Source organism: Heterocephalus glaber, unplaced genomic scaffold (genome assembly GCF_053883595.1).
Source record: "Heterocephalus glaber isolate CG9 unplaced genomic scaffold, H.glaber_assembly_v1.0 deba00001472, whole genome shotgun sequence".
Taxonomy (NCBI): Eukaryota; Metazoa; Chordata; class Mammalia; order Rodentia; family Bathyergidae; genus Heterocephalus; species Heterocephalus glaber.
Genome location: NW_028258315.1, coordinates 28,149,665 through 28,221,753, shown reverse-complemented (window position 1 = coordinate 28,221,753; position 72,089 = coordinate 28,149,665). Strand labels below are relative to the sequence as shown.

Sequence of the window (72,089 nt, the reverse complement as noted above, 5' to 3'; positions counted from 1 at the left end):
CTTGCCAGGCAGGCACAGTGCCACTGAGCTATATCCCGGGCCCCAATCTCAATGCTATTTACTATTGGCTTCACCAAAATCCAGGTTGAGGGGAGCCAGTATGGTCTTGAATCTGCTTAATCTGTAACAGGTCTCAACATAGAGTCTCAGCTTATGTCTGATTTTCTCTCCTGGTCTAACGTACAGGCTCCTGTACATGTGCACACACATACACTGTGGATACACAAACACAGAATATACATACATATACACTTACACATATGATTCCCTTTGTCCAGTGCTCAATATATACAGCTAAATGGAAGCAATCTCAGAGTTCTCAAGTAGCTACTTATCTGATGAACTACACAGTACCTACACTTTAAACTATCCAAGGAGTGACTGTTAAAGTGATGTACATCTACAGAGCATTGCGCTATCAGCTACGATGGGTTAGGAAAATGAGCCATTGCCCTTGGGTCCACAGAGCTGACTGTGGTAGCACCCAAGTTTCAACCAGAGGCAGACCTAATGAGAGAAAGATAGTCAGACACCCAGACACAGAAAGACAGGTACAGATGGATTGATATATGAATGAATGGCATGCAGACAGAGGCATAGATGGAGAGAAGGGTATGTCTCTCATAAGGAACTGTCTATGCTGCTGTGGGGCTGATGAATCAAGACCACAGTCTGTAAAGCAGAAGTTTGGAAGGGAGGATGGTGAACAGCTGGAGTCCATGGACACGGGCTGAGGCCACTGTTCATAGGGGGAGCTGCCTGCTCTCTCTCTAGGGAAGAAAGTCTATGTGCTCTTTCAAGGACTTCCAGTTTGCTAGGCTGGTTCACCAGTGCCGCAGACCAGCTGCAGTCGATGTAGGGTAGGAAGGGGAGATGTCCTGGGCCGGCGATGAGAAAGAACCTCCACAAGCAATGTCCAGGTTCCCTCTGAGAAGTCTCAGGGTCTGACTTATTTTTATATCTTTAAGCAATAGCTGGGAGGCATTGGGCGGAACATGTTTACATTTTAAGCTGCCTTAGCAATTTCTATTGAAGTAAAGGTTATTTTTTTGTTAAACGAAGTACAATTCCTCTAAGCTGTTTCATTTTATTGAACATCATGAATACATATTTAAAAATTACAATTGTCCCCTTATTTACCAACACCTAAACAGAACAGAAAGTAACTTAATCAAAATCTTTATATTAGCAGGGGTACAAGCAAGATTTAATCAACTAAGTGTCAAACTTGTGGTTGCCAGTTGGCCCTTGAGAAACTGCACAATGGTTAATATAGTTTGCTATTAGCTCTCTATTCTACTTTACCTCTATTCATCTTAACTAAATGTCATTTGGGTTTATAGTCCATGAGCAGGAGCTATTTACAGCACTTTGAGAAATATTGAGTAACTTGTCTCCTAAATGCATTTACCTGTCTTAACGTTCTTTCTATTTTTCATTTCTCACTATTTCTTTCATGTAAAGTCTGTCTTTCCAATCTTTTTGTAAGACCCCTTTAGTAAGTAGAATGTCAACAATAAGAGGGGGAGTCATAGTAGTGGGGAAACAGAGGGGGTTTTAGGAGAGGTTTCCTTAGGAGTGGATGTGGCAATAGAACTAAGAGAAACTGGAATTTGGGACTTGTGAGCCAGATCAGATTTCAATATATCATTACCAATTTGCCTATGGAGAGTTTCTTGTTAGTCACAAACACAATGACTCCTGTGATCAGAGTAACAATTATAAACATTATGGCAAGAAAAAATAAAACATGAGGGTACGATGTGTTCCACCCTTTCTTTCCCCCAGCTGGAACTTTGTCAAGCAGCGCTGGAGGTCGGTTGGGCTTCGCCACACCAGGATCATCTCCCCAATTTAAAGTCAATTGATTAGAGACTTTACTTGATTCTGCAAAGTCCCTTCACAGCACTAGGAGTAGATCCACATGCTGTACGATGCCTGCTGCTTCCCTTTCACATCCATGACAGAGCATCTCATATGCCCTTCTTCCCCCTATAATAAAGAAAGTGCTGAGGAAAGTAGGTTAGATTCACCACTTTGATGGCCACAAAGCCAGCATCACAACACAGTTTATACACACACAGTGAATCAAGAAATAGCACAGGCAGCAGGATGAGCAGATGAATGTTTGTCTGCAGTGGATGACTGTGTGTACACATGTGCATTTATGATCCCATATCCTCTGCCCTCACTAGAGTGGGTGGAGGATGGGGGGTCTGGTGCCAGCTGAGTAAGGGATGAAGGCACCAGCCACCTTGATGAGGCAAAAGATGCTCACTGAAATCCAGGTCTTTCATCAGGGATCCTTGCCTGCCAGGAGCAAAAGATTGTCACTTTGTCAACCACCATCAATAAAATATATTGTCAAAATACTGAAAATGTCCAGTAGCCCACTTGGCATGCTCTGACGAGCTATGCGTGTTTTACTCAGAAACCTGCACCTCTTCTGATGAAAGCATATCTATCTTGGCCTTTCTGCCAGGCCAGGGGTGGTCTGCTGTTCTGCCAACAGGCCTCCCTGTGGGTTCCAAGCTGTTGGAACTTGGCTCCTGCTTAGACTCTTCTCAAAGGCCGCAGTGAAAGCCAGGTGTTCCAGGTACAGGGAAAGGAATGGTTTTCCTCTGTTCCCTGGGTGGCCAGACACTCCATCAGGTCATGGAACTCAAAACAGTCAGAGGGCAGGACAAAGGAAAACAGCCATGACATTTTGGGGTGATTGTTTCTGAGTATATACTGTGTTTTCCAGTGAAGAACAATGGACACTGTGACTCTGTTTGCTGACCTGATTTGAGCACTGCCCCAAGCCTCATTACATGTCTGCCCCGGGCCTGGCACATGCACCAGGTGAGGCAGACTTGCCCCCTTGCAAGAAGACACAGGAAGGGCAGGTACATGCTGCTTGCTGCTTCTTTGAGCCTTCCAGAATCAACAATGAGGGACTGAGTTGTTCTGGTTTGTTTTTAGTATGGGTCTTGGAAAGTGCTAGCTGCTCCATGTGGGAAGCTCACATCACCCCTTCTGGCCCTGAAGCTTTAGAAGGTTGGAGCTGGTTTGCTCCCAGAGTCAGATAGAATGGTAGAGACGATATATTTATGTGTTCCTATTGGGAAAAGAGGACAAAGTGGCCCTTTAGGCATTCAGTCTACAGGCCCCAGCTGTACAGCCTCATTTAAATTCAGTTTTGGGTGCATACACAGATACTCTGATTCAGGTTTGGGGGGACCCAGTAATATATATTTTTACTAGTATCTTACCATGGGATTCCAATAAAGTGGCTTAAGAAACACTAGTTTAAAGAATAGAGAGTTTAGAATGCTAGTGCTGAATGGGATTGTGAAAAGCTGTTTTTAACCCTAAATATAGTTTCCAACTTTAGCAAGAAAGGGCAGGACCCATAGAAGCAAGCTATAGCATTTTTCTGAAAAAATACCAAACCGGAGCCAAAATGAACTGGGAATTTTATTTTGTGTTTGATGAGGGAACTTATACAAAAACCCTCTCTTAATTAATTTGTATTTTTAAGATAATCCCTATCAGAATTCCAGTCTATTTGTTTTTTTCTAGAACTTGTTGAGGGAGGAAATCTTACCTTACCAGATAAAACTACAATAACCCTAATCAAAATAGCAAAGTATTGGCAAAGAAATGGGCAATCCGATCAGTGAACCAAACAGGAAGGAACAAAGAGTACCAAGATTATAGGAAGAAGGTGACATTGATTTCCAGTGAGGACAGGGGAGGAGCAAAGACACACAGCTGTGAAAGGGAGCGGTAGAAGAGAAACTGTGGACTTGGCAACTTTGCCCTTTGTTCACTTTAGATCACAGGCACCGGCATTCAGAGACTTTTGTTGGATTTAATGTGATTGAAGGATGGAGCCTGGCCCCTGGCACTCCCCATCAGATGTGTGAGGATGCACATATCACAACCACACAACTTTAGACAGGTTTAAAGGAACTAAAAGTTTTATACCTGAAGAAGAGATGGCATTGGAGGGAGACCAAGAACCATTTTCAAACACTGAAGAGTGCCTGCTGTTGACGTTGAGTGCTGATGCCTGGGAGTCCAGACCAGCCTGTTTGGAGGCTTCCTTCTAAGTCAAGCTTCTTTTCAGAACCAGTCAACACCGGTTGGCTGGTTGGAAATTGAACCAAAGAGTCAGATCAATGATTACTTGGCAAGGTTTTAAGACTTGTTACAAATGGTTCTTTTTGCCGATAGTCACCTCGGTAGCTCATACTGTACTATGGTATTTGCTGAATGTTTTGTGTATCTGTTTTTGGTCCAAAGTCCAGGAGGCTTTTGTTAGCTGGGTGGGTTTGCACCCTAAGGCTGATGGGGAGATTCTTTATAAAGAGCATGGGCAGGGGTTGGGGAAATGTTTCCTGTGAGAGGGAAGCATGAGGAAAAGTTATTAAGGCTGCCTGGCCTGTGTCTGTGCACATGCGTCTGCACATCTTCTAGAAATTGGAAAACAGCATCGGTCAGGGTAGAGTGGAAAGAGATGCAGTACTTAGGGACAGTTCAGGCAGTGCCTCTGCTGTAGGATAGCAAAGCACAATTAGCCTCGGTTTCTTGCCAGCAAGACAGGAATGGTGCTAGTTTGTGAAGAAAATGAGACAGCAAACACACCAAACCCCACGGAGACCGTAAAGGAGCACTTTCTAAACATTGGTTTCTTTCCAGCACTCTGCTTCTTACAGCCCATTTTGGCCCACTGCTATTTTCTCAGGAAATCAGATAGAAGATGGCAATTGCTCTGTCTGACCCCAGCCCTTTCCCTCCTTCAGGCTAGCTGTTGTCCCCATGGGAACTGAGCCTGACCTGAAAACAGCAATGCTGGCCAAGCAAGCACCTCTGTGCATTATTTTTGACTGAAAAATTTTAAATTGCCAAAAAGCAAATAGGAGGAATAAAATCCACCTTTAATTATAGCACCTAGAGAGGACCACTTTTACTGTTCAGATAGGCTTCCTTCAAGATTTATATGGGTAAACAGAAATGTAGTCAGACATATATAAGTAGGTGTCTAGAGAAATAGTAATTTTTGCAGTAAATAAAAATTGATAAGTAAGTCCGTAATAGTTGCATAATAATATCTGATAGGTATATATAAATAGGTATACAATGGTAAATATATTTTATTGAAAATATAAATAGGCATCTAATAGGTATAGAATGCCTGAGGAGGTGTATAATATCTGCAGTGGGAATATACATATATGATTCGATATGCATGCAGATTTTAAAATACGGCAAAAAACAAGTGTAAACAGCCTTCCTTTGGGAAAGTGTTATCTTAATGATTCATTCACCTGTTCTCTCTCCATTAGGTGCCAAATCTGGTTTATGACTTTCAACAGGGAAACACAGGGGAAACATACTAAAAGGCCTTTCAGTAGCCCAAGAATTCTTCGTTCCCAACATAGAATGTGGCTTCCTATACTAGGCCAGCCTGTAGCAAGGGTAGAGCTTCTGACTCCAAAATTCCTGGAAAGTGGGATTCCAGGTATATTAAATTAGTCTGTCTACTATTATTAAAATGAAATACTCGAGGCAGCATAACTTTTAAAGGAAAAAGGTCTATTTAAGTCACAGCCCTGGAGGGTCAAGAGCTATAGCTGCTAATGACCTTCTCTTGCTGGTAGTCCTGAGGCATCGTCTCAGGGAATCACATGGTGAGAGACCAACAGTATGCATGCCTGTGTGCACTGCACGTGCATACCCTTCCTCTGGTCTCTCTCCCTTTCTCATCAAGCTACCAGCATTCACTGATGGTGGCCTAACCCTGACAACCCACAGCCCCCACCTCTAAGCATCATAGTCAGACTGTTTCTTTTCTCTTCATTCCTCACAGTGAGGATTACATCTTAGCAAATGCATTCTTAGGGGACACATTCAGAAAATACCCAAGCCATATCACCAAGCAAGAGTGTATAGACCTGTTATTGTGCCTATGTATGGACAGCTTCCTTCCTGGCTATCTGGGAAGAAAGAACAAAATCTCCATGCCTGTAGGAATGTTTAAAAGCACATAATAGACTAAAAGAAGATGTCAAGGAGTACACAGTACCTAGGGCCAGCTGCTTCCAAGTACATGGGGAGAGTTGACAATGAGGAATAAGCATTTACAAGATGGGTAGACAGGTAAAATATGACCAAATGAGGAAAACACTGTGAACTAGGCAAAAATGCCATCACTGATAAACAAGACAGCTTGATTCATGGGGTCCTTCATATTCTAACAACAAGGACGGACCTCAGAGAGCAGAATAGTTAAATGTCTATTTTTTGTGACTAATAGTGAGATGGCATATGAGCATGTATCCTGTGAAGTGAATATTTTATGTACTTAACCTTATAAACCAGCTTGGGTGAGAAGATTCCTTCAGGCACTTTTGAGGCATTACGAAGTACTCAGGGAAGCAAATGCCTTCTGGCTATCATGTGAGCAGATGGGAAATGCTGAGCAAATCTGGAGATCCAGCAATTTGGCAAGTATAGCACCCTATTAAATTGGTTTTTACAATGATAGATACCCACAATAAACTAATAAGGTAGTCTCTGATGTTGCCAGAATTTTCTTTTTTTGATACTTCAATTATAAAAGAAGTAGGAATAATCTGTAGATCTGTCTTGGGTGTATACTAGAAAGATGAAGGATAAAGAATTCAGGACTTTCTCTCAACTTGAAAGTCACCTTTTACTACATGTAACCTTTTATCATCATTAAGTGACCTAGCCCTTCTGCTAGCTCATGCATAGGGACCTTGCACCAAGGCGGCCAGCATTTATCTTCAGAAATCAGGCAATCACCTTTCCTTTTTGAATTCCCAGGAGGTGGCCTGTTGCTAAAAGTCTTGCTGCAGTTGGCTGCTACCCTGCTCACTGCCTGCTTCAGGAGGAACATGGATTGACTCTGCCTGGTAGCACCTCTTTCTTCACTGTGGGAAAATCTGAATCTTCAAAACTTACCTTGTTCTGAATTGCTTGAAGTTCTTTAGTGAGATAAGATTCTCAGAATCTTTGTTTGCTATGGTTTGAAGTTTCTTAGAGATCCTCTCTGCTCAGGGAATTCCAACAACATCCAGCCCTGGAATGTCTCTCCGAGCTTCGGGGTGTTGAAAAAGTGATGCACTTGCTGTCTTTGGACCAAGTGTGGGCACCCCTTGGCCACTCAGTCTGAAACCTACCTGCCCTTCTTTCTTGTACTTGTCTTTTCCAGCCCTATTTCCTACCAGCCTCACTTCTGTTCCTTTTTCATTGTTGGTCCAACAGGCAATTCCATGCAGTGCTCTGCTTCTCCTGGTGCAATGGTTTTCACCTCTTTCTGAAATTGCAGTTATCTGGAGAGGATTGGGGAAATATCTGTGCCTGATCCCCACCCATAAAGAGGCCACGTAATCGGTGTACAGTGGGCACCAGGTACTGGTTCCCACAGATGCTCCCGAGGTGATTCTAGTGCAGTGAAGTTTTGGAAACTGCCTCAGGGCTGAGGTCAGGCAGGTGCAGCCTCAGCTCAAGTGTGGGGTCAGCTTCCTAGCCTGGAACAATACAGCTGCTGCATTAGGGTTGGAATGTTACTTTCCTCACTGTCTCAGTTACTTTTCTCTCATTGCTGAGACAAAATACCCAACACCCACAAGTTAAGGGAAGAAAGGGTTGTTTGGCTTATAGTTCACAGAGGTTTCAGTCCATAGCTGGCTGGCTCCAAGGCAGGGTGGCATGGCAGAGAACAGCTCATGTCAGGCAGAGGGTAGCAAGGCAACAGGGGACCTTAACAGCATCTCTCTTCCCCTTTTATCTTATCCAGGCTACTAAATGTGTGCAGCACTCACACCCTTAATCCTAGTGCCCTTGACCTAGCATTGCACCATGAGTCAATCCCAGTGTCACACACTCTAGATCCAGCCACCTTTGAAAAAACCCCACCTAAAAGCATGAGGCTTTGGGGGGACATCTGGACACAAGCCAGCCATAACACTTGCAAATTACCAGAGATTTCCTACAGTGTTGGCAAATGTCTTCAAATCCTTCCCAATAGAACAAAAGAAGAAAGTTATTTTTAAAAATCAGCAGTTTTTTTTTAAATCAACAGTTTTTTGTTGTAATTGAGGTACAATTGTTCAGTTTCTTTATATGAACTAAGCAGTGCATTTCTATATCCCATTTAGAAGAGTTTGCATACTCAGTACACAGCATGGAATGAAATACCTAATCCTACAGGAACCATTACATTTTAAACTACATCCAATTATAAGATAAGACAAAAGTTTCTGGGGGGGGGACTTAGCTCAGTGGTTTCACCCCCTGCTGCGCAAGCGCAAGCGCAAAGACCGGAATTAGATCTCCGGTACCAAAAACAAACAAACAAAAAGTTTCATAGCTCAGTTCACAGTCCTCTACTGTACTATATTATTCTCTATTTCACACTCTCTCCCTCTTTCTTTTTATGCCACTTGTAGAAATTCCCCATCAGAATTGAGAGAATGTTCTTGGAATTAACTAGCTCTTGCCTGACTGTTCTCGGGAATCTTCCTGCTGGGTGTGATTGCGGATTGTTCATTCTCTCCCTTTCTCCTTTTCCGTTAGAAAGGGCCCAGATGCATTCACTGTATAGGGTGCAGCCCTTCTCTCTGAGGCTGAAGGAGTCCTGGACATGTGGCTGGGGAAATGTGTGTGAAAGAAAGGAAGGAAGAAAAAGATGGTGAGGGAAAGAAGAGAAGAGGAATAAGGAAGTAAAAAAGAAAAGAAAGGAGAAAAAAAGGAAAGAGTCTCAGCAAAACTTTGAAATAAATAATATACAGAAAAAATAAATTCCAGTTGTTTGTTTTTTAAGAACTGGAGAATGAGGGCCGGGGATTTAGCTCAGTGGTTCTGCCGCCTGCACAAGGTCCTGAGTTCAATCCCCGGTACCAAAAAAAAAAAAGAACTGGAGATTAAACTTAGGGCCTTTGCACTGAGCTACATCCACAATATTATTTTTTAATTTATATTTATTTTTAGATTTAAACCTGTATATATTTTATATCATTGTAATCACAAGTAAATACTTTCTGCTTCATAGACTATTTATTACAGAACTTTAAAGATTCAGCTTGTTTCTGGCTTGCATAGTTCATGATGACAAATCTGTTGTCACTTTATCTTAGTTTTTTATTTGGAGACAGGTTCTCACTAAGTCACTAAGTGGCTTAGGCGGGGCTTGAACTTTCAGTCCTCCTGCCATAGCCTCCTTCCAATTCTTAATAACTTCTAATATTCCAGTGGTCTTAGAATGTCTTCAAAATGGATTTTCCTTGAGATTCACAGAATTATACATGTCCCATGGATAAAACATTGGAAAATTTCATCCATTTCACTAAGGAAAATAATGGGTTTTCAGACAAATTAACCAAAGTTAAGAATTCCTACAGACCCCACACACTTGCCACATAAGCATAAATTCAACCAGAAACACTACCACTATGCATCCACCTTGGCAGGCCAGAACATGGTGCATAATGGATTCTCTGTGTTTCTGAATGAGAGAGCTGATTCTACCTTACTACTATTCCTTCCAGTGTACCCTCTTGATGTTCAAAGACATCTCGTAAAAGGTTGCACCTCTCATACCTGTCTCATTTCAATGGAGCATTTTAGAGTAGTAGTTGGATTTCTCCATGTAATTTTCAATTTCACAATTTCTTGAGTTTCTGATTTTACTGTAGTGACCACTTCCTGTGGCCTGCCATGAAGTTCTGCGATAAAGGCTTTCTGTCCTGCCCAAGATGCAATGAACTGTTCTTCTGTGAGTTAGGATTTGAAAAGATAGAAACTATCCAATAATTCTGTCAACTCCACATCCAATCCCAAATCTTGAAATAAATATTACGTTATGGTGAGCTAAGCAGTCTATGATGTAACTTGTCACACGATATATCCCTTCCAATCTCCGGTTCTTATTCAAAACCAGATAAATCCTGAGTGATGACATTGGTCAGGACAAAAAAGCTTTGAGAGAACACCACTTTCTACCTATATTAGTGTCTATATTAGGAAAACCCACAGCAGTTTCTGGGGCATGCTTTGGACTGGGGCAGATGGTGATAAAAGCAGGGTTCAGTGAAAATCAGTCTGAACTTGCTGCTATTGATTAGAGAGGAGCTATTATTTTCTGCACAAACTCCACTGTGAATAACCTACACTGTTTCAAATCTTAACAGTCCTTTGGGAATCTCTGGCACTCTCTTCATGATGGTTGCCCCTCTTCCCAGGGACAAAACATCTGAGTGCTGCTCCATACTCTGCACACTGGCTGAGAGGCACCCTCTGTGTCCTTGGCTCTCATCTCTATGTTGAACTTTGCCATGTTACCAAACTGGGGTGAGGCAAAAGGATCTTGGTATTTTCAATTTGTCTAGGAGAGAACCTCCATCTTCTGGGATTTGACAAGATGGAGGAGACAGGAGATAGCCCATCACCTCTCAAGGGAATGACAATTTAGCCTCTCTTCAGGTTCTAGCTCCTTAACTGGGAAGTGGAGGAAATGAGAAATGACAGCTGTCTGCCCCTCTGTTATGGTTTGATATAAAATGTCCTTCAAAAGTCTCATGTGTGTAGAGGTGGGACTTTCAGGAGGTAAATGGATCATGAGAGCTCTAAAAACTTCACCACTGGGCCAATCCATTTGTAAGACATAGTTTGATGACATTATTGAGAGGTTATAGAAACTTTTAGGAGGTAGGGCCTAGTTGAAGAGAGTAGATCATGGAGGCTTGAGCTTGGGGACTATATCTTGTCCCTGGCTCGTTTCTCTCTGGCTTTTTTCCTCTCTCTAAATTTTGTGTCACCATGAGGTGAGCAGCTTTGCTTTACTATACCCTTCTGCCATGATATTTCTGCCTCACCACAGGCCTAAAGCAATGGAGTCAATTGACCATATATTGAAACCTCTCAAATCATGAGCCAGAATAAATCTTTCCTCCTTAAAGTTGATTTACATCATACTTTTCGTCACAGTGATGGAAAGCTAACAGGAGAGATTCCTGCCAGAGAGATTCCATAATCCTGGATGGAGCTCAGAGGATAAGAGCCAGGCTTCCACTCGAATGAGCTGGGGGGAAGGTGGTAGGAAGAGAAGGGGCAAGTCATAGCTCCAACATCACAGAGTTGCGCTGCACTTATCAAGTTTAAGTGGGTTTTTTTGAACAGTGTTTCTTCATTTGCTGATGCTGCTAGAAAAACTTTCAGAGACTCTCAATAATTGTTTGTGTGTTTTTTATGTTTTCACCAGCTTTACTTGTTTCACTGGGAATTTGCCCAAGAAGCTGATCACATTCCATCCACCAGGAATCTGTTGACAGAAAAATAGGTGAGCTCTCTTGTTGGTGTATTTACATAACAGAATATGCTCCTTGTAGCAGTCAGTGTGTCTCACTCTCACAAAATACCAGAGAAAAGTTTCTCATGAAGAAGTGAGGTCTAAGGACAGCAGAGACTCTGGTGGGGGCCATCCCCTGTGACCTCATGCTGAATAGGGATGATGGGGATGCCTACAGCAAGAGGTGACATCTTGAGCAGGAAAAAGAGACAAGATGAGAAGGGTGAGGTTGCTCCTTCTACAACAAGCAACCTTCTCCCTTCTCACAGCAGGGTGCTATGAGAATCACCTCCCCAGAGCGCATCCTAAGGACTTGCCTCTAGGTCCTGCCTCTTAGAGGTTCTGTCACCTCACTATCACCACATGGAGACCAAGTCTTTGACATATGGACTTCTGGGGAGCCACAGTGAAACCCTATCCAAACTATAGCACTCCTCATCAATAAAAGTAGATGAACCCCTGATACAGCAATACCATACCTCAGTTCTGCTTCTGTTTGAGAACAACTCAGTTTATGAACAGAAGTGTTCAGCAGAATTGTGCTTCTGTTTGTGAAGTCTCCATCGGATGATGAACACGACCATGGCCATCTTCCCTGCTCTGACACGTGATCACGGCTTCCTCTAGTCAAGATTGCGGTTGCAGACAGACCTGTGCACACTTGCTGTGAAGCTGTTTTGTGTGCCTTTTAGCACATCCTGTACTGTATAGTGTTATTCAGTCCACCATAACTCCAAACAAAGAGCAGAGCAGTAATGAAGGTAACCAGAATGTGCAGAAAGTGAGAAGAAAATACAGAGCAAGAGTGGTAAGAAGAAGATTTTGAAGAAAATAAACACTGAATTGAAGAAGAAAATTGTAGAAAAGTATAAGCATGGTATTCATGTGACTGATATGACCTCGAAGTACAAGATGGCAAAATTGATAGTCTCAATTATTTTGAAGAATAAAGATGCCATCAAAGGAGCTGATATGGGAAAAGGAATAATGGCGTTAACCAAGCGGAGGATACAAGTGCTGGAAGAGGGGGAAAAACTTTTGTTAGTGTGGTTGAATGAGAAACAGCTTGCAGGTGAAAGCATTAGTGAAGCTATGATCTGTGAAAAAGCCAGGAAATTTCACAGTGATTTTCTGCAAGAAAACCTCTCTACACATGCTCCATCTGTTGAGTTTAAAGCCAGTAGAGGGTGGTTTGATAAATTCCACAAGACAAGTTGCACCCACATGAGATAAAACATGGTAAGTCTTCCAGTTCTGCAGAAGCCTAGAAGAAAGAATTTGCAGGATTTATGAAGGCAGAAGAACACATTGCTCAACTAGTGTTCATCTACAGTGACACAGAGCTCTTCGGGAAGAAAATGCTGGATAGAACCTATATTATATTGGAGAAAAAGGCACTTCCGGGGCGCAAGCCCATGGACAGATTGACCCTTTTGCTCTGTGTGAACACAAGCACTGATATGGAGATTAAGCCACTACTGGTGCACTTCTCCTGCATTCAAGGAACAGAATGTGAACAAGGTCAGACTGCCTGTCATGTGCAGGGCCAATGCGAAAGCTTGGGTCACAAGGCAGTTGGTAATGGGATGGTTGCAAAAGGTGTCTGCACCCTCTGTTAAGAAATATCTTTCTGTCAACCAACAGCTCGAAAGATGCCATCTTCTGATGGGCAATGCCCTGGTACACCCTTCAGCCTTGGTTGATGATATGGAGGCTGAGTGTGACTTCATAAAGGTCAAGTCCCCTTCCCATATGACACCTCTTCTGCAGCCCATGGACCAGCAAATGATCTGTAACTTCAAAAAGCTGTACACAAAGGTGCTTTTCACTGAGAGATCTGGTTTTTTGTTGTTGTTTTTTTTTTTTTTAGTATTTGATAACTTTAATCCAAATTTGATAACTTTAATCCAAATAAACCTGTATAATCAAAATAGTAACAACTTTTAGCTCTGTAAAAGGGTAGCCTTTCTAAAAGCCTTTTCATAAAATGACTTTTCCATAATAAGTCCATCCTTTATTGCAAGTTTTGCTTATATTTTCTCTATCACATCACAGAACCTTCCAGTGGTAGGTAGGAGGGGCTTAGATTGTCTGCCATGCCTTCTCTTTGTATTTTATTTTGCTAGTCATGCAGATGGGAAATCCTGAGTAAGCCCACTCCTTGATATTTTCATATCTCCAAATTCAAAAGCCCCTGTCAGTTTTCTAGCATTCCCTCCAACAATCTCTTTAACCACTGCTTCCTTTCTTTTTTAAAAAAATTAAGTTTATTGGTACATTTTAGGTATACAGTTAGTTATTACTGGGAACTTGTACCTTTACATGATATATCTTGGTTCTTATTTTTTCCCCATTCCCCTGCCCTCCCTTCAAACCCTCCACCCCTCCCTATTTATAAAAGCTTTGTTTCTATTTTTTCCTTTTCTCATATTTTTTCCTTTCCCTTCTTTCCTTTTCCCTACCCCATTTAGAACTTTTCTTCCTATTTCACATTATCAATTGTACATTTTGATCCTTATTTACACTTTTAGTTTCTCACACCATTCACTGAGTGTTTTAATGTCACTGAAGAGACATCTTTGACTCTGAAAGAGTTCTGGAAGAAACATTTCGATGTCCTCCATTGTATGAACCTCATTGACAAGCCCCGGAAGATGTCACATAACAGACCTTAAACTCAGCCTGGAAGAAACTGTGGCCAGAATGTGTCACTGAATGTGACTTTGAAGGGTTCATAGCACAGGTAGGGGAAGAGATTGCACCCACAGGCAGAAGTATGGGTCTGGACATCAATGGGACAGACATAGAGGAGCTTGTGGAGGACCAAGGAGGAGGTGATGGGGGAAGAACTTGCTGAACTCCAGAGTGAGCAGCAGAAGGTGCTTGCTGAGGAGCACTGCACTGAGGAAGAGGAAGACAGGGAAGAAGTTGTGATAAATATGATAAAATCCATTCTGGAAAAATGGAAAGAGTGCCAGGATTTCTTTGAGAAGCACCACCCACCCCAACATAACTGTAACAAACAGAGGGTTGAATCTGATGAATGATAATGTAATCTCTCATTTCTGGAAGGTTACACAACACAGAAGAAAACAAGTGACATTAGACAGGTTTTTCATCAAAACTGACCCTGCAGCTAAGAGACAAAGAAGAAGGGAAACCCGTAAAGGAGATCTCTCTAATGTCCTTATGGACGGGGACTCTCCCTCCAAACAATAACCTCTTCTCACCCACCTTCCTGTCCTCTAGGTCAGAAGTCATCTCAAGCAAGGTTAGTGGTCTCTCTCTTCATACTGTACTGTAATATACTTTATTTCATATTTTTGTGGTTTAAAAAAATACATACAGTTCACAATAGATTAACCTTATTTGCATTGAACCTTACGGGGAAATTTTATTTGGTTTGCAACCAATTCGGTTTGTCACCAGAATCGTGGAACAAATTGAGTTCAGGAACTGAGGTACCACTGTATATGTTAAGTGCAACATGGATTAATCTCTAAGACACCCTACTGAGTGAATGAAGCTTTACCCAGCAGCACACATGTTCATGATTCCAGCAACACAACATCTACCACATGAAAATGATCTTGTGGTGATGAGATCAGATCAGTGGTTGCCTGGGAGAGGGAACAGAGGGACTGGTTAGGAAGGGACACAGAACACTTCCTAGTGGGGTGGAACAGTTTGAAGTACTGACAGGGTTGGGAATTACATGGTGTATGACTTGTCAAAAATGAACTACAGACTTAAGATCTGTGCATTTCATGTTTGTAAATTACATATCTATTAAAAACTACAGTATTAATAATTAAGTCAAAATTCCTCAGCTGTCTGATGCTCCTCTGCTCTGGTGTACCACACTGGTTTGGCAGCAGTAACGCCGGTACTACATAGGAAGTTTTTGAGACTACCTCCGAAGAAGCATGTGGGCTAACCTAGCCTCAAATCAAGTAAAACTTTCTTTTCTTTTTCATTGTCCTTTAATCTACTTATTCTTTTTCAAAAGTTAATAAAAAAGAAAGAAAAAGCCACTCTCCATTGAGAACTAGACAAATGACTGAACAATAAGTTGACTCATGGAAGAATTCCTTTTCAGGGGTTCAGTTCCATTCAGGAACCTTGAAGTGTGAAGTGTCAGGGCCCAGTGGGGGACAGGTCACCCATCTGCAGACACCTCTGGCAAATCCTGCCCAGGCCTGGATCCTCGCTGCTAAATCACACAGGCATTATTCAATAAAAGTCCAAAAGAGTTTGATGACTTCCCAAGGGTCCACAGCTGTACTCTCTGCCTTTTATGATACATGAGGGCATTACTTAATTATGTTTTTTTTTTCAGAATTGCACTAAGGGAAAACCACTTTAGACTATTTTTGGCTTGTTTTACAGGAATGAGAATTAAGCTTCTTTTTGGCAAGTCTCCAAGTTACTACTTGAGCATCTAGAAGAATATGGATATGGTTTCTTTTTTCTTGGCATAATAGACACAAATGACAGCTACAGGTCAGAAAATGAGGACCTTCTCCAGTGCGTTATTAGACACATTTCACTGCTAAAACTATAAGCCCGTTTGTTCTGCCGTTAATAGTCTAGACCCTTGTCCTGAGACCTGCTAACAACGTTGTTGGTTTCCCTCTGAATGACTCAGAGCCTCAGCTGAACCTCACTGTATCATGACATCAGTCCCTCAGAACTGGCAATCTGTCTACAAGCCATAGATACACAGCTTACAGCAAATCAAACTTCATCAGAGACAGCCGAAATCTGATTTTCATTTCTCCACTTCCAAGACATTCTTTATCTTATGCATGATTTAATTTCAGCCTCTCTAGCTAAACTGGTGAATCATACATTAACCAGACAACTCTGGACTGTGTGGCAAGACAGTTACAATTTACCTTCCATATGGGCATCACTTAAAAAGCACCCACCACCCTTGTAAACAGTACCAGTGTCCAAGAGCTGGTGAATAGCACATTATTTACAAAGTATCTAATCAGGGAGCCTGATTCAGCTCATTAACTGTGTGACAGCTGCTCTTTACTAGGACAATTCGCTGGCTGCGGACTTTCATTTGGGATCCGTCATTTACACTTCCCAATGATAAAACTTAATTGAAATTTCATTCCTGTACAACAAAATGCCAGTTTAACTGATGGTTTGTAATTGTTATGTCCACATTATTATGTTGGATGGTATCATGAGTGATTTCATGGAACTGCTCTTCGTTTAAATGCTGGGTTAGTTTAAGATATTTCTTTTATATTATTGTTCAATATGACTGTAAAATCTATCATTAAAATTAATCAGTTAAAATTGAAAAAAATGCTTGCAATGGTTCTACAGAAAGTAAAAGAGTAATTAATGTAATTAAAATCTGCACTAGGTTGCTGAGGAGAATGGGAATATTTGCACAGAACTCTCCATTTTGTTGCAGAAGAGGCAGGAATTGACATATCCAAGGAACGAATGCAGCGAGGGCATCTGTGTTGATCAGTGATCTAACCAAACCAGAGCCCATAGCCTCATCTGTAACATAACTGGTTAACTTCTGTTCAGTCTCTAAACCTCAGTGCTTCTTTGATCACTCTCAAATCCATTTGTGTTCTTCTCTAACCTTAATTTTTAGTTCATTGACTTGGCATTCAGTACTGTGCACTCAAGTCTCAAGAACGGTGCCCACCCTGAAACTGTTCCTGAGACTGGGAACGAATGGAGTTTGTAGGACAGAAATACATCAGAGGCACAGAACAGGGAGAGACTCCAGATTGTTTCAGATAACCCAAGTGTCATTGTATCCCAAGGGTTATGTCAGTGGCATTTGAGTAACTTTACCTGCCAGTGTCATAGTTCAGACGGCACTTTATTTTTTTTTTTTGGTACCGGGGATCGAACTTGGGTCCTTGCGCTTGCACAAGCAGGCAGCGGAACCACTGAGCTAAGTCCCCGGCGAAGGAGCATAGCAACCTAGCTTGACAGTATAGTAAAATCAGTTCAGCCAGAAGCACTGACTCATCCCTCCCCTGTTATGGTGGCGTCCCCCACCTTTTTGTGACAGTGGCATCTTCACTTCATTTTTGCCTCCTCCCCCAACAGCTTCAGTTATCTACCACTGGCAATTTTTTTTTCCCCCACTCAAAACCTGTTCTCAGAAAAGGTTTAAATAAACTCATTCACTTCCATACAGAAACAACTTGGATGACTCAAAATAAGCTCCCAGGAGTAACAGCATTCTACCCAGAGTTCTCAGCTTTCTGAAACAAGACTCAGGGGGAAAGGGGAGTCCTGGAGTCGCTGAAATTGTCCTGTCTCCTTGTGACTCTCACTGCATCTCACCTTACACACCACATTTAGGGAACAAACTCCTTAAAGAAAAAAACCATGCCCTCAGGATGGGGGCAGGGTGAGGGAGAACAAAATACATGGAAAAGATGGGGCAAGTGAGGAGACCACAGCAGGCATAAGAGGCCCACAGCTGTGACCAAAGGACGAGCAGGACAAGGGGAAATCATTTGAAAATGCTGTCAACCCCCATAAGAACATGTGCACCCCAGCAGATGTTCTAGTGATGTTGCTACAATAGGTAGTGTATGTCTATGTATCCAGAATTTTCATGAGGTTCTCTGGAAATTTCTTTTTTATTGTTCGCTTGGTTTTGAGTTGCTATTTGCTTCCTAGGAAGGAAGGAGGCCATGTTTATCCTGGTTACCATTATACTCCCAGCACTCAGCATACTCAATGTACTCAATAAATACTTGTAAATCGATGAGTGAATCCTTTATTAGTTACCAAAGAATTATAATGCAGGGCCGGGGATTTAGCTCAGTGGTTTCGCCACCTGCTGCCCAAGTGCAAGGACCCGAGTTCGATCCCTGATACCCAAAAAAAAAGAATTATAATGCAATAAAACCATCTTGAAAGAAAGTCTCCCTTCATTAGTGATTTTTACTGTTGTTTTTGTAGTGCTGGGGATTGAACCCAGAGCCTTCACACTGAGCTACATTCTCAGCCCTTTTAAAAATTGTTATTTTGTTTTTTTGAGACAGGGTCTTTTCTTTTTTTTTTTTTTTTGAGACAGCTATGTGGTTCAGGCTGGCCTTGACCTCACTGCATAGCCCATGCTGGCCTTGACCTCCCAGTGATCCTCCTGGCTCAGCCTCCTGAGTGCTGGGATTATACGCAGGCACCACCATGCCCAACTAAGGGACAGAGTTTTACAGTACCTAGGCTGCAAGAAGTTTTAAGTTACCTAGGCTGGGCTTGAGCTTGTGATCTCTTCCTGCCTCAGCTTCTCAGAATGCTGGAATTATAGACCCATCCTGCCACACCTGGCTTCATTAGTGTTTTCATATTTTAAAAAATGTAATTCAGGCTTTTGAGTGGGGTTTACTCTCATTATTAGAATGATTATTATTGTAAATGAGATTTGAGGAAACGAACTCAATCAATACCAATAGACCTGTTAGTATAGACTTGGTACGAGGGCTGAGTTTATGAATCTAGAAATGGTAGAAATGAGACTGGACCAGAAGCAATAAGAGCATAGACAAGATTTTAAGGAGACTTTCGCTTGAGCTAGAAGGGAGCCACCATTCTGACAAAGAGTAAGTCAGGCAGGTGGCTCCCCCCAAAAAAGGAAAGGGGAAGTTAAAGGAGAAAAAGTTCTCACCAAAAGTTCCCATCTGGTCCTGCATGCAATAGGGATTCAAGCTTGCAGGAAGTGCTGGGTCCTGGCTGCTCTGTCAGTGCTGGGTTCTGAGCTCAGTTGTAGGTAGCTCACTGGTGGGCTCTGCTGAGGTGAGGCCGATCCTTGTCTGAGTCCTGTCAGTAGGATGTGTTTGCAGCTGCTGTTTTTAACTCCCCGGCTGTATGTGAGCCCTGGGTCTTCATCCCATCTATGTCCTTGTTTGGATCTTCTGTGAAAGCATCAACCATGCAGGACCCCTTCTCTACATTTGATGGTTCTGTCCCCTTTCAGGTGGTCCCTGGCTGTCTCAGACTGACAGTTAACAAGTTTGTTTTTTTTAAAAAATGGTATTTTCAGACTACAGAGCCTGTAAAACTTCCACATATAATTGACCGTTTGCTTGGCATCTCTATGTGACAGAGACATGGGATCTGGCCCCGGGGACAGCCCATCCTTGGCTCCAAGAATCTTCACTCTTCCACGGGATATATAAGCTGCAGGACAGGCAGTGAGTGGGGATGGGGCACTAGGCAAAGAATGAGTTCGAATTTTCCCTACACTTCGCATGTGCCAAACCCAGTACTGAGCTCCATGGCAAATAGGAGTGAGAAAAAGTCTCTACTGTTAAGGATCTCAAGGTGGAGAACATTGTGCAACCTCCTAAATTCAACTGTATCTTCTGGGGTTCTTAGCTGTGTACCTATAAAATTAGGGTCTAGGAATGGATGGAATCCCTAACTCACTTCCAACTATGACACATAAAAGTAAACCTTTGGGAGCAATGTAAATGAGAACATCTGGAAATCTGTTCCTCTGTCAAAGTAATGAGAATGGTGGGGAAAAAAATGACAAATAAAATTTTTCAGATGCTGGAAATTAATCAAAAGCTCACAAAAAATCTGAGGAGTATTTGCTCAAGAACAATGGCTGAGTCTATGAAGAGATGAGCTTTGTGGGATGCAACCTGAGCTTTGCTCAGAACCTCGCCCCAGCTCTAAGAACCCTTGAAAACCTACAGATCTCCATCAAGATACCCAGGAACTGGGTAACAATTCCAGCACTCTGGGAGGCTGAGGCAGGAGGATCGAAAGTTGAAGCCCAGCACGAACTACTTAATGATTTAGCCAAGACCCTGTCTCAAAATTAAAAATAAAACAAAAAGGGCTAGAGATGTAGTTCAGTGCAAAGGCACTGTGTTCAATCCCCAGTACCAGAAAAAAAGAAAAGAAAAGAAAAAATAACCCAAAAGTGACAACAACAAAAATCCCCAGCAAACTCATAGCCAGTAGAGGGGGAGCAATTGTGTGATCTAGATCTAGAACAAGATTAAATTGTAGTAATTTATAATTATAAAAATTGAGTTATAAGCAAAAAGTAAAATTCTAAAATAGAAGAGTCCAATTCCAAGCAGCCTTACTGGTACACTCTAACAAATGCTTAGGAAAGTAACACCAATCCTGCACAAACTCAGAAAATTTACAAAATCAAGGAACATTTCCCAAGTTATTCTTTCAAGCCAGAAGTAGCCCAACAACAAAACAAAGGTATCACATGAAAGCTACAGGCCAGTATCTTTTATATAGATGCAAAAACTAGCTACAAGATACCAGCAAGGGCCAGAGATTTAGCTCAGTGGTGCTGCCGCCTGTCTCGCAAGTGCAAGATCCTGAGTTTGATCTCCAGTACAAAACAAAACAAAACAAGATACCAGCAAAACAAATCCAACAATATAAATGATTGCATAACCAGTTTTCTCTCTGGCCTCTTGTCCTGAGTGTGATGAAGGGTAAAGTCAATGGACAGCAGTGGGAACCAGCCAACTATAGTTTACTAGAGCCCCCCCCACCCTTTAAACAGAGAGGGCTTTTGTCTTTTGTCTCTGCCTCAAGTGAGGTGAGTCCTCACCTCTGTCTACAGTCAAGAACTTTGCTGTCCTTCTCCAGTGGCTCACGCCTTCTACTCCACAGAAGGAAGGGATCCAGGGTCTGGGGTGAGGGCCACTTTCTACCTTCCCTACAGTAGTCACTGCTCCCCTCTCTGGTCTGCACACCAGGCAGGGAGAAGGGAGCCTTCTGTGAGCTCCTGCTATGTCCTGGGTCTTTCCTGTGAACACAGGAGGTCTGTGAAGATGCTGAGGGTGGGCAGGCTCCTCTTGTGTCCAAGATTCTCTGGGCTCCAATACCCTCATGCTGCTTTGCATGCAACCTTCAGAAATTTATTAAAAATGTAGCCAGGCGCAATGACTCATGCCTGTAATCCCAGCTACTCAGGAGTTTGAGGAAGGAGGATTCAAAGTTAAAGGCCAGCCTGGGAAATTTAGTGAGAACTTATCTCAAAAAATAAAATGGGCTGGGAGTGTATCTCAGTGGTACACCAGTTGCCTAGCGTATATGAGGCCTGGGATAAATTCCTAGTGCAGGAGGAAGGAGAAGGAGGAAGAGGAGGAGGGGGAGCAAGAAAAAGAGGAGGAAGAGAAGAAAAAGGGTAGGGGTAGAGGTAGGAGGGCTGCCTCAAATCCTCTAAGGAAATAAAAATAATACTGCTGTCAAACACAATAGTATCAGTTGATTTGACATGTTCAAACACAGAAAATAGAGGCCATTTAAAAAAGTATTCAGTAAGAAGCACAAATTATGAAAAAAGCAAATAAAAATAAACTTTTTAAAAGCTAAGGTGAATTTTACCTTTTAACTTAAAAATGTATAAAAGCTACACCTCTCTAGAATATTACTTTTCTTCCTTGACACCAATCAGGTATTGCAACCTTAAGCTGAAAGATGGGGCCTTTAGGGGTACAGATGGGGAAATTTAAAACAGATTTATCTTCACATAACTCTTCTCCTCTCCAGCTTTCTGGCTTTTAAAACTCAATGTTAAGTCAAGACTAACACCCTTTAAATTGCTCAAAAATTTTGAATGTTTTGAGTACAAAAATAGGGCAAAAGGCTAACATGTTGAATGTCTACAAAATGATGGACTAGTATATCACAGACTTGGGTGTCTATCAGCCTCGCACAGTAATCTTGGTGAAATACAGAGAACATTATTTACCCAATGCATGTGGGCCTCTGAATTCTTTGTTAATTTGTAAGTGATTGTGATACACATCAAAATTTGAGAGCCAATGTGCTAAACACTTACTGTACATCATCTGACTTAATCCTCTGTGCTACTAAAGTAGAAACTTTATTTTTCAGGTGGGGAATCTGAGGCTCAAAGTGACTATGTAGCCCACATCAAGTCATATAACAAACACTGAGTGGCAGACTCAGTGGTCAGACCTGATGCATCCGCCTCTGAATTCTCTTTCCTCTATCACACACGGGTCAACACAAGGGCAGCAAGGGACCATCTGTCTTTTCACTGAGCCCAGAAAGCAAACCATACTGCTTCCCAAGATCTACAAAAATGACTTTGTTTTTCCCTTTTAAACACACAAACTCTGTGGATTACAGAGGTCCCCTTTCCTAAAGGACAATTAATTGAAGCCCACTGTATCACCATCCACAAGGCTGAAAGAGACCTGTGAACTTTGAGGAAACATAATTAAGACCCAGAGGGGAGGCCAGAATTGGAAAAGAGGTTCCAAGAGACTGTCACTGCCAGCAAGGCTTCCCAAGGGGATGGTGCCAGACAAATGAGGTGTGAACAGAGGTGGTTTTTAAACTGCCAGGAAGGAAAGGGGATAAAGGATCCCTGTGAGTATTAACACCATCAATTAGGGATGAGAAAAGGAGGATCCATTATTGTCAGCCAAGGGATCAAGGGAAAGAAGTTGGCCTTTCACCATCATGTCAAGAGAGAAAAGAATTCCAGCGAGGATCATTTTAAACCTATTAAGAAGGAGGAGAGAATTAGATCAACAGCCCATGAGAAGCTAAAAATCCAAATTGTTTTTTGTGTCTGCCAGTGTGAAGTGCAACAGAAAGCAGAACAGTGTGTAAACATTTTTATCCAAGAGACTTGGACCAGAAGGAATTGTGAAAATAAGAAAAGTCTGTGTCACAGAGGAAAAAAAAATCCGAAACATGAAAAGCTTGGTGGGATTCATATTCAGCCCTGAAATTCAATGCAACCCTGTCCTAGATTAGAAAGCCCATGACATATTTTCTGCCAAAATAAGGATAACAATAACAACTGTCTTTAGGGCTTTCTGCAATATGCTGGCATCAACCTGAGTCTTCAGAACAACTCTTGGGGTTTTTAGTTGAGTTCCCCACCCAGATTCCCTGGTAAATTTCCTTAAAATGCTGTGCACTCTCTGTGTTAAAGGACAGATGTGTAAAACAAAGGCCCTGGCAGGCTCATGTGGTCAGTTTGTAGTTTGAGGTCACGCCACCTTTACTCCCCACAACTACTGTGTCTCCAGGGTCCAACCATTTGGTCTAGTGCTGAGAGTTTCCCACTTTAAGAAAAGCTATACTTCAATATTTCTTGCCAAATGTATCCTGCTTTTTGTATCTCATTTGATTATATATAGTGCTTTGCTTTTGATCTCCAGATCAATGCTTTTCAAATGACAGGTTGTGACTCGGTGGCGTTAGTTGGTCGTATAATCAATTTGGTATACCTCAGCCAGCATTGAAATAAAAAAAATCAAACACAAGAGATAATTTCAAATCATACCCTATTTAAGATGAAAGTATTGTTTGAGACATTCATGCATGTGAGTGTGCGCTACCTACTCTGAGCTACAGTGTAACATATGTTTCCTACTTGGGGAAGTGTTTGGAAGCCAGAACTCTGTGTCATGTTCCAAGAGACTTTCCTAACTGTAGCTTCTCTGCTAATACATCTTGCATCCTATTGTGAAACTCTTCTTTACAACTATGCTTTAATTACGTAACTTTTATCCAGTCATTCTTTCCTTGTTTCAACAAGTGTTCAGCAAATAGGCATTCTGTGCTAGACGCTGGCATTACAGAAACTAATTACACTGGTCCCCACCCCAGCCCACCCTTCTGTCCATGAGGAGAGAGACAGTCAGTGAGATTACAGCCCATTGTGCAGGTCTGGAAGGGCCCTTCACTTCCTACCTAGGACATCCAGACTAAGCCCTTCTCCTCAGAGGGCTGCTCTTCATGGAGATCAGCTCTCTGCCCAGCTTCTCCTCTGTGGCCAGGGTTTGGGTCTAACAGTCTGCAAACATCCCTGTGAGTGTCGGGATGACTCTGCCTCCTGTGTCCTTCCTCCCAACTCTAATGCTGTCTGCAAGGCTCGGGGATCTTGGCCTCATCCTCCTACTACTTTTCTGTTAAAAGCCTCTCTGGGACCACAGCTGGTTGTCAGTGAATTTCCCTGCCCACTGTACCGATGCAGAATTCCCCTCTGCAAAGTGCGTTCTAGCCCACTGTCTCTGTATTTGGAATATCTCCAGGGATCGGGTTTCCATCACTTTCCTTGAAAGTCTGTTTCACAGTCTAGTAGGTATCACTGTCTAGAGACTTTTCATCTTTCTTTAAAAGTTTTCTTTTCTTAATTTTAATCGATTATTTTTATTTATACCACTGATATCATCATAAATAATACTTCAAATTTTGACAAAAAAATCTTTTCTTCACTTACGAGTTTATGTTCAAATTAATGCTCTATCATCATTTGATCTTATTGCTCATTATTAAGTCCTAGCAGTTAATCTTCACACATATCACTGAAAACAGGGTGATTTGCATTCAACATGAGAGTTGGGCTCTTTCTCCTGTTAGAAAAATCTAGAATGGAAATGTATACTCTGTGATGACCTGGCCCCATTCAAGTTCTGACTCAATTATAAAAGCAAATAAAAACATTTAGGTAAAAAAGAGATTTTAGTTATGATATATTTTTTTGGTATGCCATCATCTGTCTGTTTTATTTCTTTATTTGAAAATATGTATTGAGCTTTGACTTGGCCCTGTTTGAGGCATTAGGGCTGAGAAAGGTGGGCATGACCAACCAAGCCGCTCCTGTCCATGGGAGAAACAGATCATGTCAACCCAAAATCACGGCTCTAGTGGGGGAAAGACTGAGTGGTTACAGTGGAGAACACTATCTCTGGTTGTGGGAGTCAGGGCAAAACCCTCAGGAAAATCTGACACACATACTCTGTATTGGTGAGATGAGTAGAAATTTCTTAGCAGAGCAGAAAAAATATTCAAAACAAAGAAGCAAAACATGTACCAATGGGCAGAGGCCTGAAGGATGCTCAACACCCAGGGAGCAGCAAGGAAGAAACCTACAATACAGAGCCAGCTGTGATTGCAAGTGACCCTGAACATCTGCAAAGGACTTTGTGCATTCTAAAGAGTTTAGCACTCATCCTGCAGCCAATCGTGTATCAGTGGAAGGTTTTAGCAGGGGAGAGTGTCAAGGTCTAGGTTTATTTTAAGTAAGACTATTGTGAAAGCGATATAGAGAGCAAACTGGAGAGAGCATTATTTGAGCAAGATCCATTTGGAGACAGCTCAGCACTGAGGGCCAGACACTACTCTATAAAGAAAGAACACACTTCATCTGCCCTTGAGAAGAAGAAAAAGTCACTTTAAAGAGAGAGAGAGAGAAAGTAATTGCTTCTTTTCAAAACATATTTATTACATGAAAGAGAATCTTAAAAATGGATGTTTTGAAATGTTTCAATTGATGTGTAGTTTTATTGCTAAAAACGTGTGTTCCACTCTTGTTGGAAGTAGACATTCCTAACACATTCAAGGATCCTCTGAAGAGTTCCCAAGGGTTTTTAACACGTGTGTGTGTGTGTGTGTGTGTGTGTGTGTGCGCGCGCGCGCGCGCGCGCGCGCGCGCGCTTTGGATAAAAAATCTACAAAAACATATAACAGAAATTCTTATCTTACTCAATGCATATGGGCCTCTATATTCTAGTAATTATTAATTTGTTAGTGATTATAATACATATCAAAGTTTGAGGACCACTTAATATACATTACCTCATCCAATCTTTTATTCTACTAAAATTAATACTTATTTTATAGGTGAAGAAACTGAGGTCAGTGTGCAAAATGACAAATCTCATTGTTCCTTTTTTCCTCTGCCACCTGCATCTGTCCCTCACTGTGACAGGGCCACTTTCTTGACATAGTTGGGTTTTTTCAAACACAGTGTGAAGTGCTCCACATTAAAATCAGTCTCAGGAAGGGCAGGCCCTACTGAGAGCCTTTCACATTATCTCATTTGAATGGAAATGCAGAGTATCACTATTTATTAATTTAGCTGGAAGAAACCTGAATGTTCCCAAGAGGTAAATGCCACCTAAAAGCACTAATCAAAATACATAAAACAGGTGGGCCTGGGGATTGCGGGAGGGGGAAGAGGTGGGGGAGGTGGTAGTGGTGGAGGTGGAGGCTGAAGCCAAAGCCGAAGCCGAGCAAGAGGCGGCCGAGGTGGGGCGGAGCGGAGTGCGCTCCACCCGGAAGCGTTGGAAGCCTGAATTGAGACTGCGGCGCCTGAAGACAGCAGGAGTGGCGGGGCAGCCGCCGCGCCTAAAAGCTGAGGCGGGAAGCCTGAGCCGAGACGCCAGCCCTCCAGCCTGTCCGCCCGGCTTCCCCGTTCCCGGGTACTGGAAGATGAAAGAGACTATACAAGGGACTGGGTCTTCAGGGCCTGAGCTTCCCGGACCCCGCACCGCTTATTCAAGCCCCAGGCGGGAGCGTCTTCGTTGGCCTCCACTTCCTAAACCTCGGCTCAAGTCAGGCGCAGGGTTTGGGGCAGATCCTGGGTCAGGGACCACAGTGCCAGCCTGACGTCTCCCTGTTCCTCGGCCCTCTTTTGATGCCTCAGCTAATGAAGAGGAGGAAGAGGAGGAGGATGAAGAAGACGAAGATGAGGAGGAGGAAGTGGCAGCTTGGAGGCTGCCCCCCAGATGGGCTCAACTGAGAGCCTCCCAGAGGCCTCGCCCTCCTCGGCCCACGCATCGAAAACCCTGTTCACAGCGCCGCCGCAGAGCCACGAGAGCCTTCCAGATGCTGCCCTACTCAGAAAGCACCTCGCTGCCATTCCACCGGAAGCTTTGGGGGCACCACCGGGGCCGACAGAGGAGCCTTGCACACCCCAAAAACCATCTCTCACCCCAGGAAGGGGGTGCAACACCACAGGTGCCATCCCCCTGCTGTCATTTGACTCCCCCAGGGGGCCACCCCCACCCCGACTGCATTTGCTAGGTGCTCTCACGGCTGAGGATGGGGTGAGAGTGTCTCTACCAGTGCCCTCTGGGCCCCCCGTGGAGGAAAATGGACTGAGGTGGACTCCAAAGTCTCGTCTGGACCCTGACTCGGGTCTCCTCTCATGTACTCTGCCCAACGGCTTTGGGGGACCACCTGGGCCAGAAGGGGAGCACAGCCTGGGACCCCCTGATGCCAGCATCCTCATCTGCAATGTGTGCAGCACTGGGGACCATGTGGCTCAGGAACTTTTTCAGGGCTCTGATTTGGGCATGGCAGAAGAAGCAGAGCGGCCTGGGGAGAAAGCTGGTCAGCACAGCCCCCTGCAGGAAGAACATGTGACCTGTGTGCAGAGCATCTTGGATGAATTCCTTCAGACTTATGGCAGCCTCATCCCCCTCAGCACTGATGAGGTAGTGGAGAAGTTGGAGGACATTTCCCAACAGGAATTCTCCACACCATCTAGGAAGGGCCTGGTACTACAGCTGGTTCAGTCATACTAGCGGATGCCAGGCAATGCTATGGTGAGGGGCTTCCGAGTGTCCTATAAGCGGCATGTGCTGACTATGGACGACTTGGGGACCTTGTATGGACAGAACTGGCTCAATGACCAGGTGATGAACACATATGGAGACCTGGTCATGGACACAGTCCCTGAAAAGGTGCTTTTCTTCAACAGTTTCTTCTATGATAAACTCCATACCAAGGGTTACGATGGGGTGAAAAGGTGGACCAAAAATGTGGACATCTTCAATAAGGAGCTATTGCTAATCCCCATACACCTGGAGGTACATTGGTCCCTCATCTTTGTTGATGTGAGACAAGGAACCATCACCTATTTTGACTCACAGCGCACTCTAAACCGCCATTGCCCTAAGCATATTGCCAAGTATCTACAGGCAGAGGCAGTGAAGAAAGACCAGCTGGATTTCCCCCAGGGCTGGAAGGGTTCCTTCAAAATGAATGTGGCCAGGCAGAATAATGACAGTGATTGTGGCACCTCTGTGTTGCAGCACTGCAAGCACCTGGCCTTGTCTCAGCCATTCAGCTTCACTCAGCAGGACATGCCCAAACTTCCTCGGCCGGCCGATCTACAAGGAGCTGTGTCACTGCAAACTCACTGTGTGAGCCTCGTACCCCAGGCCCTGGGCCCATTAATGGCCAGGGGGACATGAGAAACCCTTCCCAAGAAACTCCAGCTCCTTTCCTCTTGCCTTTCCCCTCCCAGCCCCCTCTCTTTTCATATTTAAATGTTTTGATTTCCATATTTTTTTTCTTTCAGAGAATACTTCTTGATTTCTGATGGGCAGGGAGTGGCCACAAAAGCTTTTTTCTTTCTCTTTGCAGAGGACTACTGCCTTGTGGCCTGGGTGGTGGAGTCAACCCCCTTCCATGCACAGGGGCCAGGAAATCCTTGAGGGGTGGGGGGCAAGGGGATTACTGCCTGCCAGATCTTCAGACTATATATATCCTGCCAGATCTTCAGATTATATAATCTGAAGATCTGGCAGGCAGTAATCCCCTATATATTTGCCACCGTCCTGCTCTGGTGAATAAAGGATCCTTTGGAGATAAGTATATATATATAACAATGAATGCAGAGATGACTGAATATTAAAACTATCACCTTTTGGTGTCACCCCATCAAACAAAATCTGATGAAGAAACTGGATCTTATACCACATCCTAAAACTCATCTCCATACACTAGTGTGCTTTTTATGAGATTCACTCTGACAGTGTCTCATATCATGGCCCTCAGTAACAATTTTTGCCTCACTTTTACATCTTTTTCCTATATTTCTTTCCATTAAAAATTATTAAGAAAGGAACAAAACTGTGACTGGTACATCTGTAGAGCTAATTTAAAGAATCAAAACATACAAAAAATAGTTTAATAATCAACAGAAGCAAACAAAAGGATCAGGTATCATATCACCAATCAATTTTTCTCAATTGGTTGTATAAAAGTAAAGAAAAATTGTCATATCTGTAAGTCTTAAATATGAAAAACTAACAATCTAGAAAACTAACTTCTGTTATTACCTAGGCTTATTTCAGGATTGAGCATAAAGCCAGGTTTATAAATATATGCCCAGTTTTAATAGATATGAAGCTAGAAAAATAATTCTAAATTTTTCACCACAAACTGAGATCTCAAAATTTACCAAATTTACATAAAGATATATATATATATATCTGTTGCTCCATAGTAGAATAAAATTTGCAATCCTGCTAGTCTTTAAAATTAAACTTAAGAGTAAAAATACCCTTTGCGCATCAAAGGCATCCATTGCTTTGGGGTGAAATGCAGACTGACATTAGGCAGCATCTGATGCTGGTACCTAGCATAGTGTTTCTGAAAGAATGCTAGCACACTCCAGTTTCAGAATTGTCTCCTGACACAGTTCATCCAGACATGACCTTTGTGATCCCTCTTGAGAACCACAACTTTAAACTCTGAACTTTATGAGTGTAACATCATAAAATAGCACAGCATTATATTTCAAACCTGTCTGTTGTTATATAACTCATCTATAGAGGGTCAGTGGAGCAAAAAAAAAAAAAAAAAAAAAAAAAGAGAGAGACAGCTAGTTGGTAGAAGAGGATATAAAAATGACTAATAAACATATAACATGTTCAGCATCACTAGTAATCAGGAAAATGTAAAGAAAAAATGAGATTATTTTCAAAGTTGGTAGTGTTTTTAAAAAACCATTATTGATGCTACTTAGTTTTTGAGGTGGCCATGTTTATATATTGCTGGGAGTGAGGAGTATACATTTACATAAGCTTTTCAAAAAACAATTGGAGGTTGCAGGCTGCCATAGCACCTTTCCCAGAGCAGAGGAGGTGAGCCATGTGGGTGCCAGCAGCAGCACCCCCCACCAGCTGAAATGAGAAGATGTGTAAACAAGCCTCAAAACCAGACTTCCAGATCACCTACAGCAACCCCAAAGGGAAACGAGATGGAACACACTGATACTCAACCACCTGGACTACCTGAACTGGCAACAAAAGAGGATCTGGAAATAATGAAATCAGAAATAATTTCTCAGATAACAGCAGAGATTGTGCCTATAGTGCAAGACATGATTAAGAAATCTAGAGAGACACAGATTAAAAAAATAGAGGAGCTGAGGAACATGATGGAATCCCAACATAGGAAACAAATGGAATCCATAAAACAGATACAAACAGATTTCCAGGAGACTAAAAACTCCATTTAAAGCTTATGCAGCAGAATGAGCCAATGTGAGGACAGAATTTCAGATATAGAAGATAAGATTGAAATTAGTGACCAGGAAAAGAGAAATTGCTTTAAAATTGTAGGGGAGCATGAGAAATCAATCCAGCACCTGCTGGACAAAGCAAAGAAGAATAACATAAGACTGATTGGAGCCAATGAAGAAACAGGAGAGAGTTCAGGTGTCATAAAAAAACTGTTCACAGAACTAATGGCAGAAAATTTCCCAAGGAGGGGAAAAGAATTTGACATACAGATAAGTGAGGCATATAGGACTCCAACTAGGCTTGATAAAAAAAAAATCTACACATTGACATGTAATTGTTAAGATTCCAGAAACCCAACAAAAGAACAAAATTCTACAAGCAGTGAGAGAAAAGAAACAAATCACATACAAAGGAAAACCCATCAGAACGACAGCAGACTTCTCAATGCAAACCTTCAAGGCAAGAAGAGCTTGGAGTGATGTATTCCAAGCCCTAAAGGAAAACAGCCTCCAACCCAGATTGATGTATCCTGCAAAACTATCTTTCAAAATTGATGGAGAAATAAGATACTTTCATGACAAAGAGCACCTTAGGAACTTCATGAATACCAAACCAGTGCTCCAAAAGATTTTAGACAATATCCTAGGAAAAGACAATGAGGATCACAATCCCAGGAAGCCCTGCAGAATGAATCCATTAGGCACAACAAGAAATTAAATGCAAAGGGGGAGAATCCAATAAAAAGAAAAAGTCATCACAATGATAAGTCAATATGTATCAGGTGTAACCATCAAAGTTAACAGTCTCAATTCACCAATCAAAGAAATAGACTGGCAGAATGGGTCAAGAAGCAAGATCCAACAATATGCTGCACACAAGAAACGCACTTAATTAAAAAAAAACAAACAAACTCATAGACTGAAAGTTAAACGTTGGAAAACAATACTTCATGCAACAGGAACCCAAAAAAAAGTAGGAGTCGCTATCGCTTTGCAGATCAAATGGATTTCAAACCAACACTGATTAAGAGAGACAAAGGAGGACATTACATCCTTTTAAAGGGAACAATCCAAGAGGAAGAGATGGCAAACATAAATATATATGCACCAAACATTAGTGTGCCCAACTATATAAAACAAATGCAGACATGAAAAATCATATAAGCACTAATATAATAGTAGTGGGGGACCTAAATACCCCACTGTCACAAATAGATAGATCAACTAGCAAAAAACAAGCAACAAAATACTAGAACTCAATTAAACTCTTGAACAAATGAACTTAACAGATGTTTACAGAGTGTTCCACCCCCTAAAAATCAGAATACACATTCATTTCAGCTGCACATGGGTCATTCTCCAAAATAGACCACATACTCACTCATAGAACATATTTAGGTAAGTGCAAAGGAATTGAAGTTATCCCCTGTATATTATTAGACCATAGTGCAATGAAATTGGAGATCAATAGCAAAAGAAACTGCAACAATTTCATAAACACATGGAAATTGAGCAACACACTTTTGAGTAACCAATGGGTCACAGAGGAAATCAAATAGTTCCTTCAATTAAATGACAATGACAATACAACATATTGGAATCTATGGGACATAATGAAAGCAGTCTTATGAGGGAAATTCATAGCAGTGATACACATATTAGGAAAAGAGTGAGCCCAATTAAACAACCTGATGCTGAATCTCAAGCTTCTTGAAAAAGAATAGCAGGACAAACCCAAAGCTCATACAAGGGAGAAAATTATAAGATCAGAGCAGAAATCAATGCAATGGGACTAAGAAAACAATACAAAAAAATCAATGAAGCCAAGAGTTGGTTCTTCAAAAGAATAAACAAAATTGACAAACCCTTACCCAAACTTATCAGAAAAAGGAAAGAAATGGCTCAAGTCCATGCAGTTAGGAATGAAAAGGATGAAATTACAGTGGACCCAGCAGAAAGGCAGAGGATCATCAGTACCTACTTCGAGAACCTGTACGCCAATAAGATGGGAAACACAGAAGAAATGGAAGAATGAACAAAGAACACCTAAAAATTCTAAACAACCCAATATCAATCAATGAAACTGAAAATGTAATTAAAAACTTACCAACTAAGAAAAGCCCAGGTCCTGATGGCTTCCCTGCTGAATTCTACAACACATTTAGAGAGGAACTACTGCCACTATTGTTTAAACTCTTCAATGAAATAGAAAGGGAAGCAATACTCCCGAATTCATTCCTGGAAGCAAGCATCACCTTGATCCTCAAAGCAGAGAAAGACCCAACAGAAAAAGAGAACTATAGGCCAATCTCACTAATGAACATAGATACAAAAATCCTTAATAAGATACTGGCAAATAGAATGCAGAAGATCATCAAGAAGATCATACACCCTGACCAAGTGGGATTCATCCCAGGGATGCAGGGGTGTTTCAACATATGCAAATCAATGTAATACACTATATCAATAGAGCCAAGGACAAAAACCATAGGATCATCTCAATAGATACAGAAAAAGTATTTTACAAAATCCAATATGCATTTATGAAAAAATCCTACAAAAAATTGGAATAGACAGTCTTTACCTCAATCTGATAAAAGCCATCTATGAATAACCAACAGCCAATATCATACTAAATGGTCAAAATGTGAATCCTTCACACTAAAATCAGGAATAAGACAAGGATGTCCACTATCACCAATCCTGTTCATCATAGTTTTGGAAACATTAGCCATGGCAATTAGACAAAAGAAAGAAATAAAAGGAATAAAGATAGGAAATGAAGAAGTCAAATTGTCATTATTTGCAGATGAGATGATATTCTATATAGAAGACCCCAAGAATTCCACCAAAAGTCTTCTAGACTTAATAACCAAATTCAGTAAAGCGGCTGGATATAAGGTCAACACACAAAAATCAATAGCTTTCCTCTACACAAACAACAGACTCACTGAGAGTGAAATAGGCAAACAATTCCTTTCACAATAGCATCCAAGAAACTGAAATACCTAGGAATCAACCTAACAAAAGAAATCAAAGATCTCTTCTCTGAAAACTAAAGCACTCTGAAAAGAGAGGTTGAAGATGATATCAGAAAATAGGAAGATATCCCCTGCTCCTGGGTAGGAAGGATCAACAGTGAAAATAACCATACTTGCCAAACTGCTATACAGATTCAATGCAATCCCAATTGAGATCCCAGCAGCATACTTCATGGACCTTGAGAAAACAATCCAAAAATTCATTTGGAACAAGAAGAGACCCAGAATAGCAAAAACAATTCTAGGTAACAGAGACATAGCAGGGGGTATTACAACCCCCAACTTGAAACTATACTACAAAGCTACTGTGATTAAAAACAGCAGGTACTGCCAAAGAAACAGACCTGAGGAGCAGTGAAACAGATTAGAAGATGTAGAAACAACGCCAGACACACTCAGTCACCTCATCTTTGACAAAGGAGCCAAACACCATCACGGAAGGAAAGATAGGCTCTTTAATAAATGGTGCTGGAAAAATTGGGTTTCAACTTGCCAAAGACTAAAACTAGACCTATATCTCTCACCATGCACTAAACTAAAATCAAAATGGTTTAAAGATCTAAATATTAAAACAGAAACACTGTACCAGCTGGTACAGCAGTTGGGTAGAACTCTTGAAGACATTGGTTTAGGAAAAGATTTTATGAACCAAACCTCAGTTGCTCATGAACTAGCACAAACAATCAACAAGTGGGATATCTTCTTACTAAAAAGCTCCTGACCAGCAAGAGAAAACAAGAACAGTGTGAAGAGACAACCCACAATGTGGGAAAAAGTTTTCACCTGCTGTTCCTCAGACAAAGGTCTATTCTCTACAATCTATAAAGAACTTAATGGCCGGGGATTTAGCTCAGTGGTTTCGCTGCCTGCTGCGCAAATGCAAAGACCCGAGTTCGATCCCCAGTACCAAAAAAAAAAAGAACTTAAAAAAATTAGACCTCCCAAATTTAAAGACCCAATCCAAATAGGCATCTGAAATGAACAGACATTTCTCAGACAAAGAAGTAGAAATAGCAAATAAACACTTGAAAAAATGTTCAACATCACTGGTCCTTTGAGAGATGCAAATAACACTGAGATTCCACCTTACCCCGGAAAGAATAGCTGCTATCATGAAATCAACCAATAAAAAATGCTGACAGAGCTGTGGGGGAAGAGGAAGCCTGTTCCACTGCTAGTGGGAGTGTAAACCGGGCAACCACTGTGGAAATCAGTATGGAGATACCTCAAAGAACTAGGACTGGAAGTCCCAATTGACCCAGCTATTCCCCTGCTGGGTATCTTCCCCAAAGAATTAAAAGAATCATACCACAGTGATATATGTGCACCCATGTTCATAGCAGCACAGTTTGTAATAGCTAAAACTTGGAAACAGCCCAAATGCCCATCAACTGGAGACTGGATAAAGAAAATGTTGGGTTTTTAAAAAATAAAGTGGAGTACTACTCAGCCATAAAAAATGAGATATTAGAGACATTTATAGCTAAATGAATGCACATTGAGGTCATATTCTTAAGTGAAATAAATATGACACACATGTGTAAATACTGATTAGTTTCTCTAGTTTGAGAAACTGAAAGTGTAAATAAAGACTAAGAGTTATAATAGATAATGTGAAATAGGAAGAAAAGGGGCAAAGGGGAAAGGGAAGTTGGAGGTATAGGGGGAAGGAAAGAAGGGAATGGAATTAATATAAGAAAATGAAAAAATGGAAACAAAGTCTTTGCAAATATGGAGGTATGGAGGGGTTGAAGGGCGGGCAGGGCAAGGGGGAAAAAATAAGAACCAAGAGAGATTATGTAAAGGTGCAAATTTCCAATGATGAATGTCATTATATTGTATACATAAAATGTACCAATAAAAAAAGAAAAACAATTGGAAACTATGTAGCAATCTATCAAAATCTTTAGTCATGTTTATTCTCCTGATTTACTGTACAGTAATTATATATTGAGGCATTTGTGTTGGGAAAGTAAGACATTTATACATTGACAGAGTCATCATAATGTATCTTCTATAACAGCAAAGTTTGGAAACAATTAGATCCTCCACACTTAAGCTCTCCTCCTTTGGAAGCAGCTAGGAACAGCCTTATTAGCTCTTCTATTTCCGTGTCCAATAGAATTGGACACCCCAAAGACCAATTTGTGCAGGCTGATAGTTTGTGCTACGAAAATTATTTCGTTGCTTCTTCTCTGTGTCTGCTAATAGTCCTTCCTACTGAATAGAGCATAAGGGATTTGGAGGCAGGATCTTTGTATCCCCCACAAAAATCAGACAGAGAGTAATCAGAACAGCCTGTGAGTCACATGACTTCTGTCATTTTCTGCTCCTATTTCCCACTGCAGTGGCCAATGAGAGAGCATGACCCCTTATTCAGCAAGAGAGCTCTGCCAGCTCTCTTGGAGGTGGCAGAGTGGGAACATTCCAGAATATGATGCCTTGAGTCACATGTTAACTGCCTTGGCTGGGCCCCTATAGTATATGAAAGGCCCCTCCTTTTGGTCCTTTTCTGGAGATACTACAGTAATGGATCACAGCCGACTTCTTCCCATCCAGCTGGCTTATGACCATTTTATCCACATTGGTGTTTGCAGTTTATGAAATAGAGAACAAACTACCTCTGTTGTTGATGGCTGCTTTCTGTCTTTGTCTTCTTTCTTCTCTGGACTCTTGAGCTCTGTGCTCTTCATCTTCACATCTCTAGCATGAAGACCATTACAGCACATAGCAGGAACTGAGAAATTGCTGAGTAGAAGACAGCAGGGTTGCTGGGGGCAGCAGGGAAGGCCATCAAATACATAGGGAAGAGCGAGGAGAGGGAAGCAAGATAGGAGAGAGGAGAAATCATCCTGAAAAATGGTTATTCTTAGGCTGAAGCGAAGATACACATTTAGAGAAAGCACACCCATAAAAGTAAGTTTCATAGGTGCTCTTACGGAGGCCCCAAAGGAACTCATTTGAAATGAAACAGTTTTAAAGGAGAGAAGAGCTGAGTTTATTTGGGGTGACAGGACGGTGAGTCGCGAAAAGCCAAGAATTGACCACATGAACCAATGTGGTAGAAAGCTGAGGTTGACTAACAATAAACAAAACACCCAAACACTACACCTGAGTAAGGGGAAATAAATATGAGCCATCTTTCTTTTAAAAAATTCACTATTTTATTTTGTTTTTGTTTTTGTTTTTTGGCACTGGGGATCGAACTCGGTCCTTGTGCTTGCGAGGCAGGCAGTGGAACCACTGAGCTAAATTCCTGGGCCAAGATATTAGTTCCAGTTTTGTTTTAAAAATTCACTATTTTAGGCAACATTATAATGTAAAGAAAGTATTTGCGTTTCATCAAGAGTGTGACATTAGTTTGGGGACAAAGTCAATGAGCGACTGTCCCCATGAGTTGCAGCTGAATTTCTGCACTCCTAATGGGACTCAGCACTTGAGATTATCAACCCCAGAATAAGACATGGCAACAAAATGGGTCACAGAAGGTTGAATTGCATCATCTCATGCTCCAGACGAAAGTCCAAAGCCAAGAGAAGCTCCACTTCCCCATATTCCCAAGGGAGCCATGAGTCAGTGGCTATGTCCCCAGGGAATAGTCAGTCTCTGCGTGCCTAACTTAATCTGCTCCAAGTCTGCATTTGCCACCCAGGAAACCAAACAGACTGAGCAAAAATCTAAGCTTCAATTGCAAAAGCTAAGATTCAAAGGAAGGAAAAAGATCAGTATTCCTGCAATGCTTCCAAGCAATAATAGTGTGTTCATTGTCACTAGTTTTGTACATTATGTTAAATTACACCTGGCTTCTGCCCAGGGTTCCTAGAACAAGCACATTGTGGATTACATCCTTCGCATGAGTAGGTGTCTGGGAAAGGTGGGCAGCAAGACCATAGCCAATTATTTTCTACTACTAAAGAAAAGTTATTTAAGCTTTTAGAGGATGAAATTCCCGGACATTTACTGTCTTCTCAGAAAAAAAAATATTATTTAAAACTCTAAATACAGAAAAGGCTCTTTGAGGAAGGTCATTTTGCATTTAGCTTCTCAAAATGGATTTTCAAACTATTAAGCCAGATAGAAGGTCGTGTTGACCCCTTGTTCTGGATCGTTCATTTGGTCCTGGCCAGGATTTTATAATATTATAACAACATGCTTCTGAAACAGAAAGAAAAGCCACAGCAGTTGTACACTAAGAGCTTCCTAAGTGCTGGGGACCTTTTAGATCCCAGAGGGAGTACGGAGACAGCAGTGTAGACAGATGTGAGCTGTAAGTGAAGTCATATTTTGTGCTCTGCCTTACCCTACTCCCAGCTAAATAAATATTTTCTTCCAATTTAAGAAGTCCCCATAGCTACTTTCTAACACTTTCTGCAGTTAGCACCAGAAGCAGAAATTCACTAAAGAATATTCTGATCATGCCTTTGACTCAGCAAAATAGAAGAACAGTAAAAATCACGTTCGACTACATATCAGCTGGTCCTCTCTGGCCTTTGGAGACTCTGCTGACCTCGACCTCGGTTCTTGGTTTTGGGGCCTTGGGAGGCTCCTTGCTCCATCATGGCCCACCCCATGCCTACCGCATTCTGCAAACTCTATGAGCTTCCTTCCTCCTGGTTCTCTTCATTTGCCCCCCACATTCACATATGTTTCTTAGTTTAGTTCAACTCAGTCAAGACAGAAGGGCTAGCTCTACCCCAGCCTGCAAACAACACCCCTCACCTGGGCCATTGGGTGACCTTATCTTTCCTTGAGGAGTCTGGGGAAGGAGCATACCATCTCCCACCACCACTGGGTTGCACTCTCCACTCCTTCTGTATCTTTCTCTCTCATCCTGCCCATCTCTGCCCTTGGCCCCAAAGCAAACTGTAAAGTCATCCCACAGAAGCTCTGCCTTTTCACCTTTGAATCAAGAACTTCACTAGCAAATATAGCTTTTCTCCCAAAAGGCATCCTGATGATTCCACACTCCTGTCTTTTTCACATGAATGGGCTTTTGTGTAGATGTTGGAAATGAAAAAACAGAAACTAGTTCTGTTTGAATTAGATGGATAAATGGCATTGACTTTTACAAGGAACACCTGTATACTGCTGAATACCATCCAAATCTTCACTGATACGATTTCCTTCAAAAGTTGGAACCTATTTCTTCCCAATCCCCCAGAAGGGCTCTGGACTTAATCATTTTTTTCTAATGAGTAGACTGTGCTAGAGGCGATTTTTCGTGACTTCCAAGGCAAGGTCATAGAAAGAACAGCTCCCTCTCTCTCTCTGCCTCTATCTATACTGGGTCACTTTTCCTATGGCAAGGCAGCCACCATCTTGTGGAGAAGCTTCCCAGGGCCCGACCAGGATGGAGAGAGGCAGTCCTCTACCCTGCCAAGTCTTCAGATGATTTCATCCCCAGCTGACCTCTTGATACTAACACCTACCCCCCCCCCCGCCGCCCCCCGCCCAGTTAAGATACTGTTCCCCCCGAACTGTGAAAATAATAAACGTCTGTTGTTGTTTGAAGCCACTGTATTTTGGGGTAGCTACAGAGCAATACATAACTAATACAAAAATACATAACTAACACAAGTAGATACTAATATAAATTTATTAAAAAACAACAGATTTTTCAAAAATAAATAAACTGCACCTGGTTTCCAAATTCCTATTCAGGGTCCCATGAAGAATGGAACTAGTGTGGGTGGGCCACACTTGACTCAGACCATCCCCCAGACCCCTCAACTTTGGCTCATCCTCAAGCATCAGAATTCATGATAGCCTCTCTCTAGGCTGCTCCTGAGGTGGGATGTTCACCAACAGAGACTGCTCCCTGTCTTATCCCTCCACCCCTGCCTCCACTGTCCACCCATAGTTGTCCATGGTCTTCTTTACTCTTCCTTGTAAAAGACCTCGAAGTTGTGCACAGATCTTGGGGGTCAGTGTCTGCCACATAGCTACTGACCCCTCCCCTTTGCAAATAACTTTTTGAACATCACCCCTTCTTACCTGAGACTAATGTATTTTCGGATAATACCCTTTGTGCTTTGATGAATTTACTCTTTTGGCTTTGAGAAATGTGGGGCCCTTGTAAGTCTCAAGTCTTTTGTCTGGATCTAAAGGCAGAACTGCTTGTCATGTGTTTTTGTAACCACCGGCTAAATTATCTGCCTCACAGTAGCTTGTAAACTTCTTGGGATCTGGGTCTGCCTCGCTGCTGTAAAGGAAATGACTGTAGATTTTTAAAAAATTCACCTGGTCACTTGAGCCTGTATCTCCTCTAGTTGTCTTTTCAGCAAGAACAATCTCATGTTCAAAAAAGAATATTCAGATTATCAGCATAAAAGTTTGTTTTCATTCTGAATGACTCTTTATTAAGGAAGACATGCATATGTTTCTAAAATAAACATGGTCCTTACCCCTGGATCTCAGCACTAGAAAAGTGTTAGGGAAAAAACGTAAAGGAAATTTCCTGGACACAGTGCCAAGAAAATTTAATCACAGAAGAAACTTCTTCGCATCAGGCAGTATATTGTTATCACAGCCTGGAAAACAGTAAGGCATCTCAATAAGTGCATTTAAATGGAAAAAAGTCACTCCATTCAGTTTGAAGTGTGCACAGAAATTCTATGGACAGAGCTAATGGACTGATCCTAGTGAACTTCAGTGGTGACTGACTTGGAAAATCTACACTTGGATTAACTGAGGTGACCGCTGGCTAACAGAAAATGCATACAGCTGATATAGAAGACATTAGATTAATGCTTTTATTGACCCAAGAGATGGAGAAATAAATCTGTCATGGTCTACCCTTCATGTTGAAACCTGAATGCTTTCCAAAATACAAATTTGTTTCAAAAGAGACTGAGGTGAGTTTTGGCCTAGTTATTACATATTAACTTAAAGAATGCCTATGTAGTAGAGGGTTTGAAAAAGTAGCTATGGCTCCTCTTCCCCTGTGCCCACATCCCTTTGCAACGTGGGCACGTAGCTCCCTGCATGGCGGTGGAATTGCTTTCCCATCCCTTGAGTCTCACTTGGCACAGAGAATGAGGCAGATGGGAGGCTGGGCCAGTTGGAGTCTAGTGTCAAGATGCTGGCCATATGTGTTCATTCTCTCCTGGGGACCAGCTTCGGTTTCCTGCTGAGTGCTGGGAGCCCCGTGAAAAGAGCCATGGTGCCCCTGAGGACCTAGGCCAGCCCTGGAAGCAGAGGCCTCCAGCTCGCCTGCCAGCAGTGACTTCAGGCTTGCCCGGGAACCACCTAACACCACTGAGGCAGCACCACACCACTGGTGCCAGGAATTCTGAACAGGATTGCCCCTAAGATTCTGGGAAATTTCGTACAGCAATACAAATCTATAGGTCAGCCATGAAAAAGTTCTGCTGTATTAGTTATCAAAGAAATTCAAACTAAAAAAGCTAGCAGAATATTTATCATTTATAAGATGGGTAAAAATGAACAGGAATGATCATCTGGAGGTTTGTCATTTTGTAGAAAGCTGACATGCACGGGTTTTGGAAGGCAATTTGGTAACATGTATTTTTTTTTTTTAATGTATCAGCTATTACCTTTCTTGGATTTTATTCTTAAAATATAATAATACATTCTTAAAATATAATCTAAGTATGTGATGGCTTATTAGCCTCATTTGTAATACTAACATTAGGGAATCAATTTGAATGTTCTTTAACAAGTGATGAGGCTTTGTTTTTTCTTTTTTCTTTTTTTTTCTTTTTTCTTTTTTTTGTAGTAGTAGGGATTGCACCTATGGCCTTCCTATTGAGCTACATTCCTAATTATTTAAAAAAAATTTTATTTAAAAATTTTAAGGCAGAGTCTAAGTCACTAAATTGTCCAGGCTGGCCTCAAACTTTCAGTCCTCCTGTCTCAGCCTTCCAGAGTCCTGGGATCGGAGGTAGGGACCACCACATCCTGCTAAGAATGTTTTAAAAAACTATTTTGGTATATCTATATAATGGAATACTAATAATTCAAAATAATGATGTTATTTATATATTTCGACATGGAAGGACTTTACTTTTTTATTATTAAATAAAAATATAGAGAGAGTTGTATAGGAGTCCATATTTTTACTATTTAACAAAAAACGCTATGTATAAAGATTATCTAGATAGCTATGCTTCAAAATATCAGCTACTCTGGGGATAGGATCACAAATGATTTTCATTTTCCATTTACACATCTGAATAATTTAATTTTAAACAAAAGTATTTGTCACATTTAATTCTGAAAAAAGTATTTTACTTTCTAATTTTAAACTACTTTATCAGGTATAGCATTAACTAAATCGACACTTTTGATTGAAAATCCAGTTGTTGACAGAAAAAAATGCTTTCTTCAGAACAAATGAATACATTCTAAGCTTAAATTTGCATAAAATTCAGAAATTTGCTTTTTTTTAGAACACTGAAAGGCAAGTTTTCCAGCTATTAGGAATCACTTGGAAATAGCAATAATTAATAGGTAAACTTTGGTCTGTTAAATAGAGTTGTTGGACCCAGAAGATTTAAGAACTATGATGATTTTAGCAAAGATTTGCTTTTCCATTTATTCAAATCAAAAATCCTTTCAGATTTTGTAACAACTTAAGATAAAAGGGAAACGGTAAAAATTAATCAAAAGCACTAATCAAGTACCTACTGTGCACAAAAATTATTTTGGTTGCAACTGACAGATGTAACAATCCAAAACGGTCTTTATTTTTAAAAAGTAGATGTTCTCACTTGTGTAATTTACAAGTCCAAGAATTAATTCCTTTCAGATGTATGACCCAGACTCAACTGGGACCAGGACCTAGTTTCCTTGCTTCCTTCTCTTAGTGTTGGCCTCATCCCTAGACCAATTCTCTCCTATGATTGCTTCCCGAGTGGATTCAAACATGCTTCAACACTTACATACACTGGGAAAAAGGGAGTGTCCCCCCAGAGCAGTCTTGAAACATTTCCTGATGTGGAATTATGTGCCCATCCAATTACTACTTGCTGGGAGAGAAAATATACTTGTTGTTTTAAATAGGAAGTGGGATTAAACTAATCAAATCACAGTGCTCAGGGTATAGGGAGTTAGGGCTTCCTCAAGGGAAAATCATGGCAGGCTATTTTATTCAAAGACAAGTAAATGCATTTTGGGTGGCAAGATTCATAGATGTTCACTATGGCCCTTGAGAAGATCATTTAGACCATGAAAAGAAATTTAAAACACATCAGTGGCCACAAAATATATCACATGGCAGTGAAGAGTAAACCGCTTACATGTGAAAAATAATTTCAATAAAAGACTCAGCATACTAAGTACTATAGTGAGTTTGTTGTATAAATAACAAGAAGAGGGGAAACACCCTGTGTGTTGACTAGCTGGCGGTCATCCCTTCACTAGTACTAACAGGATGACTTAAAATATTCCTGCAAAACCAAGCTTCTTTGAATTCTTGAATTTTAACCACATCATCAGGGATCAGTCTGCAGGCCCTAGACCAAAAACCTGAGGGCTTGAAATAATTTTCCTGGGATTGTAATAAAGGTAACAATTTGGTTAGTGTTTGAAATGCTAGTCCTATTGGGTTTTCATGCCTTTCTTTTTCCTTTCTTTTTTTCTTGAGCATATGTAGTGGAAAACATCTTTGTAATTACTCCCAAGTGCTGAAACTTTAAGCTCCATTGTGTAATTGAAATTTCCTCTGCAGCTAAGTGGTTTTCTTGGATTCTCAACAGGCTAAGAACATCTGAATATTGATTGTCCCCTGGGGCTGGGGTATAGATATATGTGTATATACACACAAAATCATCTTTTCAGTTTCATTATTATTTGTTGTGAAACTTTTAAGGATGAAATACTTATCTCTTCCACTTGAATATTTAAGTAGCTGTGCATTCAGTAAATATTTATTGAATGCAATTCCCCATCAGGATATGCCAGCAAAATAGGAACTGTGTTAAAAGCTGGATATACAGTGGTGGGCAAGACAGTTTGTGTCATCAAAGAGTCACAGCCTAGTGAGGATGACAGAAAATAAGCAAAGAACATAAACAAGTAGAAAAAACTGTCAATATGCATAATTATATGTTTTAATAAACTATGACAGAATCAACCAGGGACAATGATAGAAAATAATAAGGTCTGGGCAAGATAGGATTGTCAAGATGGGATTGGGCAAGATAATCTAATTTGTTAGGATTGTCACAAGGGCTCTCTGAAGAGGTGGCATTTAAGTGGAAACCTGAAGGAATGCAGACCAGCAGAGTAAATACTCTATGTAGGGGATAGTGAGTTCCCCATAAAGGGGTCTGCATGTGCAAAGGTCCTGAGGTCAAATGAGTTCTCCACCTTTAAGGGATATCATGGAATAGTGTGCCTTAAACATTAGTGAAAGTGATTCCAAATATGCAACAGCAACCAACTTATTTTAAAGTGTATATATGAAGGGTCTTTTCAAATAATAACAAAACCCATAAATTATGTAATTACAACATAAGTGATAGATAAAAAACCTAACAAAAAACATGATAATAAACACTACTGAAAGATACTAAAAGACTTACAGTTATAGAATAATATATTTTGTTCAAAGTTAGAGAATGATGCGTTTTGTTCATGAATATATGTAATACAATACCACAAAAATTATTAGTAAATTAACCTACAAATACCCTGTAATGCAAATAAATGGCTATTTTTACCTCCAGAAATGGATCCTAAAATTCAAATAAAAGAAAAAGGGCCAAAAAGTACCCTAGAAAAGCATTTTTCAAAGTGTGATCTCAGGGGTGCCCAAGACCCTTCTTAGCAGAGTGAGAGTGATATTATGATGTGTAATTTCAATTTGGTCCTCATCCAGTTTCCCATCATACAACTCCTAAAATTCTTTGGGCCTCCAAAATGATAATGTCTTTTCCCACGCTAATAAGGTGACCATGACTGGAGCCCCTAAGTAGCTTCAGGATGAGGGTGGGTCCCTGGAAGGACCTAAGCATGATTAGAGTATTGGGACTTTCAGTTCTACCCCTACTTCAGGGAGAATTCTGGATGAAGGACAAGTCCACCAATGGCCATGGCTTAACCAGTTATGCCTGCATGATGAAACCTGAGTCCAGAGAGCTGCTGGAGGTCCCTGCAGGTGCCCTGACCAGAGACAGCATCGAAGATTTGTACCCCTTTGTCCACATGCTACGCATCTTCTCATTGTCCTTCCTAATATCCTTTTACTAAACTGGTGTTTTCACATGAATTCTATGAACCATTTGAGCAAATTAATCTATACCACAGCAGGGGTTATGGGAAACCTAGTTTGTATCCCATCAGTCAGAAACACAGGGAAAATGACCCGGGGCTAAAGACTGCCATGTCCGATGGGGTGGTCTTGGGTATGGAACCCTCAGCCTATGGGATCTGACGCTGTGTCCAGGTAGATTATGTCAGAACTAAACTGATCAGAGGATGTCCAGTCTGAGTCTGCTGCAGAACAAACTGCTTGTGGGTCAATGCAAATCTCACACTGTTTGAAGTCACAGAAATCTTGTGTGTTAATTGCTGTGGTTCAAGAGAAGAGGAAAAACTGAGGGAAGAAGGGGTCAGTAAAAACAGAACTATGTTTTCAATAACACCTCAACGAGGCCTTTTCAATTCTCAGTGCCAAACTGGCAAGTTTTCTGGAGGCCACATGACCTGAGACATCACAGTATGTTAAATGCAGAAGCAGATATGAGAATCTAGGTGTCTTCAATTAAGCATATATGAGAATCTGCCTTCTATGAAGCCAAACACTGAAGAAATGGCTAAACAAAAAATTTGACATTCTTCTAAATTTTTTATATTGAAAAATGATTATTTTCTATTTTAAAGTCACTTATATTCACATATAATGGGTATACTAATATTACTTTTAAGTGAATAGACATTTAAAAAATTTTCCACTCTTAATTTTTAATAGAGTAAATATTGATAGAACCCACATAAATAAAAGCTCTTTGGGGATACTCAATAATTTCTAAGAGTGTACAGGGTCCTGGGACCAAAAAATGTAAGGAATGCTGGTTGAAACAATGTATAAAAAGAAGAGGGAGTGGATTTGTCTTTCCAGATACCAAGATGTATCATAAAGCTAAAGCAGCTAAATATAACAGCAAAAGTAAAATGTCTATTTAATTTGCCAGTTTTGGACTGGGGCGTGAAGAAACAGGAATTCTCACACTTGCTGATGATATGGTGGCTTGGTTCTTTACCACAGTGATTTGGCAATATTGAAGGCATGCATACATTAAGACCTGGTAGTTCCCAATCTTGTATAAAACCCCAAGAAAACCCAAGCACAAGAGCACAGAGAGACAAGAAGGTGAACTGCAGCATCGCTTGTAACAAGGGAAATCTGAAAGCAGCTCACATGTCCCCAGAAGAAGGAAAGAAACACAACCACTCCGGAATAATGCTTGCTCCTTGGAAGGAAGGGCAAAGAAATGGAAATGGGGAAGGGAAACAAAGAAACTTCCAGGTGTGTCTGAGTTTTGTGAAAGAGAGAAACCAAAAACGGCACAGAGCCAACACTGGGTGAAATGTGGGAGATGTATACATAGGAGTTTGTTAGTCTTCTGAACATTTGAAGCATTACATAGTAAAATAAAAACAAGGGAATGAGCCCACAGACTTGAGATCCAATGCATTCATTTACATTCTTGGTGTTTTTTTTGTTTTTTTTTTTGAGACAGGGTCTTGCTATGTAGTTCAGGCTGGCCTTGAACTCACTTCATAGTCCAGACTGGCCTAAAACTTGCAGCAATCCTTCTGCCTCAGCCTCCCAAGTGCTGGGATTACAGGCATGCACCACCACATCTGGCTTTACCTCTTTGTTCTTTATAATGCACACGATGAAACTGGTAGCCCATAAAGAAAATGTTAAAAATTTAAATCCAGGTGCAAAGTGTTCTAAAAATACACCAAGTCTAGCTCCTCCTCACACTCCAGTAGTGTTACAGGAAGTTTTACATATTATGGGTTTTATGACAAAGCTATTTGAAGAAATGCAGTTGAAGCATGGAGATCAGAGTATCTCAGTCTTCTGGTGCTTCCCAGTATAAGCCATATGTTGGAACAGTTGTCCAATAGGAACGAATTTACTACAACAGTGTGCTCTTCTGGGGTAGTTGGCTTAACATAACCCATCCTGAGAGCAAACTTGTAGAATGGGTCAGGGTCAAGAATAGGCAGTGGCCTCTTCCTGGCCTCTGGTCAAAAGAAGTGGTTTGAGTAATCATCAGAATGGTTCTGGTCTGGGTTCATGTCTTGGCCTAGCAGTGGACAAAATAAACTAGTTTCTTGGATCATCATCTCCAATGTTCTGCCTCCAAATCTCTGGATGACTGAGTATCTCTCAGCTAAGCAGTACGACAGGTGAAATTAAGAACATCCTAATTTATAAACTTTGAATAGATATCATGAGGGGTGGGGGCCTTTTCAGAGGTGACTGGATCCAGAGTGTGTGATCAAGGATGTGTGATTACTAAATCAGTCCACTGATTGGTTTGGCATAGTTCTGGCTAGGATTAAGGGGTGAATGCTACACCTGCCTAGGGCAGGTAGCCTGCATAAAATAGAGACAGACAGAAAGAGGGAAAATGTGCTCTCACTTGCCTGCTTGCTATGGACTGTTTTTCCTCTCTGATGTCCCTCTGCCATGCCACCCCACCTTGGAGACAGCCGATTGGGACTGAAACCTCTACAAACTGTGAGCCAAAATAAACCTTTCCTCTTTTAACTTTGGAGGTTGGGTATTTTGTCTGAGCAATGAGAAAAGTAACTAAAACAGTAACGCTTTGTTATAATAGCACAAATGGACTGAGACAATATACTTTATGAAAGACACTGGTAGGCTCTTTGCTGGTGATTAGGGAGAAAAAATTAAGTAATACATTCTCAATACACATATTTGTAGAGGTACAGTGGTACCTTGGTTGAAGAACTTAATTTTTTCCACAAATTAAGAATTAATTCACTGAAACCAGAATCTGGAAAGAATTAAGTTCACGAACTGAAGTACCACTGCATCTAGGATAAGTAGGGTTGATTAATTTAGCACTGCCAACTGTTTTCCATAAGATAGCCCAGAAAACTGTCTAGGAAAACCTCTTGGGCTCTCTCCACAATACGACAAAGATCATTCTTGGTTATATAAATATAAGTAGAATAATATCCACTGAATTTGAGAATCTGAGAATTTGTGGTTGGATGGAAAGAGAAAGAGGAAGAAAAAAGTTGGATGAGGTTAAACAGACTTTAGGGAGGAACAAAATCATCAAGATGTTCAGAGCTATTAGAAATGCTGATATTTCTGGATAATTTCAGTCACAATTCTCTGGAAGGAAAGGACATTACCCCTCCCCCCCCACAACAAGGAAAGAAACAACATATATATAGATCCTCATTCACACAGAGTACATCCCAGAGAAGGACGTGAAGCTACCCTGTGAATGTGAACTCGTGAGTAAACACCAAAACCACTTGTGTGGGAATCATGACCATAGAGGAGACAACATGATGTCACAACAACAGAAGCCACAGCAGTTGCAAACCAAGACAAATGGTGGCAGATCACATGACCTGACATTCATAAGTTGGAGAGGTTATATAAAAGTTTCTTAGGACCTTGGACTATTTGGGATGGTGCAGATCATAAGTTCTGTTGATGGATGTCGTGCTAAGAAGAGTATATGGAGCCAGAACAATCTACTAGAAAGTAAAAGGGGAATTGTTACATTGTAAGACCGAGGGCCTTACCAAACGCTCCAAGGAGCTGACTATAGTGAAGCACACCCAGGGATCCCAGCGGTGCCTTCAGAATGTAAGACCAAGGCCTTACCAAACGATCCAAGGAGCTAGCTACAGCGAGGACCACCCGGGAAGGAACACACCGGCCATGTTGGAAAACAGACCTTTATTAGTCTGGCCAGACGGCACTCCCGAAGCAGAAGCAAAATAGCTCAGAGAGGCACCTGGCTCAGAGTCCGAGGTTGTTTTATAGGGGGTTAAGGGGGGGGGGGGTTAACATGTGGATTCACAGAAAAAAAAGAACAAAGGTTAGTGGCTCATTGTCACATGCTGATGTTCAGCAGACATTCTGACTGACAGTTACGACCACCCTGTTTACAGATTGTCCTATAGATACTGGGCCCCGGGACATTTGGATTTAGGGCAAACAGATGGCTGAGTAACCTCGCCCTATTACTGATTGTCCATTGTCCCGAAGCAAACACACTCCAACCATCAAATTTACAACAGAATCTAGGGGAGTAATTAACTTTTGAATCACACAGTCCCACAACATCTTCACCCCAAGTAGTAAAGGGAACCATAACTGGTTTCACGTACACACCCCCAGAACATGTGCAAAATAAACCATTTTAAGAATACAGCATGAGTACCGAAGTCTGCAACTAGTGTAAAGAAACATTTTGGAAATAGCCAGTCTTCAAAATTATCCTTAACTGATAGAATAAATAAAAGAAGTTCATACATGGTTATATTGTTTGGTGACTTCATGTTCTCAACTATAGATTTGTATTAGCTCAGCAACCAAGTTGCTGAGTCACTCTGTATAAACATTTTAGAAGACAAACTCCTAAGAAGTATGAAATGTAGGCATTTTAGTTCAGACTACAAAATTAGAATTTTTAAAATATAATGTTCAGATTCTAGAGAGGAAACTATCACCCCCAACCCAGTATGCTCAAATATGATATGCACCAAGAAGTCCAAAAGGGAGGTGCCAAATTCTACATACCCTGGAATAACATATTAAATGAACTGTGGATGGCATCGCTTGTCTCTATCAGCTGAGAGTAACCTCCAGGCCAGTTCCACGATTTGCACAGCTAGTTCCTTTCAAAAAGTTCATAAAATGCATGGCTTTTCCCTGTTTTCCAGCACCCCTCTCTCTCTTGATTTGTCATGGTGACTTTTGGTGGCCATTATATTTCTTGTTGCTGGATAACTAATGACCTGCTTAAAACACCACTTCATAAATGTTCTCATAATATTCTCATAGTATTCACCAGTCAGGTGTCCAGACTCTGCCTAGCTGGTTTCTCTGTTCAGGGTCTCAAAGGCTTCAGTGTGAGCTAGCCAGAGATTTGGAGAAGTAAGAACAGTGAGCATATTTTGACAGACAGCAGGGATTATGCTAATGAGCCTCCTACAATATTTCATTTAATCTTTATAATTCTGTAAGTACTATCAGTTTCTCCACTTTACAGATGAAAAGTTGAGTGCTAGAGAGACTGACCTATGGTAAGTGGAAGGAACCAGGACTCAAACAGGCCTATGTGACTGCAGCCCAAATAGAAATGCCTTTTCTGGGAACACTGGCTGAATTCCCAGTTACTTTTGGTTAGTACTTTCATTATAACTATTGAAACGAAAAAGTTTTAGATAACTTAATAGATTGAATATTAAGGTAGTTGTAGAAGCAAAATAAGTAATGTGTTCTTTTAAGATTTGTTTTTCCAGTAACTCCTCGTTTAAGGTGAGGATTATCTGACTAACCTGTAACTTCATTAACCTAACAAAGTTACCATGCCAGGGTGAATTTACAATGTATATGGCCTATCTTGTGTCTGTGACTTGTAAATAGGAACTGGAATTGTATTTAAATATCAAAGACCACTAGGGATGAGATAATAGCTAAAAAGGATATAAAAAGGGAAACGCTGAACAAAGGGGGCACGGATACTGACCAGACTGGTTTCTGGCTTTACTGCCCGCTCGCGAGAAGAAATTTTATTATTTTATCCAAATTCTGTGTCTCTGTGTATTTCTTTCTGAGATTTCTGCAACACTATTACAAAGTGTCTGCCAGATACACTGTTGGGGTTTTCCATGTTCCCACTTGGGATATAAAGTGGTATTTTCAAATAGAAAGAATCTCGGAGGAAGGGTAAAAAGGCTAGGAAAGTTTATTTTTTTGGACCATGCACCTGATTTATAAAACGAAGGAGCTGAACTACATAATTTGTATTTCTAGCTCCAAATGCCTATAAACTCAACCTTTGATTTCCAACAATAAGAATGTAAGCTCATTTTTACCACTATACCTAGATTTATGACAGTATAGACTTCTTTGTGATGCAGAAAAGCATACATCTGCTTCATAAGAACAACTGATTTAGTTAGGAAACAAAGATAAAATACACAAAAATAAAAGCGAGGGCTAGAATACCAGTTTCCCACTGCTGAGTATCAAAGAAATGAAATCAAGATCTTGAAGACGTATTAGCATTTCTTCTTCCATAACAGTATTATTCATAATAACCATGATGTGGAAACAACCTAAATGTTCACCTACAGATGAATGGATAAAGGGAATGTAGCACATCAATGCAATGAAATACTACTCACCTTTTAAAAATTAGGAATTCTGTAATATGCAACAATATGGATGAACCACAAGGTCAGAGAAAGGCACTGCGTAATTTCCATTATTTGAGGTAATATTTGAAAATATCTAAAACTGTCAACTGAATATGATCAAAGAGTAAAATGTTGGATGTCTCAGTTTTGGATGAAGGGAAATTGGGAAGATGCTAACAGGCATAAAATTTCAATTCAACAAGATGAATATGATCTAGAGATCTACTGTACAACACTGTGCCTATAGTCAACAGTAATGTAACTATACTTAAAATTTGCTAAGTGGGAAGGTCTTGTGTTAAATATTCTTGCCACATAAAAAATAAAATTGGAATTTTATCTACTTATAGGGTACTGTTATCAACCCTATTTCTGGAAATGATATAAGTATTGAAGGAACATTAACTTCTTATGCCAAGAACCTTCCAATGTCTCTATGAAAGTGAGAAGGAATATAAATATAGAAACAGCCTCAGTCTCCTCATCTACATGGATATTTAGCTCTCAGGGCTCCTGTGAGAATGAAATGAGACCATGAACAGGCATCAGAGTTAAAATTAGTGACAATGAAGGCTATCTCATTAAACTACATTGTTAGCATCTCTATTTTCCAATGAAAAGCAAGGCCATCATTTTAGTAAAATCCTACCTCTCATGAGGATTCTTGGGTGGATGGTACAAACACACATCATGATTCATGAGGTAGGAAAGGAGCCCTAAGAAATCAGAATGGAAGGTGATTTCATCTGGAGACATGAGCTCTACTGGCTAAATGCCTGGCTATTGGCCACCACAGGAGCTGGGCTGTGTGGAGGGCCAGCCAGGAAGCAGCAACTCTCCATTCTAGGGACCATCCCAGATTAGAAATTTGTTCCCTTAAGCTAATAAAATGCGGCCCTAAAGTACTTGGAACATTCCTAAAGATTCTAAATATGCAAGCAGTCATTTTCAGAGCCAACTCCTCTGGCAATTGGCTTCTCTGTATGTAAAACACTCCATTATGTTTTTTGTCACTCCAAGCCCAGAACTCAATCCCAATTGACTCCAGAGTTGACACAGAAATCTCAAGTTATGAGATGCAGTTAATGGGTGTGAGGCTCTGTAACTGAACAGTCTCCCTTAGTAAAGCAAAATGTGAAGCCCTCTGAGGTTTTTTGTAGACAATAGCTGAAGAATTCTCTGGGTAGCAAGGAGAGGCACCAAAGAGCCCCAGTTCCTTTTCCTATATGTAGGCTCCATGGTATGCAGCTCCTCCCTCAGGATTTCAGTTCAACCATGAACCACAACCAAATCCATTTCTCATTGCTAATATAGTTCAACTAGATCTTTCAAAAGAAACTATATTTAAACTAAGAGGAACTCTCTTCTGGCCAGAACCACAGAGGGTGTCAAAGAGAAGAAAAAGAAGGTTGCTGCTGTGCCAGAAACTCTTAAGAAAAATCGGACATTTTGCAGAGCTAAAGGTAAAAAACCCGATAAAGAAGTTTACCCAAAAGATGCTTTGAAAGGCAAGGAGGAAATTCATCTATGAATGAGCTAGACACTATCATAAGGAGTAGAGACAGATGTACAGAACTGAGATTCGAATGGGTAGGATGGCAAGAAAAGCTGATAACTTTTATGTACCTCCAGAACCCAAATTGGCATTTGTCATCCAGATCATGGGTATGGATAGTGTGAGCCCAAAGGTCTGCAAGGTGTTGCAGCTTCGTCTTCACCAAATCTTCAATGGTATCTTTGTTAAGCTCAACAAGGCTTCAATTAACATGCTGAGAGTTGTGGAACTATTGCATTGGGGCACCCAAACCTGAAGCCAGTAAATGAACTAATAGACAATCCTGGCTATGGCAAAATTGCTAAGAAGGGAATTACTTTGACAGATAACTCATTGATTGCTCCATCTCTTGGTAAATATGGCATCATCTGCATGGAGGATCTGATCCATGAGATCTATACTGTTGGAAAATGCTTCAAAGAGGCAAATAACTTTCTGTGGCTCATCAAATTATCTTCTCCACGAGTTGGAATGAAGAAAAACATCACCTTTTGTGAAAGCTGGAGATGCTGGCAACAGGGAAGACCAGATCAACAGGCTTGTTAGAAGGATGAACTAAGGTACATACCATGGTGCTTTTATATTTTGGTCAGTTAATAAAATGTGTCTGCTTCCAAAAAAACAAAAACCAAAACCAAAACCAAAAAAAACTGAGAGTAAAACAAAAAGGAAATCAATGAAACATATACTTTAGCCAAGAAGCCACAAGACAGGTTTCAGATCCTGCAGTGACCAATTCACTCACAGACCCTCTCCATTTCAACATTAATGTTTGACTATTCTCATTTTACTATTACTCAGGAGCTTGTCTACTTTGCCCTGCACTCCTCTCAAACAAGCAGTTTTCTCTTCTGAAATCCAAACTTTTCCATGGACTCCTGTTGCCAAGTGTGCTCCTATTATCTGATTCAAAAGCTAAGTTTCATCCCTTCCTACCTTATTCTCACACCAGCTTCTGGCTATTTTGTCATGATGTACAAGGTCAGCTCCTACCTGCTCACTGACTCCTACCCCAACCCTCAAGGAATATAAAGGAAAGTAACACTTTTGTGTACCTACCATGAAAAGATGGGAAATGTCCAGGCAAATGATAACAAAAACTTAAGGGGATCTTAAAGCCTTTACCTATTGGAAGTTTGCAGGAGAATCTCAGGTTTGCTTCCCCTGCATGGACGCACTCCTTTCTTGCTATTTAAGAAATTTCCGTCTTTACTTCTGCCTTGGTTCAGAGTTCCCTTCCTAACTAAATGGCAGTTTTGTATCCCCACTGCCCTGAGCTACAAAAAGCTCTATGTTGTGCTTCAGTGACTTTTGGAGGCTCCTGCCACTTGCCTTGGAGGCTCTGCTCTCTGAGCTGTGCAGTCTTCTTCCTCAGCCAGAGGTCTTCATGCTGCATCTGGCTTTTTCTGTGCCTTGCCTAGCCAGGGGAAAGCTGTTTCAACCTTTTGGAAAGAAAGTTTATTTAACATATAGGTGTTGACCTGTATGGTTCCTAAGCAGAATTCTATAATAAATTTGCTGCTTGTTCATGAAGAAAATTGTAAGTTGAGATGTAAAGTGTAGCCTTCAACAGAAAGCCACAAGTGCATGACAGAAGTTTGAAGCAATAGCTCTTTATATATAAAGATGTCATCAGCTATGCTTCTGACAGGCCTCTGTGAATGTGCTTACAACAATATTTCAAAGGATTTATCATTACAGATAGCAGTCTCCTAAGGTGGAAGTAGTATTTACTATACAGAGGGCCCAATGCCATTTCTGTGGCTCATTTTACTTCTGAGACCCTGTCTCATTCACTTTTGTCCACAGCAGTTTAGATACCCAGGCTGTTCAGAAAAGCTAGATTGCAAAGGTTAAGTTTACTATGGAATGACAGATCTCTCTTATTTGTGATCTTGGACTACCTTTTTATGTTTCAATAATCTGAATCAACTAAGATCAAATCAGGCTTCACAAGTAGTTTCTATTATGAAATTTTAAAAAAAGTTTATACAGTATAAAATTTAGAAATACAAATTGAAGACAGAATGCAAGTAAGTAGTACTAAATACATGAAAATAAGTACCATCACTGGAATTAATCTACAAAAACCAATACAATTCTAGAAATTAGTAGTCATGGAATATCACAAAGACAAGCTATTCAGTTACTCACTTTCCAACTTTGTCACACTAAATTCATCATCTTCCTCACATATTCTCATCAAAGATGACCTAGAGACTCTTTTGGGAGGGGGAGTTAGTTTTTTGAAACAAGGTTTTGCTCTGTAATTCAGGCTGGCCTTGAACTCACTATGTAGCAGGCTGGCCTCGAACTTGTGGCAATCCTCCTGCCTCAGCCTCCTGAGTACTGGGGTTACAAGTGTGCACCACCACTCCTGGCCAACCTACTCTTAAAGAAATAATAAAAGTTTGTTTTTTTAGAACTTATATCTTTGATGATTCTGATATTGCTTATATTTTTATTTTTTCTTCTACAGTAATTGAAAATGGCTATTAAATACTTTGCATAACATATCATTTGAATAGCTACAGTACTTGGCATATTTTGATATTGTAAGATGACACACTATATACATTGTATTTATTTACACTATATACCTTGTATATATTGTATATACATTGTATTATATAATTAAGATCAATCTTTAGCCATAAAAATTCTTATTCCAAAATTTTAATGGCCTAATTTCTTTTTTTGGGGTACTGGGGATTGAACTCAGGACCTTGCGCTTGGTGCCACTGAGCTAAATCCCCAGCCCAATGGCCTAATTTCTATACCTCCAAATAATTACTTTCAATATTAAAATATTAAAATATCATGACAACTTACTGGTGTTCATTTATAACCTACTGATCCTATTGATTATGATTTTATTATTATGGTTGGTATTCATGGCTCTCTATAACCTGGGACTTTTCTTACTCAACAAATTTCCTTTCTACCACTCAGTACCATGAACCTAATCAAGATAATACTCTCAATCTTCCATGAATCTCATGCTCATTCCCATCATTATTCTTTTATTTATATCAATCCTTCAAACAAAACATACTGTTCCTTTATCATCAAAATTTTATCTACTATTATGATCACTTAGAACATAATACTTAGTTACTTGTTAAAAAAAGGAAAAATTAGGACCTTGCTTCACATACCCAAAAAGATTAGATATAATAAAAGCTCTAAAAATTAAAGTATAACACAGCTAGAAGAAAATACATGCAAATATTTGAACACAAAATAGTCTAAAGTCAATGAAATAGGTAAATGATTACTAGGTTCTATACACATTAAAACCTGAAATGACTGTACAGGATGATACTTTTCTTAGCTCCCCTTTCCAAATGTTTCAAAGAACACCTAAAGGCTTTTTACATCCAGTAAACTAAAAATATTAGTCACACATGGTTTAATAAGGATTTTCACAGGTTTTATTTTTAGGATTTCGCCTTGTTTTTACTGCTTCATTCAATATCTTTCTGTCAGGTATTTTAAATGTTGTACAACAAATGTTTTTATTATACCCCAACTACCTGCTAGGAAATGTGCCAGAGATTAAGAAAATATGGATGTGCAAAAGACACAAGGTCTTCTCATAACAAAACTTTTAAGCCCAGTGAAAGACAAACATTAATGAAATATTCATAAAAACTGTGGTTAAAGAAAATTAAAGACACAAAGCATATAAAAGAATACAGAAGTCTCTGCCTGTTGGAGATGTGGGATGTGTGCCTGTCAAAGACTCTGTGTCTATATAAACTGTGAGCTCTTCTAACAGCCGGGACTGTATCTTGAGTATTTTTTTATTGTTTACCTTTCTGAATCTCACACCCTAAGACTTCTACATTTGTTAAATGATTTATTCCCATTAACATTTAAGGCCAGCCTTTATTAACTACCCTTTTTTCAAAGGTACACATGAAATCAGCTTTAGAATGATTTATAGTTTAAAACATACTTTAAGAGAAATTTAGAAAGATATACTTTACTTTTATTCTTAAACAACTTGAAAACTTAACCTAAGTTATAAGGTGATTTCATGATCAATATGATCAGATTTAATGGTAAATACTAAACATTAAAGGAATAACAAACTTACATACAGTTATTAGAACTACTCACATAATGTACTAAAAGTTATTAAAATTTTTTCAAGAATTATATACATAGGTTGCAAAAATGTTTTCAAAAGCACTATTTTCATACAGTATATCCTGGAAGTTTGTTTATTACTAACTCACAGATATCTTTGCATTGCTTGGAAATACTTAGTGGTCCAATGTCATCATCATCTTCTCCAAAGTGATCTGATGTACTGTTATCCAGGACCTTGAGTTCTAGTTCTGACAAATTAGATGGCAAGTATGAACTCAACTGAGATGTCCGTGGTGAATGGCTTCTCTCTAAAGACTTGAGACTAGTTCCTGCTTTAATAGCGACACCATGACCGTTCTTTATAATCTTAGAATTATGCATACCATTTTGGTCCATCTGGTTTTCTTTTTCAATTGAATGTGATGAAGATAAATTACCAGTAGAGATACTAGATGTTTCCTCCAAACTTCTGTCCTGATTCTTTGAAAAATAAGATCTTCCTTTTGAAAGTACTGGTGATCCAGCAGAAAAAGGTGGGCTAAGAATAGAACTTTTTTCACTGCTATTTTTCCTTATGGACAATCTTGCTTCACTAGACTTACTTGTATATGAACCATGTTTTGGATTCTTTGCCTTTGAACTATTATCATGAGCTTGTAAACTTATTAAACTTCTGCTAGTATCCTCAGTGGTGTGGAAATCTTCAGAATAGCAAGGGCTGGTGAAGTCATCTGAATACTTTAGTTCTGAGATGCTTTCATAGAAACTATTTTTACTTGGTCTATTTTCACTCTTATCAGCACCAAGAATATCACTGTCTGTTGATTTGACCTGCCCACCATCTATTTCTTTATCTAAAGTTCTGTCAACAGCATCCGGTTGGAACACATATGGATTTTGGACACTCTTTTCCAATTTTCCTCCCAAAGTATTTGTGTGAGTAAATCTTTCTGGAATAATGGAATTTTCAGGACTTACAATTCCCTCCAATAAACCATTTTTGGTTCTATTTTGACCACAATCAACTGTCCTTTCTTCAGTTGCTTGTTTCAGTTTAGTCTCCTTAGTCGTGCTTGGCTCATCAAAACCTCCACTAATTTGCCTTGAGGTATTACTGTTTTCAACAAGAGATGCATCTCTATCTAAACAATTATTTTTAGGAAGTTGTGGCTGGTGACTTTGTTCTGCAAAACTTTGCTTTTTAACTTTGGATGGTGTAATTCTACATTTAGTACCTAACATTTGTGCTTGCATTTTTCTATAGTGTTCTCTCTTTTCCTGTACTACCAACATATCAGGATTTGTTTGCTTTAAACGTAGTCTTAGTGTATTTGTTAAGCCATAAAGTAGCCTCCTCCTTGTAACTCTTATTTGGGAGTTTCCACTGCTCTTTTCAAAATATTTATCTTTCTTAAGCTTTTCAATTTGATTCTTTTTACACTGAAAACTTGCTGACTTTTTATGTTCTCCCACAGAAAGCTGATGCTTCTTGGATTCAGATTCAGTGGACTTGGCATAAGATTCTGGCACCTGGTCCTGAGTTCTATACAACCAGGCTAAATGAGGATGTACATCAGTAGGACTTGCCATGGGTTGGTTGTATAACAATGACAACTCAATTAACAAAGCATTTAACAAAGGTAACTGCCTTATTGTATTAATTGTATTTTGGTCAATTTGAGGACATGTGGTTTGATTACTTGCTCCTGTATCTTGACTAGGTGGAGGACTTACAAGCACTGTAGCTCTCTCTTGTGTTGCCGAATTTGTAAGTTTTAGAGGACTTGGATGCAGTGGAGAATTTACAAGGCTTTTTTCCGGAAAAGCACCATCTAACTCCACAGGTACATTCATTTGCGGCTCAGTTATGATTTTAACCCGTGCCGGAGGCGTCTTTTTTGGGGTCAAGTGAGTATAACAGAGAGGAGGAGGGCAAAATGTGTTGGTTTCGAAGTCCAACTCTGCGACTTCCTCATTGAGGGGGTTGACACTGCTACCAGCCACAGGAGCAACAGTAGAGCAGGTTCTGAGGCTCTTAACAAAACTTGCGGTATCAGAGGTGTTCTTGGAGCAGAAAACTCCTCCCATTCCACCATCCTGCCGCCCCGCTAGGGCCCCTACAGTCTGGTCTGCATCCCTGGGGCGCAGCTCCGGAGCCGACGAAGGCCGTCTCTTCTCCCGTGGGATGTAGGGCGCCCGCTGCAGTTCTCGGCCCACTACTGTTCCCTCCGCCCCTGACGAAGAGGCGAGAGGGACAAGTGGCTCTAGAGAGCCTAGCTGGCAGCTGCCCAGGTCAGTCAGACGGTAGAAGAGCGCCAAGTCCCCGATGCGCTCTCCAGTGCGGCTGAGCAGGGCGAAAGTGCCTCGCCGGCTCTGGGCGCCCAAACGAGCGACCCCGACGTCGGCCAGCTGGACGTCGCAGGCCCCCAGCAATCGCGGGGTGGGCGCCCGGCCCGCCGGCAGCTGCAGCAGTGCGGCGCGCAACAGCAGGCAGCGTGGGGCGGCGGGGTGCAGGCGGAACAGGCAGGCTTTGCCGCGCCCGAAGCCAATGACATCGCGCTGGGAGCCCGGGACCGGAGTGGCGGGCGGGTGGACGAGCAGCGGGGGGAAGTCCAGCAGGCAGAAGGACACGGCGGGGCATGGGGCTCCCGGGGACGATGGTCCGGCCTCCAGGCGCACCCAGTCCACGAGCAACTCCAGGGAAAAGAGGCGCTCAGCCTCCACGGCCGCCATTGCCGTTACCTCCGAGACGCCACTGTCCGGAAGTCGAAGTCCTAGACTCGCGAGAGGTGAGGAGAAAACAGCAGCGGGCGGTTCTCTCGCGAGACTGGAGGGCTCTCCCCACCCCTCATCCCCGCGGCCCCTTTGCCCCGCCTCCTGGGCCCTGTGTGTAGGACTGCTGGTGAGCTCCTTTGCTTCCTGACGTGTGTGAGCACTATTTGATGAGGAGCAGAATGGGCCTTTTTTTTTTTTTCTTTTAAGAGAGTGGGGTTTACCACTACCGATGCCTGCAATTTGGGAGTCAGGTCAGAAAATTACTCAACATTCCCCCACCCCCACCCCAGACTTCAGAGCCCACTAGCCATTGCCTGCAGGTAGCCTCCTGCCTGGGATCCCTGTTCATACATTGTGTGGCACCAAGACACACTCACAGAGTATGTCCTCTTGATGGACTCTCTGACAATTTAAGTAGGTCACCAGAGCCCTCTTCCCAAGGTGTCTGACCTCAGCTTCAATCCAGAGGGTCAGAATCACTCAGTTGTACCAAAAATCCTGATAAGTCAGTTTAGAGAGAACAAGTCACCCTTCCATTCTGATGGAACCCCCTACACACACACACACACACACACACACACACACACACACACACGCACACTCTTGATATCTGACCATCTGGCCGTCCTTCAGCAAGAATCTTATCAAATCTGTTTAACCAGCATCTCCTCCATTCTCCATGGATACAAACTCACTGATAAGAGGCTGGCTGTATAATCATCTGTACTTGACTGGGACAGAGGGAACTAGAGATGCTGCCTGCCAGGAGGAGGATCCACAGTTGAGGAAGAAGAGTCCGTGTGAAACTAACTAGGACGAAGTGGAAATCCATCTTCTTTATTTGGGAATACAGATGGTCCCCTAGTTAAGATTTTTCATCTGTACAATGGTGTGAAAACATACCCATATAACCATTGTGTTTTTAACTTTCAGTTCAGTATTCAATAAATTATGTAAGATATTTACATAAATACATGTCAAATTACATAAGACACTTTGTTATAAAATAGGCTTTATGTTCAATGTGTTGTTTAAAATAGGACTAATGTTAGTTGATTTTACCCAACTGTAGGCTAATGTAAATCTTCTAAGCGTGTTTAAGGAAGGCTAGGTTAAGCTGTGATGTTGGGTAGATTGTATTAAATACATTTTCAGATTTTGATATTTTTAATTTACAATGAGCTTATCAGGGCATTATAAGTTGAGCATCTCTAATTATTTACGTTCCTTACTTCATTTCCTCATTTAAAAGAATATAACAAAAAGCTAGAATATCTGTAAAAATAAAACAAGACATAATTCCAAAAGGAATATTTTTTAAAAAGGAAATACAATCTGCAATTTTAAGAATAGACATACGAAAAAGCTAAGTTAAACACCTTGACCATAGTTTAAATCTTGTGGCAAATGCTTATTTACTATGGTAAGTTTTTTTTCTTTCCTTAAATTCTTTTATTGGTACATTTTAGATATACATTTACTTTTATCATTAGGAACTTGTACCTGTACATGATGTATCTTGGTTCTTATTTTTTCCCCATTCCCTGTCCTCCCTTCACCCCCTCCACCCTTGCCTATTTACAAAGACTTTGTTTCCATTTTTTCCTTTTCTCATAATTTTTCCTTCCCCTTCTTTCCTTTCCCCTACCCCTCCCACTTCCCCTACCCACTATGGTAAGTTTTTGAACCTCGCTCTTCAGAATTCCTGGAGGTTGACGGTGTTCTAAGAAGTAGGGAGTCCTGCTGCAGTCTCTTTGTTCTACTCCACAGACTCCCAAAGCATGGCATCTTAGGGTTCTAGAAACTTTTAGAGCTTTCAATGATACAAACAGCCTCCTGGGGCACATGTGCCATAGGTCTGCCACCACTATTCTGGAGCAAGAAGATTTTGATCAAGACAAGCAGACACCTGTGTATTAGGTCCCTGGCCTCAGGCCCCAGTTACAAGGCAATAGGTCCAAAGGTTGATCACAGTTTTATTAGGAAGCTACTGAGACAGTTAAGGGAAGAGTAGCTCTGGGAATGGAATGTGGATTGGAGCCCCACTGTCCTCAGCTGCAGTGTTATCTCACTAGGAGACCTGCAGCTTCACAGATCCAGACTTAGATCTCCATGGCAGCTGTTGGCGCAGAAGCTGTACTAGCCCTAGGTGCCCTCTGACATGATCCTGTGAGTCACATAGGCTTTGGTCCAGCTCCGGATACATTATAGCCCATTATGAGGAGAAAATGCCTGCTCCATATTGCAGCATGCTCTGACTTTAGTCATGGTGGTCTGCCACATTTGTGAGCATTCATTTAGTATGTGAGATAAAATCCTACATGGAAAGACATCCTGCCCTAAGACTCAGTTAGAAGCTCCAGGAATCTTAAACCAAATACCTCCCTCTCCTAACTGGGTTACAAATGAACTTTATATATATTAAACCATGTAGATTACAAGACCGTTAATAACATTGACCATAACATATTTTGCCTTTGGTAAAGATAACAAAACTTTATTTTTAGAATGAGTGTCCAGTGTTTGAAAGTGAATCTCTTCTAATTTATTTCAAGCCTTTTAATCTCTTTCTCTTACTAAATTTCTGCAGAGGAGGAAGTCATAGGTTTTCCATATGTTGTCCTTAAATTAGAGGCAGAGTTATGATCAGAGTCATGATCAATACTTTCAATATAGATATGAAATAACTGTTGAAAATAAATACAAATAACCTTTTAAAATATTCTGTAAAATGGTATCAGGGTTCTTCGTTACATTTTCAGTTTTTGTTTTGAACCCGTTAGAGCCTAATTTTGGAAATTCACTCACCAAGGAAGGACAGTGGAAGTCTGGAGTGTGGGGAGGAAGGAAGGGGCAGTGGTTGGAGAAGAAACTAAGGCAGAACTGGTGATTCCAGGGAAAGTGTGGCCTAAACCCCACTCTGATAAATCTCTCTTCCAGAAAGGAAGGGGAAAGAGAAGTCACACAGCACCTTAAGGCACTGAAAATTGTCAGTTGATGAATAAACTATGAAGTATGTGTGGCTGATAGAAGTGGTAAGTGAAAGTGATTTGACTGTCATTGGTGGTTAGAAATGTAGTCTAGTGGAGTCAATGCAGGCTTAAAGTTAAGTAGTCCTGGATTAAAATATCAGCACGTTCATTTCATAACCATGTAGCTTTGGCACAAATTCACAAAGTCTGGAGATTTCCCCTCAGATTATCTCATACATTCTCAACCTGTAGTGTACATGTTAAAATGCATATCCTTGGATCCCCATTCCAGAGATTTCCATTTACTCAAACTAAGCCAGGTCCATATTGTAATACTAGTACACATTGTAATACTAGTGTCCCAGGTAATTCTGATGCAGAAAGCCCCTGTGCTAGTAGTCTATGAGAACCACCACTCTAGTTTCTGATGCATTGCCAAAGACTATGTTACTATTTGAGAAGTTTGTAACAAACTGAATATATTATCATGCCAATAGAACAGCAGAAAAATTTATGCATTTATGTAATCCATGTAGCCTCCTTCAAGGTAAAATGGGAGAAATGGAGTGGATGGCCTTTAGCTGGGAAGTATCATGTTAGCATGACCCAAGCTAGGAGGTGCCAGTGTAGCAGCAGCAGCAGAGACAACTTGAAGAGGTTGCAGAAAGTCTCTGCGGCTGGATTATGAGGTTCTTGCCCCTCAATGGACTGAGGCCTTTGTACAAGATACTGCAGTCCTTGTCCTGCTCCAGTGAAGACTGATTATAGGTGCCTTCCAGCCTTCACTGAAGGGGTAAGCTGAAGGATATAACCTAACTCATAAATCCTTTTCTTCCCATGGAAATAGACACTGTTAGTTATTCTGACCTAGACTGTCTTGTCAAGACTAATGTACATAGCTCCTCCATTTAATGGAATTAGGTTTAAATTGTGTTTATTTTAAATTACCACTGATATAATTTAGACTCCTCTAAAAGATAGCCAGCTGCTATTTTCATAATTAGTAAGACATCTATCTTTTGAAATCTGGGAAATAAAACCAAAAGTCTTGATAACTTTATCAAGCAGACCAGTCCTTTAGGAGACTCAGACCACAGACTGGAGCTGAGAGTCAGCTCAAATAACTTTATACATAGCTGTCAGACTTGTCAAGGTTGTTGTATGTGCATGGCATTGAATTAAGTCCTTACAGGTTTTCTTTGTTTAATCTTCATGACAGCCCACAAAGTTATTGGTGTACTTAATAAAAGTAATGGAACTAACTTAGAAAGATTAAATAACATATATAATTTCCATGCCAAGTAAATGGTAACATTGCAACAGAATTCATTTCTGCCTATTTCAAGAAAAATAGCTTGTGTTCATCCCACCAGATTCCTTTAGTTTATTTGTCCATGCTCAAAGAAAACATTAATATATAGGACACTGAACTATCCATTTCAAGAATATATAGGAGGATACAGAGGACTATGATGGGGAAAATAACTCCCAAACTGTTAAATATCAGATATGCTGAATTTGTGGTCTCACAACATCGAGGAATGAAGTTGGGAACCAAAGGGAGAAGTTAGGAGAGTTTTATTGGAAATAATAAGAATAGCTCCTGGATTTCCAAGGAAGGTGGTGAGTGGGTGGCTGCTAAGGATCTTTGTCAGGGGTATTTTGTACAGCAAAATCACAATGTGGGTACTCTCTTAAGTGAAGGATGGAAGGCACACTAGCCAAGGCACCCATACTCAGTCTTCACTGGAGCAGAGCAAGAACTGCAGTGTGTGGGTTAAAAGGAATCAACCTATAGGATCACAAGTATAGTTGCTTAGCTAAAATTGATCCAATAGGGAAGTGAGGCATTTAGCAAAGGTATATGGCAAACATCATTCATCATTAATTTTATAACTTTTAATCATAGAAAGAACAAAAACATTATTGGAAAGGGATGAAAGTATGGGTCCAGATGTTCTGGTCATCCACCTATGCATCTGATGCCTGTCTGATCTCACTGGACCAGGTGGTGCTAATTTCAGTATAATCTCAAGTTGCTGTTTATCTCTAGGGAGGCTTGCAGGCTGGGCGATTATGTCTCCAACTTGAGGCCTAGCTCTCTTCAGATTTGCCTCGAGCCACAATCTGGGTGTGTCTTGTCTTCTGCACTGTCTTCCTCAAGACCCCAATCTCTCTCTGATTGTCTGTTAATTTCAGTCTAACTTAGCTGTCTATTATAAGGATGACTAAATAATGCCACCAGAAAGCAGAGGCAAACACAGGACATGGTATGTTCTGTAAGAAAACTGGCACCATTTGTTATGGTTTAGAGGAGAAACATCCCCCCAAATCCTCATGTCAACAAAGGTGGAGCTTTTGGAATGTGAATGGATCATGGAGGTGCTATTTTCATCAGAGTTGAATGTACCATTAGAAGGTAGGGTATGTTTAGAAGAGATGGGTCACAGGATGCATAAAGGAAGGGTAAATCTCCCTCCCCAACTCCTCCCTTCTCTCTGTGCTTCCTGGTTACCATGAAGTGAGCAGCATTCTGCTGCCAGAGCAGCTGTGCTCTACCAGACCCTTCCATTATTCCGTTTCTGCCTTGGATCCGGCAGACAATGGACTAAAAATAGCCAAAATAAACCTCTTCTCCTTTAAGTTGTGAGTGTTGGGTATTTTGTCACAGCAACAAAAATGTGACTAAGACACCATTTAAACAACAAACCAAGGGCACAGCAAAGGGCAGGCAGAGAGGAAGGCAGCTCCAAATTAAGTCTGAATAAGGGATGGAGCCACTAAATGTAATGGGTACACCTCCTTTTGAGCTTTATCCAAACAAACCGTTGGAACAAAAGTACAGTGAGGCACTTTGATTCAAGACTGGTATTAAACAATCCAAAAAGAGGTATTTTTAATGTGTCCATGTCATGAAAGTTGTTTAAGAAATATTATTTCACATAAAACACACTAAACGAGTAGGAAGAAAATAACAAAGCCTAAAATGTGTTTTATGATGTCTCAGGATAAAGAAGAATGACATAGTGAAGCAGAGGTGGAAAGTCTTGGCAGTCACTGAATCTATTTTAAGAGGGATTTAGGAGTTTGTGGTGTTATGTTCCATACATGTGTGCACGTGCGCACATGTGTGGTTCTTTGTTGTAAAGTAATAGTGTGTTTTGTTTCACAGGTTTCAGATCAGCCATGAAAGACTGTATGCTGGCATAGTGGAGGGCAGTGTTGGGTATCAGTATTGTAAAAACCAACCATGCTCTATAATAACATGTCCAGGGAAAACGTTCTCCAGCTGGAGCTGTGAGATTCTGAGTACCAGAATTCAGTTCTATCCCAGGTAGCCACATACAATAAAGGGTATTTGTAAGTAGGATATATATATATATATATATATATATATATATATATATATATATATGCATCCTATTTATAGATTGTAAAGGCCAAGCATATTTGGAATTCCTTCTGCTCTTGCCTTATTTCTCAATGCCAGCCCCTTGAATAGAGGTGGTTCTGCATAAATATAGCAACAAGAAACTCTCTCTCCACCTCTCCTTTCAGAGCATATCTTATGTTTTTATTTACTTCCCAAACTCTCCAACAACTATTTTAGGATGACAGCTACAATTTACAGGTTTGTTTTTCCCTAAAATATACATGTGTTTTCATGTCTTGAGCTAGAACTTCAAAGGAAAGTTGGCTCAGTAGGTTATATATGTATTTGTATAAATATATATAAAAATGGTAAGCACACAGTGACATGTTTCTAAATTTTAAAGCAACAATAGCATGAAATGATTCACTCCTTAGGCATCCAGGAATCTCCAAGACCAGATCCCAGCCAGCTCTCCCACCTTCATATCTATCATTTGTTGTTCCTTGTCCAAGAACTGTCTTTTCCTTCCCTCAGCATTGATGCCTATATTGATGTTTGCATCCCTCAACCTTGTATGACCTTCCTTTCTTCTCCACAGATCTCAAACAGATCTAACTCTAATACTGATAGTCCTGGCTGAAACTGATCTTTTCTTTCCCATTGTGCTTAATCTCCTTTGTGAACTGTTTTTCTGTCTTGTACTATTTTTGTTACACACATGAATTATTGTCCCTCATTCTCTACAAGCTTCTTGATAATGTTACTTCTTTTATTTTTTGCCTGTGTAAAGCAATTAACACAGTGCCTTGTTTCTACACATGGTATTTGTATATATTTAATGAACAAATAAATGGAGACCAACCCCTGCTGGGACCTGCTTGTGTAAAGCACAAGGGTTGGAAAACATCCTAAACTAAAAACTTATAAACATTTGAAAGAAAGCTGTGGGGGCCTTTCGGTTTGCAGTCCTGTTTGGAAATGTGTTGCAAGGAAGCCCAAGAGAACTTCCTAGAATGTGTGGGCCTTGTCAAAGAGGCCCCACTGAGTTCAGTTGGCCTTACATTTGCACAGTTATGGTTGGCTGAATTCAAGGCTCAGGTAGTGAGATTAAAGTAACAGGATTAAGGCTTCTTCTCCCCATGCCAATTGTATGCCTTCTCTGCAGGTTTGCTTGCTGTTCAGGTACCTGAGATGAACATTCTCTGAAGACTGCTCAGGCCGCACAAGGGCATGGGAGGCTAGGGACCCCTGAGGCAGCCACTGCAGGGGCTGCAAATGACACAAGGCAGTTGGAAGCTCTGCTTCTTTTATTTTTTTATTTTTATTTTTTATTCTTTTATTGGTACATTTTAGATATACAATACGTTACATTTATCATTGGGTGCTGGTACCTGTACATAATATATCTTAGTTCTTATTTTTTTCCCCATTATCTGTGCGCCCTTCACCCTCTGCTTCTTTTAAATGCTTATTCTCAGTAGATGCCACCTCTAAAGGAAACTGTAATCCAGCCCAGCTAAAAATAGACTCCATAATCATTCAGTTTGGTTCCTCCCTCTCTGAAACATCAGTCTTTTTTTCCCTCTGCCTCACATCTGCATGGCCTGGCAGCCCGGGACAGCACTCCTAGCCATAAATAGAAGGGACCAATGTTATAGGGACCACTTAACCCACATTTCCCTGGCCTCACAAGAAGGGGCATGGTGACACCTCCCACCCTTGAGGATGGATGGCTGCTATCAAAACACCAGAAGTGAACAACAGAAGGAGAGCATGTGAAGAAAGGGGGACCCTGGTGCACTGTGTAAAGTGGTGCAGTGGTTGCAGTTGCTTTGAATGAGAGTACGGGGCTGTTATGGACTGAATCATGTTCCCCCAAATTCATACATTGCACCACAAACCTCTGATGTGATTATATTTAGGACCTTAGGAAGATTATTAATGAATGGGATCACAGTGGCCTTAATCTGGTAGTATTATAGGTAGCTAAGTTAGCTAGAAATGAATATACAGTCAGAGAGGGACTAGGTTCTCAAAGAAGTTAGCAGAAAAAAATAAAGTCATCAGAATTGTGGCTGGAGGTGCATCTGAAGAAGGCCAGGCCTCAAGATAAAGATACGACAACCAGGTCTATATGTCTCCCCTAACACATAAGCAGTAACTTGGAATTATGCTATAGTTATATCACCTGGTCCAGTAAATATCTAGCTAGACATCAGTTGCCCAGGTGGATGATGAGAGCATCTGGACCCATCCCTTCCCAAAAATGCCTTTGTTCTTTCCATGTACCCTTGCTATGTGACCCACTTCCCTATTGGACCAATATTAGCTAAGCAGCCATACTTGTAATCCTATAGGTTGATTATAATTTGACCCAAAGATGTACCTGCAATGTGACTTTGCTGTATAAAGTATCCCTGACAAAGGGCCTCAGTGGCAACCCACTTTCAGGTCCCTTCCAGTCTCTCAGGAGCTGTAGCTCTCAATAAATTTTTCCTACTCTTCATTTCCATTGTTCCTTACTTCGATTTCAGGGAACATGAACTCAGTGTAGCAGGTTGGGAGTTACACATTTCTCCCTGTATTGGTAGGAGTGGTTTCAAAATCAGAGGAGAAAGGGTATGCACCCTTTACCCACCAAGCTCCTCCACTCTATAACTCTTCATTGCATTCCTGCTTGTTTGTTTTTTAAACTTAAGATAATTTTAGTTAGCTAATATCTATGTTCATGAGTGACTATTATTATTCTCAAACAACAATTAAAATATACTAATAAAGTTTTCTTTAAATGACTCTTCTATAAGGAGAAGCTAATATTGTATTTAGTTTTCTAGAATTATTAGGAAAAATGTTCCCATCCCTTACCCTGAAATTATATTATTTAGGACTTTTTTGCCTAGATATTTTGGCTTTGATTTTTTTATTCATGATTTTTTCCTAGAGAAAACTGAATGCCTTATTTATGGATGTTTTCTTTCCAGTCGTATATGTATCCTTAGAAAACATTTTCTAATATTGAATTGTAATTTAGATTTCCCATGATTTTTTTCATGTCAGATGATATATGATTGGCTCATAAAACCTTATTACCTACAAATCATTAATGTAATGAAATTGTACTAGGCAAGATGAGTTAGAAATAATTTGAAATCTTTATCTTCCTTAATTTTATTAACCAAACTAATGAATTTAATGCTGGATGCTTAATTGAATAAAAGCCACAAAGCCCAGGTCTATTCTACACTGTTGCTTTTCTCAAATCCTTAAGTACCTTACAGAAATTCACTGTATTTTGGTGGACTGAATTGTCTCAAAGATTTTCCACCAAGCAGTGGCTCTATTGGGGTTTCATAGTTAAATGATAATCAATGCAAAAATCATGTAACTTGGCACTCAGTGCAACTTAAAGAAAACAAATGCATTAAGTAAACTGGAAAACCACCGTAACAAAAATTAAATATACAAGGTGAAAATCTTTGCACACTGTGAAATTTAAAACACCCGCGAGGAACGTCACAATTTAAAGTGAATTATTTTTCTCTTTAAGTTCTTGTTTCTTTTGTACCATCTTCTGTTAATCAGAAACGGGATTTATGATCTGTACAACAATATGGTTTAGTGCAAATATTTAGTTTGACATCATTCTAATTGAAATGAGGTCAGGCTCCCTCATTTCCATGAGTGCTGGCATTACTAACAACAGCTGAGGAGATTAGGGAGATTTTTAAAAAGCCAAGTAGAGTTCCATCCAGTTTCTCTACACACTAAGGAAAAAGAGTCGTAATGTTACAGTCCCCCAAATGCACACAGCCCCCTCCCTACCCCCTCACTCTTCCATTACCTTGGAATATTATTTTGCAAAGCTGTACATTATAGAGTCCTTTGAGGGCAAAATCCAGTTCCTTTGCTTGAGGCTTCAGGTACAAGCAACAGATTTCCTGTCTGGAATCACCAGAGAGCTAAAGCAGATATTAATTTTTAACTTCCTTATATAATTTTTTCTTTGTTAAGTAAAATTACAGGTATTTTATCATAGCAATCTAGGGCTGCTGAGTCCAGGCCAGCAAACTCCGTTAGATGAATGAAGATGGGAGAGACAGAGAATATCTTTGTCAGGGGCCAAAGGTCTTCACCAGAATGGAATGAAGCCCTGAACTGACTCAAACCCCCAGATTAACTGAGAAACAACAAAGGCATAGAGTTTTGCTGAGCGCAGATGTTTGTTATAGGTAGCAAGGCTGGCAAGCAAGGCACAGTGACAGTTTGGCTGAATAATTAACTTTTATCTAACTGTCCCCTCGGAAGCTTCCTTGTTTTCCCCGTAAGGTCCATCTCTGCCTGAGGTGGCAAAACACCCTGCCTTCAAGATGTTTGGACTCCTCGAAGTTAGCAGTCTTCCACCTCCCGACGCACCTGAGCAGACATTGACCTGTTGGGTGTCACAAGGAACTCCACATGGGACAGAAAATGCCCCAGAGATAGATAATGTTTGGCAAGGAGTGCTCAGGAGTCCAAGGATGGGTGTTCTACCTGGGCCAGTTGCGACCCTTGCGTCCTAGTGTTCTGGCACTGGACACAGCAGCTCGCTAGATCATCTTACTTCTCAGAGATGTGAAAACCACCTGCCCAAACTCAGGAAAGATTTAAATTCCCTGAGAAAGTGAGGATTACAAAAACAGCTGAGACTGATGAAACAGCAGTTACAGTGATATGTGATTCTGTATGCATGATGCTTGAACCCTGTGGGTGCTTACTAAATATTCATTGAATTAATTAATGAGTAAATGGAAGATTCATGATTTTTTTAAAAAATCCAACAAAGTACCATGTTGTCTTCAAGATTCAAAAGCATCACAAACATTTTTATTATTGTTTTTCACATGTCCTTGCTTTCACAAAATCTACTTAGCAGAATTTATGAACAACTGCAAAGGGCTGTGGTGTGCATTTTTTGACTGAGCTACTAAGGGAAACTCTCCTTTATTTAATTGAGGGAATGTGAACTAGGGGGATTGTGTGTGCTTTGTGACTCTTACTTTGGAAATTTTCCCCAATTAACCACATCTGATCTTTTCAAAACATGGCGCTTCTGGTGTAGGTGGCCATGGCTATTTTTTTTCCTCCCCCCCCCCATTCCCTGCCTTCCCTTCACTGCCCCCTTCCCTATTTACAAAGACTTTGTTTCCATTTTTTCCATTTCTCATAATTTTTCCTTTCCCTTCTTTCCTTTCCCCTACCCCTCCCACTTCCCCTACCCCTCCCACTTCCCCTACCCCTTTGGACCTTTTCTTCCTATTTCACATGATCAATTATTCATTTTAATCATTGGTACATTTTAGGTATACAATGTAATGACCTTCATCCTTGGAAATTTGCACCTTTACATAGTCTTTCTTGGTTCTTATTTTTCCCCCTTCCCTTGCCCTCCCTTCAAGCCCTCCATCCCTCCCTATTTACAAAGACTTTGTTTACATTTTTCCATTTTCTCATATTAATTCCATTCCCTTCTTTCCTTTCCCCTACCCCTCCCACTTCCCCTTCCCCTTTGCCCCTTTTCTTCCCATGTCACACTATCCATTATACCTTTTAGTCCTTATTTACACTTTCAGTTTCTCACACTAGAGAAACTATTTGGTATTTACACGTGTGTCCTATTTATTTCACTTAAGAGTATCACCTTATGACGAGAAATGGAAAAAATGGAAATAAAGTCTTTGTAAATAAGGAAAGGTGGAGGAGGTGAAGGCATGGCTAGGAATGCGGAAAAAATAAGAACCAAGATGCATCATGTAAAGGTACAAGTTCCCAATGAGAAATGTAAATATGTTGTATACCTAAAATGTACCAATAAAAGAATTTAAGAAAAAAAAAGTATTGCCTCAATGTGCATCCATTTAGCTATAAATGTCTCTAATTTCTCATTGTTTATGGCTGAGTAGTACTCCATCTTATAAAAAAACACATTTTCTTTACCCAATCTCCACTTGATGGGCAACTGGCCTGCTTCCAAGTTTTAGCTATTATAAATTGTGCTGCTATGAACATGGGTGCACATATATCACTATGGTATGATTCTTTCAGTTCTTTGGGGAAGATACCCAGCAGGGGAATAGCTGGGTCAAATGGAACTTCCAGTCCTAGTTCTTTGATGTATCTTCCTACAGACTTCCACAGTGGTTGCACCAGTCTACACTCCCACCAGCAGTGGAGCAGGGTTCCTCTTTCACCACACCCCTGCCAGCATTTGGTATTGGTTGATTCCATGAGAGCAGCCATTCTTTCTGGGGTGAGGTGGAATCTCAGCGTTGTTTTCATTTGCATCTCTTGAATGATCAGTGATATTGAACATTTTTTCATATGTTTATTTGCTATTTCTATTTCTTTGTCTGAGACATGTCTGTTCATTTCAGATGGCCATTTTTGGATTGGGTCTTTAATTTG

At 40.7% G+C, this 72,089-nt stretch overlaps 1 protein-coding gene and 2 pseudogenes across 1 annotated transcript; 2 read left to right on the top strand and 1 right to left on the bottom strand.

Annotated features, from left to right (window-relative positions):
- Positions 1-26,354: 26,354 nt before the first annotated feature.
- Positions 26,355-28,330, top strand: LOC101706396 (sentrin-specific protease 3 pseudogene; annotated as a pseudogene).
- Positions 28,331-52,356: 24,026 nt separating this feature from the next.
- On the top strand, positions 52,357-53,135 carry LOC101708925 (large ribosomal subunit protein uL30 pseudogene; annotated as a pseudogene).
- Positions 53,086-59,372, bottom strand: Map10 (microtubule associated protein 10). The gene has a single exon (XM_004854645.3). It carries the CDS (start codon positions 59,259-59,261, stop codon positions 56,634-56,636), a length of 2,628 nt encoding a protein of 875 aa, XP_004854702.2. The 5' UTR covers positions 59,262-59,372; the 3' UTR covers positions 53,086-56,633.
- Between the last annotated feature and the right edge of the window lie 12,717 nt (positions 59,373-72,089).

What these genes read in the sequence shown, in the direction of transcription:
- Map10 (XM_004854645.3), bottom strand. Translation starts at nt 59,261, where the DNA reads ATGGCGGCCGTGGAGGCTGAGCGCCTCTTTTCCCTGGAGTTGCTCGTG.